The sequence below is a fragment of the Bidens hawaiensis genome, unplaced genomic scaffold (genome assembly GCF_021521415.1).
Source record: "Bidens hawaiensis isolate Kalapana, Puna unplaced genomic scaffold, B.hawaiensis_p1.1 tig00023907_1, whole genome shotgun sequence".
Classification (NCBI taxonomy): domain Eukaryota; kingdom Viridiplantae; phylum Streptophyta; class Magnoliopsida; order Asterales; family Asteraceae; genus Bidens; species Bidens hawaiensis.
The window spans coordinates 111972-184060 of record NW_027493762.1 but is presented as its reverse complement, the minus strand read 5'-3'; the positions used below and the strand labels follow the sequence as shown (position 1 = coordinate 184060).

Sequence of the window (72089 nt, the reverse complement as noted above, 5' to 3'; positions counted from 1 at the left end):
AATCTCCCTGGGAATCCAGGCACGTTCCATTCCCGTTTCGTTAATTGATCGCTTTGTAGCAAAAATCAAGAATACTATATATTAATTACATTTTGATTTTGATTTTGATTTTGATTTTGAATTTAGATCCTGATGCTGAAGTTGTGACCTTGTCTCCAAGGACTCTAATGGCCATAAATCGGTATATATGTGAAGTTTGCCATAAAGGATTTCAAAGGGATCAAAACCTTCAACTCCACAGGAGAGGCCACAACTTACCTTGGAAGCTAAAGCAAAGGCCAGCCAACATTCAAGTGAAAAAGAGGGTGTATGTTTGTCCAGAGCCAAACTGCGTGCACCACGATCCTACTCGAGCTTTGGGTGATTTGACTGGCATAAAGAAGCATTTCTGTCGGAAGCATGGCGAGAAGAAATGGAAATGTGACAAGTGCTCCAAACGTTATGCGGTCCAGTCTGACTGGAAGGCTCATGCCAAGATTTGTGGCACACGTGAATATCACTGTGATTGCGGAACCATCTTTTCAAGGTCATCAACCTCAATCTACTTGCTTACCACCAAAAAACATTCTCCAACTCTTGAAGTCAAGTATTTTCTTTGTTCATGCAGGAAGGATAGCTTCGTCACGCATAGAGCCTTTTGCGATGCGCTAACGGAGGAAAACTACAAAATGAACCTAAAAGTTGGAGAGCCACATATCATATCTCATGATAAATCTTTGTTGTCTAATGATTTTGATCCAGTATTTAATCGGCCATCCTCGATAGTAGGCACTGTTGCTTATACCTCAGCAACTGCGTTGCTACAGAAAGCGGCAGAGATGGGGGCAAAGGTAAGTGACAACACCTTCCCCCCTGTTCTCTTGAGGGGATCCACTACTATGGATTATTGTAACACTACCACTTCCGTCGGTGCAATGCTTATGGAGACAGGTCCAGCTGGTTATGGTTTTGCTCCAACTACTACGGATAAAAGTGGGTTATACGATTCGTCTTCTCTTCTTATGCATTGCCATTCATCAAAAGAAAGACAAGAATTCATGACTGTTGATTTCTTGGGAGGGATACCTTATTCAAATGACCAACACACACCAACAACAATAAGATACACTTAATTACATACACTGTACTCTATTAATCATCAACAACTTTTATTTGCATACTTGTGGCAAGAACAATTGCAGGTTTTCCTAAACATAATAAAATTTCAAGCATTGCTCCTCTTCCTTAATAGACATGACTAAACACAATTGCTTGAGAAACAAATTGTAATACCCGGAAAATCGAAAATCCTAAAATAATAAACATCGGATTATTTAATTTGTTGGATTAGTGTGTTGGATTAAGCGAATTTAATACATCGTAAAAATTGATCTAAATAGTATCATCAAATAAGCGGACGCTTTATATAATATAAATAATCCCAACTATTAACTATTGTTGATATCGTCTAAATTATACATAAATTTAATAAATATTTCCTATAGTTTAAATTATTTTTGGATAAGTTTTTATAAATATTATTCTTAATCACTTTATGTTTGAATTTTAAAGATTTAAAATGAATATGAGTGTAAATAATGAATTTAAATTTAATAATAAGAATATTAATAGTAACACAAATAGGTAATGTAAACTCATGTACAGCTAAATTACATTTTTTTGAATGGCCAAATTTTATTAAGAAACCGACGCAAGTAACTAGATACAAGAGAACAATAATGTTACACCCAAATATATAGGTGATCAAATCGGGTTGGTCAAAGGAACCGGAACCGGTTCAGAACCGGTTCCATTAGTCAACATCACTGTTTAAACCGATTCCATGTTCGAACCGGTTAGGGAACCGAACCGGTTCCCCAACCCTCGGACCCGGAACCGGTGGAACCGGTTCTGACCGGTTCCTAAACCGGTTCTTACACTGTAACCGGTTCCAACCGGTTACAGTGTAAAAAATAATTTTTTTTTTCGTTTTTCGTTTCCGCTGCTCGTATTTGTATAACATGTTAAATAAAAAAAACAATTAACATAAAATTCATTTTATTTACTTTAAGAAGTTCAAAAAAAAAAGGTTACATGTTTTAAAATATTCAAAAACAAACTAACAAAACATTAAACTTATAAATATAAAGTTGTGACATATTATTTCTATAAAAGCCTTCTTGTTCGTCGTAATTATTGAGTGGCGACTTATTCATCAGAATTACTTGTAGAAACGCCTTCTTGTTCGTCGTGCACTCGAACATCAAGTGGTGTTTCGTCTTACAGAGTGGTTACGTGTTGAACACGATCGATTGAGTCCAAGTGATCCTTCAAGCAAATGCACATCTCCACCGACTCCGAATTCAGTCTTGTTCTTCTCACCGATATTACCCTGCCACTAAGAGAAAAAGCAGATTCCGAAGCTACCGTAGAAGCTTGGGCGGTTAGTAAATCACGGGCCATGGTGGCAAGAATCGGAAACTCGGTTTCCTTTACCTTCCACCAAGCCAAAACATCAAAAGTGCCATATTCCTCTTCGGATAAACCGGTAGAGAAATCATATGCACTATACCTTCCTAGTTCGCTTGAAGGGGTGTTACCCCTTTGTTTTTTAGCCGTTACGTTGCGAACGGTGTTCATAAGGCTAATCATGGGGTCTCGTACTCTAGGAGCACTTGAACTTGATGAAGACCCCCCCGGCGTAGGCATGTGTATGTTTGACCCATATTTATTTATATAAAAGTCATACATAAATTTAAAATTCAAGTTAAAATCATTTTGTGCCTCTGTTGAAAAGTTTGGGTCAACTTCATGCATATCTAAGGCTGAAAAAATTTCGTCTATCACACATTCAACCCCCGTAACATTTAACATTGGGTTTAAAGCGGCGGCGCAAGTAAAAATCGGTGGCAATTCAAGAAAGTATTTTTTTAATTTAAACTTCATTGGTAATATGATGTTTGAAAACATTGGACTTTTATTTTCAAATTCTTTAAGATTGTTAACGATTAAAAATAACTCCGAAAGAACCAAGGGACTTGTCGGATAATACGTTCCCGATAGTTTCGTAGTTGATGTTTTAAAAACTTCAAGAAAAGTCGATAAGTCATTGATAATTTCCCATTCCTCATTTGAAAAGGGGATTGCCAAATCATTCTCGGCAAGACTAGAATGAAACATTTGTAAAGTGTCTCTTTGTTTCAAAGCACTTTGAAACATTATGCAAGTGGAATTCCATCGATGAGGTACATCCCAATTAGCTCCCAAAGCTTTTCTTCCCGTATCTTTACAAAATTTTCTATAATCCATTTGTCTTTTTTTACTTTTCTTAAAAACTTCATGTAGCATTACTCTAAAATCGTTTATAACCGATGTAACCTCATCCGAAGCAAGTCCGTCTTGCACGATTAAATTAATGATATGTGCAACACACCTTGAGTGAAAAAATACACCATTGCAAATCGGCGTATATTTTAATTTTAATTTATCAACCGCCGATGTATTATTCGACGCGTTATCAAATGCAATTGAAAATATTTTATTTTCTAGTTTATAAGTTTTTATAACATAATCTAAAATTTCAAACAAATTATCTCCCGTATGTGGATACTCAAAGAGTTCGAAAGCAATGGTGCGTTTCATCATTTCCCACGATGACGGGTCTACCCAATGAGCGGTGACACAAAGATAAGATTCGGGTAGACCATGTGGAGCCGACCAAACATCAGTAGTTAAGTTTATTCCCGTATTTATATTTTCAAAATATGCAATTAGTACCTCTTTGGCCTTCTTCCACAATTTTAAACAATAACGTTTAAGAGTATGACGACTTACGTGAGTGTATTGTGGTTGAAGCGTATCTCGAATCATGGCGGTTAAGCGAGGGTTGTCGAAGTGGCTAAACGGCAAAGCTTCTTGAATCACAAACTTCGCCATACGATCTTGAACTCGATCAATTTGGTATGTAAATATTCCGCCTTCACTATCCATTTGCGTTTGTTGCGACTCGACGTTCTGTTTCAACGCCCTGCAATACGGTCTTTCGATGTGTTTCTTCAAATTTGAATTCGAAAGTGGGTTTAAATAAATCCCACAAAACTTGCACCGAGCCTTCAATGAATGGTCACTCAATTCAACCAAATCCCAATTGCACCAAATCTCTTGATTACGATTATGAGGTACAATACGAACGAAACTTGGTCCGGCGGTGGAACCTTGACCAACCGATGATTGTGAGGCAGCCATAACAACAAATATGAATATAGAAGAAGAGAAAACAAGAGATTAGAGAACTCAGAACGTTGTAATAGCGTTTTTTTGTATTTTTTTGCGTTCGGGTTTGCGTTTTGAGTGTTGTGATGAACCCATTACACCAAATACCTATTTATACTAGTAGTGGGGTGTTTGGGGAGCCAAAAAACGGCCATTTTTGACCCCAACGGTCAAAAAACGGCCATAAAACCGTTTCCCAACGGCTAGAACCACTCCAACGGCTATAACCGGTTCCGAACCGGTTCCGGTCGAACCGGTTCCAGAACCGGTTCCGGTTCGGTTCCGGTTCCTACCCGGTCCACCTCCAAACATGTCAAACCGGTTCCGGATCGTCGGGTTGAAACGGAACCGAACCGGTTCCTACGAAAAACGGGTAGGAACCGGTTCGGTTCCGGTTCGGTTCCGTCGAACCGGTTCCAGGAACCGGTTTTGTTGTCCACCTCTACCCAAATACAACTTTCACGCCAAACTAATTACATGATAATCTAAAATGAAAAGTGCACCATGTCTCCCATTCTAACTCCATCAATTTCCCCTAGTCTTTATACAAAGAAACAATAATCGTTTTATGTCTTCTTTAATATTTTTGTTACAAGAGTAAAAAATCTATAGGCTAATCTTGTTATTGATAAAATCAAACTCTTTGATTCTCGCATTAAAAAAAAATGAAAGATGATCCTGGCTCCGAGATGCATGTTTAAAATAGATGGCTTAACCTTGCATACTATATTAGAAATTGAGGATCGACAAGAACCTCCTCCCAATTCCATATAGGCATCTCTCTAAGATATTCAGGGTTGTCCCCGAGAATCCGTTAAAAATCTAGGGCATGGGGAGAGTAAGAAAGCAGACCCTAAAAATATAAACTCAACAACTTGTATATAAAAAGCCAATAGTATGATGAAAATTGTGATAACAATAAACAAGATAAAAGTATTTTAGTAAAATGATCTAGTTTGAATATAAATATTAGTTTGAATATAAATATGAATCATGAGTATTCCTTAATAGTTTTGGTTCTAAATCAAAGGGTCTTTTTGTTCTTTAAAGATAAAAATAAAATAACATAACAATAAAAAATTTAACAAAAGGGAGGACTCATGAGATGGGCCTATCAAGGAACCGGCAGTAATGCTGTCCAACCTTTACAAGATAAATCCAAAAAAATATATTAGTAAAAAGAATGTGAAATGCAGGTTTCAAACTCAAGATGAAATCCCCGAAAAAAAAAGTGTAAAAGTTTGTGAAGTGTAGGTTTTGAAAGCTTTTTTTGAACTCATAAAATCTCACTAACTAGTAACAAGATGGAATAGCAATCAACCAATTGAACTACCAACTATGTTTTCAATTTATATGTAATTATATATTATACTAGGTTTTATCCCCTATATTACCGGAGTTGTTTTACAGTTTTCGTTTCTAATATTTATATATTTGGTTGATTTAATTTTATTTATTGTAATGAAGTTAATAATATACTTAAGATTTGATGAAGAAAGGATTTCACAAATAAATGAGATGCTACAACTCATTTGAAAGCTATCTGGGTTTGTTGAGACCCATGAACAGCTTACTTCTTTTTTCTATAAATTGTTTCTTAATAATAAAAAATAATATCTTTTTTTAAATCGGATATTAATTTTTAGTATATCCTTACTTTATAGGATTTTCATATCAAATATTTGGTAAGATTAATTTTTAATTTTATGAGATATTATAACTCGTTTAAGGGTTATCTGAGTTTGGTGAGACCCATACTCGTGAATTCGGGTCAAATGCATGAGAAACCTTCATTTACAAATAAAACAATATGGTGGTTTGAGAGGATGTAGGGAGTAACCAGAGAGCTTGTAAAGGTTTCGTTTATATATGTTTAAGATTTGATGATGAAAGGGTTTCAAAAGTAAATGAGATGTTATAACCCGGTTTAAAAGCTATCTGGGTTTGATGAAACCCATGACCCGCTTATTTTTTTTACTATAAAATTATTTCTTAATTATAAATAATATTTTTCTTCTTTTTAAATCAGACATTACTTTTTAGTATATCCCTATTTTATAGGATTTTCATATTAAATATTTGGTGAGATTAACTTTTAATTTAATAAGATGTTATAACCCGTTTAAGGGCTATCTGGGTTTGGTGAGACCCAACCTATGAATTCAGGTCAAATGCATGAGAAATCTTCATTTACAAATAAAGTAATCTGGTGGCTTGAGAGAATATAAGGATCAACCAGAGAGCTTTTAAAGATTTCGTTTATATATACATATGTATACAGAGGGTTAGAATTATTTAAGAACTCTTATTTTTTATGAGAACTTTATAAACTTTATTCAGCCCTTGGATCATTCATCAATGGTTAAAAACAACTGTGGCATTAAAGTAAATAAATAAAAGGTTAAGGGTGATTATTTTTGGAAGAGAAGGGTATTACGGTATTTTATTAATTAACCCTTAAATTTCTCCTCCCCTCTCTCTTTAATCACGGTTACACACTTAAAAAAAAAAAAGAAACGTCTACTTATCCAGAAAGTTTCACGCAAAATCTCATTTAATCCATCAAGAAATCACAAACTAAACTGGTTGTATTCATTCATGGTAAACTATTATTGCTCGTCACCAGCACTGATCTGTGAGGGTTCTATCTTAATACAATCATGAATCATAAATTATGAATATTGCATATTATTTCTTCATTGCACAGTGTAATGTGGCTATTGGTGAGTAAATATATTGAATAGTATTATATTATATTAATCTAATACAATAAACAATGTCGTGAAGAGATGATCATTAACTGATGAATAATATATTATTATTTTTTACTTCAAAACTATTCGGTATTCAAAGAACTAACTAAATATAAGCTTTAAATTTGATTACGCTAAACAATTTCTGATTTTGAATTTCTTTCTTCCTTTAAATATGTTGTTTTTGTGTTTATTTACATATACGTAAATAGTTATTTACGTACGTGCATGACAATTACAAATATGTAAATAGTTAACTTGCACGTATGTAAACAAAGTTTCATCTATGTTAATTGTTAACTTTACATGTATGTAAAAGAATGTTCCATGCAGAAACAATAATTGCTTTTAGTTTAATTATATTTAAATTCTAATTTTTTTATTATACAATCAGAGAATTGTTTTAATTTTGAAGTTATTTAAATTAATCAGTATTTACCTTTTTTATTAAGTTTTTTAGTCGTTAGTGCTTATTTTCTCATTCGTTATGGTTTTACAATTTTCGTTTCAAGTTTTTGATTCAACTGAGATGTTTGGAATGTTTTAAAAATATGGCGAAAATCAACCAAAAAAAATTAGATGAATGGAAATGCATATGTTTAGGTTAATAAAAGATATTTAAATAGAAGTAGCCTGAAAGTCATTTCCAACTTATGCATACTTAAATAGTATTTACATATATGTTAACAATATCTGTATTCTTGTTTTACGTTTCTAAGTTAACACTTTATATATAAATTAAGTTATTTTCATAAACATAAATATTCTCCTATGTTGTCTTCCATCTTTTTTGTTAGATAAGATGAAGAAAGTCAAGAAATATTAATTAACTGATTAATTAGTTTAAATAGATAATATACAATTATCTAATTAGATAAATGGAGAGAGAAACAAATTCATAGTTACCATTATACCCTTCTTATTTATTTTAAAACATTCAAAATTAAAACAAAATGAATGGTTTACATTGGTTCTTAAAGTTCTTAATGAAAATAGAGTTTCTAAAAGAAACCAACCCTCTATATATATATATATATATATATATATATATAAAAGATTATAGATGTTATCCCTCATTTGGTCATGAGATGTACTATCAATAGGGTTTTTGTGCCCGTGTTACGGGGTTTTATTTAGGTTTTTGTTTTTAATCGTTTTGCTATTTTTATATTTTGTAATGATTTGTTTTACTTTTTTAACGTATCTTTGTTTAATTTAATACGTGTATAGTAATTTGTTACGTTAATTATATTTATTTAATGTTAGGGCTATTTCAATTGAGATGTGTAGGTTTCTTAGATTTTTAACAAACCAACATAAACGAACACGAATATGTTGATTTTTTTAAAACGAACAAACATGAACACAAATATTTTTCTTATGAAAAATGGACGGTTAATGTAGGTTACGATGGTAGTTGAGCATAAGAGGGGAGGTTGACGATGGTGGTGGTAAGCATAAGTAAACCGGTGATTGAAATGATAGGCCGACGACAAAAAATTATATTAAGGTTTGATGTTAAAAGAATTTCACAAATAAATGAGGTCTTATAACTTGTTTAAGGGTCATCCGGGTTTGGTGAGACCCATGACCCATGACCCGTGAAAATTATCGTTTGATAATTAAGGGGTTTCACAAATAATTGAGATGTTATAACCCGTTTAAGAATTATTCAGGTTTGGTGAGACTCATGACCCGTGAAAATTATTGTTTGATGATGAAAAGTTTTATAAATAAATGAGATGTTATAATCCGTTTAAGGATTATCCGGGTTTGGTAAGACCCATACCCGCGAATTTGGGTCAAACGCATAAGAAACCACCATTCATGAATGAAGCAATCTGATGGCACGAGAGGAGATGGGGAGCAACCACATTATGACACATAGGATTTTTATGTAGGCAATTATAGATAGATAGTAAATAAATATAGAATTATTTTTGGGCCCAAAAATATGTTGGGCCTTGGGCCCTCAACCACCATATGGGTCGGTCTAAAGATTGTTTTGATTTCTATTTGCCACAAATATTAGTCACAACTGGGTTAGTTACCCGTGTAGCATACGGGTTGAAATAAATAAATTTATTTAAATAATAATTAACACAATGTCAAATAAAAAAATTATGTTCAACAGATATATTATATGGTAGAATAAATTACACATTACATAATATGAAAATAAAAAGTCGTTAGAAAATTCATAAATCCCTAAATATTTCCTTGCACACAATATTTGTAGTTTTATTTGTAATTTACTTTTTGTATCAAAACTTAGTAGTTTCATATTGTTTATGCTTTATCTTTAGATAATGCATCGTATAACTTGTAGCATCTTTGTAACACCCAAGACAAATCCCACATCAGCCGTGGACAAGAGAGATTCTTGGTTCATAAGTAAATGCCCCGCCTCTTAAATCACCAACGCGTTTTGGGCTTAATGATAGTGGACGAGAGAAGGGCTCCACAGTTAAGCGTGCTCATGTGGGAGTAATAGTAGGATGGGTGACCTCCTGGGAAGTCTCCACTTGGGTAACCAAAAACAAAACCGTGAGCTCCTCGTGGGCAAAGCGGACAATATTGGTGGTGCGAGGGGCCGGATGTTACATAACTAGTTATGAGTTAAAATAAATTGTCCCAAAACAAAGCAACCATCTATAGTGGTTATAGTGGTTGACCGATTTTATTAATCTTCATTGCAAAACAAAACCAAAGTGAAAATTTCACTCTTTGAAATTAGTAATTTTATCTAAAGGTATAGGATTTTTTTTAAGAATAAAAGTGTGAGTTCAGTATTATTTCCGGATATGATTTCTGCTTCTATAACACGGTTATCATATTGTATTTTCACATGCATTTTAGTTTCATTGCATAGACCACATAAGCAACATCACTTCAACATCGTCTTTCAAGACTAACATGTGACTTGACAACAGTAGATTTTGAGGTGATTTAAAACATCATGAAACTAATACTTTCTTGTAATGTATCATTTTGTGTCTGATAGATACCATCTGAATAATGGTAATATTTTAAATCTCCCAGAAACATGGATAACAAACATTTACTAATTTTGAGCGACCCAATTTTTTGGTATAAGTATAACTCGTTCACTAAAGAAATCTATAATTTTGAAATATTTAATGATAGAAGGATATATAAAGTCAATTTATCATCTGATTACAGTGTGCTAATATCTAACATTTGTATTCTCATGGTAGGAAGTTGTCTCATCTACCCGAAAAACCAAAACATGTAGTCTAGTGTTTATTTTTTTGTGGATTTTTAAGTTAATTAAAAAAGAAGTTGTAATGTCTATTTTTTTTAAAACCAACCCGTGGACCGAAACTCATTCTAATCATAAACTATTTGACCTGAACCACGCTTGATACTTTAACTGAGTAAAGAAACTCGCTCGTTTAAATTAACATAAACAATAAGAATACATCAATAGCGAATTTGTATTTTAAGGGTTAGAAAGAAAAAAAAACTTGTAATTTAGTAAATATCATATATATTTAATAAGTTAAAGTTAATTGAAAGTTTAATTGTAAATTAACCTTGACTCTTCATTCAATAATATCATTTCTTATAAAACCTTAATATTAATTAACTAATATAAAATATTTAAAATCTTAATTTTTGGAATCATTGTTCAAAATGAACGTGAAAATTGGCTACTTATAAAAACCTAAATAACTAATACAATATATTTATATAAAACAAAATAATATATTTATACTGGTATTAGTTTTTTTAAATCATAAAAGAATTATTAAAAAGAGAAAATGAAAGATTAAAAAAAAATGAAATACAAAATTATTAATAACAAAGAGAATGTATATAATATGAGAGAGAGGGGGAAAATTTTGAAAGAATCATTATGGTAATAACATGTGACACTTAGAAAAGTTTGTTTATTATATGGTATAGATAGATACGTGGTTTTGGCAACCAATATCTTGATGGATTTTAACATGATCATATGATAAGGTTTCCTAATATCAATAAGAGTATGAGTTCACCTATCTATCCATGTATCTCAACTTGTAGTCTTATTTTTAGGAGGACGAACGAAGTCGTTGCCTTGTTTGTTCTTAGTGACGAAACTTGGGCTCAGTTACAACGGTGACCGAAGTTACGAACCTAGTACCTCTGAGGTGACCGTGCTCAATACCTATAAGAATTTCGGACAAAATTGCGTAAATTTACCGAAGTCACGAACGTAGTACCTCTGGGGTGACCGTGCTCAATACCTATAAGAATTTCGGACAAAATCGCGTAAATTTACCCTACTAAGCGAAAAAACAGCAACGACCGGGGCTACCCCGGGTCCCCAGTATACTTCGCCCTTGTTTGTTCTACATGGGTTGCATCTCAGCATGCACGGCCTTAAACCATTATCTGAGGTTGCAATCTTGTATTCAGTGGCCTCACTATGATCCATTAAGCATATTTCATTATTTGCCATGAGAAATATGCATCTCTCCGTCTCATGATAAATTCTTACTAGATCGTCACATGCTTTGTGATACTTCTCGTTTTTGAAGACTCAGTTTCAAGCTCAACTCTTTGTTGAAACAATTTGTTAACTTGTGGTTCTTAGATGTCATCAATGCCCACCTAATTTCTATCGATTTGTGAAGAAAATTCCTTTTTAATAAATTTAAAGTCAACATTGCTCACACGATCTTCAAAAAGCATTTTTCAAGAAAATTCCTTTTCAAGAATGTGTGAGCAACGTTGATGACAAATTTATTGTATCATGTATTTGATTAATACATGTTAGCTACCTTTTCAATAAAATTCCTTTTGAAGATCCTACTTGTCTCTCACATAAATATTGTATCACTAGGTTATTAACATGTGGGCGTCACGGATGAAAATATAGAAATTCTTCAATAAACACATACAATTTCAAACGAAAGTATTGGCCGTTCTTGAAAGTAAATTCATTGAACTTTTCTAGAATCGAAAGATAGACAAATTCTATTAAATAAGATATTACATATAATGAACTGTTAATTAGAAGATCATCGGGAATTTATAGATTCATTCGCCGTCCAATAGCCTATCCGCAAATTGTTTTATCTCTTCAACATGTAAGGATTGACATCCAACTGTGAGCCTCATGTTTTTTATTAGTTTAAGTACTTTGCACTTTGTTTAGCTACAAGAACTAATTGAAACATAATTTAAAATAAAATGAACAAAAGTCTATACAATTTAACTATTTATTTTACAAAAAGTGTCATAAATTTAGCATTTGCAACTCCCTAAATACTTCCTTGTGTACAAGGTTATACTTTAATTCGTAGCATTTGGTTGTTGTCAAAGATTATTTTTCTAATAGCTAATAACTAAACACTTAGAAACATCAATTGGATTACATAACCTATTTAACGATTTGAATGACAGTAAGTTCTAATTTCAACTCTTCAAACAATTTCTAACATGGCTATTGGATCAAACATAATGATAGATGCCAAATGTTCTCATCCTAACATAATTCAATAATAACACAAAGCATCAATATTAATTGACGTGAATCTTTTATCAATTGTTGATGTGTATGGTTATGTGAATATGAACAAATGCAATATTAAAATAGAAATCTATCAAGAAATAGTAATCTTAAAATGTCTCGCAACCTTATTAAGTATTTGGAAGAGCACTTGTGCGAAAACTCATCTGTCATCCGGTTCAAGCTAATTCCACTAACTCAAGCCCATTTATATGACGCAAAATGAAAAAAAAACAGGCATCCGCATAACAGTATCTGAGTTCCTAAGCATACAACATCTAATTTTGACATTCAGTTAAGTTCAATTTCACTTAGAATGAGAAATCTACTCCTCAAATATAAATATGATCAATGATGATTTGTAGTAATTTTATAAAAGCACACATACAACAAAATACACCATTCATCGAAAAACGGGTCAAGATGGGATTAGACTTATGATATAGAGGACACAAAAGAACACAAATACAAACATTGGAGTTGCAATATAGATATGAAAATCTCACACCATTAATCAAAAAGTGGGCTCTTTTAAGTCCACAAAGAAAACTTCTATACAGTTTAACCTGTTTCACCTTAAATTAGGCAACTGGGTTATGTTGGACCAAACACCTCATTTTAAACCGAATCAATTTCACATTTAGTAAAATGGTCCGATTTGACCATAACTCACTTATATCATAACCCATTTTAATAATAACCCTATTAATCGTAACTTAATTGATACTATTGTTTAAATGGCTGAGAACTCATTTTATTCATATAAATTCATTTATTTATTTATGATTATGATTGGTTAATGATTACATATAATTTATTCTTATCAAACATTAATATGGTCAATTTTAGAATATCTTTTAGAATTATTTTATTAGTTAGAAATTCTAAAAGGCTTTGCTATTTATAGAAAATAGGAAAGTCATCCAATAGGAAGCGGACATATTGTTTTGTTTTAATATAAGATATAGATATAGATATAGATATATAGATGCAATAAAAATAGAAGAGTTAGAAACCTATAATTTATGTAATTATTATTGTTATTAATTGCCAAACATTTTTTTAAAATTTAAAGGGTCTAGAGAATTCAATTATGTTATGTTGAATGTAAGTTATTTTTGAATGATTTTATTCAACAAATTTCATAAAGATGCAATAAAAATAGGAGAGTTGAAACCTATTATTATTATTATTATTAATTGTCAAACAATGTTTTTAAATTTAAAGGGTCTAGAGAATTCAATTATGTTATGTTGAATGTAATTTATTTTTGAATTATTTTATTATAAACAAATTCTAAGAATGCATTGTATATATGAAAGTTAATCAAATGGACCAATAGAAAACAAGCAAAACATATTGTTTTAATAGTATATATTGATGTAATTAATACATGTTAATTACCTTACTCCGTGTTATCTATGGTTATAAGGGATGTGATGTGATGGTAAGGTTTCTCTTTTTTATTTCATAGGTCGAGTTCAAATCCTGCAGTGTAGATGGTTTATGTATTTATTTAAAAGTAGTTTAAGTTGTTTGAAAAACATATAGGTCTATTATTTCGAACATTGAGTAAACATTAGTTAATTATATTGTTTGATAGGTTTCCTAGAGTAGTTAATTATGCACTTAGTAGAAGTAAGTAATCATTAATTTTTCTTTTCATTTGGTGGTTAGAAAGGTGGTTTTATTTTAAACATATCTATAAATAGTAAAGATTCATTTATTTGTTTATTAACAAACTAGGATAATAACTCGTATTACACAAATATTAGCAACATATTCAATCAACAAACAATATAAAATATTAGCAACATATTTAATCAACACAAATATTTGGCATAAGTATTTTAGCTTTAAATATTACAAAAGATGTTAAACCATGTCTATAACATAAAAAGAAAATACTTTATAAATAAACAATGCAGTGAATAAGAAATAATATGACATAAATGAACCATTAGACCTGAAAAAAATAAAAAACACATATTAGTAACAAATTTTGTAATATTAATTGAAAATTAAGCTTACAAATACATACCAGGTTTAAACTTTATCACATTAAATTTTTGAAAATCTCCTTGTAAACAACGTTTGTAGTTTTAGTTGTAAGCTGTGATTCTTTGTCGAGTATGACTAACTTAATACTGGCTTTACTCTTCACTCTTGACAAAGCTACATAAAATCTTGTAGCAGCCAATTATACTGTTAATATGCTTAATTATATAATAAAGTCCAAATTAAAAATCATGTAGCAACTAATTATATTTTTAATATGCTTTTGGTGAATTTAAAATTTTTAAATATCCAAATACATAAAACATCCCAATTATAGTTAATTATATAATATTTATAGTCAATATATAACTAATTAAATAACTTAAGTTGCAGTCAAACAATATGTGCTTTAATAAGTTATAAATAGACTAAACGACACGGAACGTCTAAGATCATTTGGGATTAGGGTTTATATGCCAAATTTGGGGACTTGATTAGAAGTTTGATATAAAACGGCTTTAAATTATATTTATAGACTAACAATTATAAGCAGACAACTGATTACGAATTATATTAATTTAGAACTTCGTAACTATTTTAAAATATGACGAAGCAATAAATAACTAACGATGCTGTTAATTTGTGATTAACATTTTCAAATAATTTTGACACTTAAAAGTTACACAACAACAATATTAAGTTATATGAATAGAAATCAGCTTATAAACGTTTCACTTAATTTAAACGATGATTATAATAATGAGTTTTTTTAAGACCTAAATGAATGGTTTAGAATAAAGAAAAAAAAATAAACAAATTTTTGGATTTTCAAACAAAACTGGATTTGTAAGTTTATTTAACACTTATTTAGTGATGATAATTAGTTTTATAATAACAATAAAGTGTTAAAATAATAATAATAATAATAATGTGTTAAAAGTAAAAAAAAACTAACAAACTGCTTTTTAAGACACTCGAATCTGAGTCTGGATCGGTTTGGAACTTTGTATGTAGCCCGCAAACCAACTAGACTACAATAAGATTTTTTTTCAAGAATTGGTTCTGATTAATTATAAACACAACTTAAGTTTTATCTCCAAATCCATATAAACCCTAGAACTATAAATCACAAATTGATCAAGTAAATACCTCTGCCAATCTAAATTGACAGCGGCTTTGTACTTGCAGATATAACCGAACATGAATAACAATTAAATTACCCATGTGTTTATTGGATTGAAGGAGATTAGCTTGGTCGGAGTACCGGAGTTAGAAGAGCTTGAGTCCGTTCGCAGAACGAAAGCTTAGAAGAAATTGAGAGGATATGCAAGTGCGAAAGGATCACGAGATGGTTCTACGATTTTATACAGAGCTAAAAGCCACGTTATAATCAGTTTGGTCAACCCACAATTTCCTGTAAGGCCCCGAACCCGGTAGCCTTACTTTAGCGTCGGATTTACTCATAAACACAGTTCTTACAAATCAGAGTTAATTAAAACATTCGCGGAATATAAAAGCTTTCATAAAACATTTCGTAACAAAACACGTCTTGTCTTAAAACATCAATTTGTCTTTCAAAATTAACGAACATTAACTTAAACGTCTTGAGTCTTCCTATGCCAGCCTCTTATTCAGTGCCACGTGTCTCCTCAAGCGAGCTGCCTCATCCTACTCACCTGCGTGCATACTAAAAGTCAGCTACGCTGAGTGAGTTCTAGTTAATCGTACGCCATACAATACAACACATACATACATATCCGAAGATACATATCCATACTTCACTAGTTACCCTTCTGTTCTACATACATACTTGCTACCATACATACATACATATCTACAATCACTAACCTCAGTCTACCGAGAGTACGTTCATAGTCCGCCGTCTATACCTGTACTCACGATCGTGAACACGTAAAAGGTCCGAAGTCCTTACCTATGTTCACCATTCATGGTACGTACAAGGTCCGCGGTCCTTCCCTATACCATCATACATCCACAACACGTACAAGGTCCACGGTCCTTCCCTATGTTGCAACCTAATTCATAGCACGTACGAGGTCCGCAGTCCTCCCCTATGCTAAAGCACGTATAAGGTCCACAGTCCTTTCCTGTGCTGACGCCTATCTATATTACGTATAAGGTCCGCAGTCCTTATCTACGTTACGTATAAGGTCCGCAGTCCTTATCTACGTTGACGTCTATCTCCTATAACACGTATAAGGCCCACCGTCCCTATCTACGTTTACATCTATCATCTACATCACGTATAAGGCTCGCAGTCCTTAACTACGCCATCACCTGCCAAATCTATGTCCAACAGAAGTTAAAGGGATTTGCCATCCTAACTTACTATGTCGAACGTAGAACTCACACACCATTCGTGTACCTGTATACACATACTTCACATATACAATAATTACATTATAGCATAAGAACACTCTAGGCGTTCTTTACATCCTTCATTTAACAACCATACCCCTTGTCGTTACGTGCAATATCCGAAGATCGTTCACGCCCCGACAAGTATTCATTTGTAATATTCATACATCTTCGATATATAATATTCGTACCTTTATTTTTAACCTGACAGTACGCGCAATATCCGAAGATCGTTCGCGTACCGACAAGCAATCATTCATATCCATCACATATATCACATATGGCATACACTTATCACTTAGGATAAATGTATTAACAACACATCGAGTATGCACACAGCCCCTAAAACATAACAAGGAATGGGGCTAGAAACTCACCTGAACTCTGCTTCTTCCTCCGATAGTTGTAAATCCCTTCTTTAACTGAGCTCGGCTGACTGTATAAGTTACACGTATCAATACTCTCTTGATCTAATCTGGTGGCCTAGTATTAGCTTACTTTTACTTATCGTTTTAATCTATTCTCTAATCGAACTTGACTTTAGGCGAAGTTGTCATCAGGCGAACTTGGCTTGCAGGCGAAGTTCATCAGGCGAACTTAGCTTGCAGGCGAAGTTGTCGTCTGCAGCTACTGTTCGTTCTTAAATCCCTTAATCACCTTCGTTTCTTAACCAAATAACTCGATTTAGGTACCCACGGGATCGTCTGACCAGCGCCTACAAACCCCAACCATCAAATCGACCTAACATCGATGTTTAAAGGGTGCGATTTAGGCATATAGGTTACGGGTTCTTTTTATCAATCGATTAACCCATCAGGTCATAACCATTTTCAGTAAGATTAGCTTTGTTGGATTCGTTTTTACCATACAAACTCAGATCTATCATTTCTCAAATCAACCCGAACCTACACGAACGATTTCTAACTATAAACATACCTTGAACGAGTCGAACTACGAACACGGTTAAGCCTTGATGTTGTTTTGGTCCGTCACAACGTTCCAGCACCAACAAGCTCGGGTTTTCGCCTTCGGATCTTGGTTCGGGTCGTGTGTGTTTTGGGTGTGTGTGTGGAATATGTAAGAATGAGGATTAAATGGTGATTAATGGTATTTATATTTAGGGATCATGGGCTTAAGCCCATGGACTCTCCTTCCTTCTTTCATAACCCAAGTCCATAACCCATATCCATTACCTAACACTAGCCCGACCCATACCAACTCCTACTCTATTTATTTATTTCCCGATAACCCGAGTAAACTTTCCATCTATTATTAAGTAATACAATTAATATTATTTTGGAAATTTCGGGATGTTACATTTCCGCTCCGTTAATTGGAGGCTTAAAACACTGAATTGAATTTCAATCATGGTGGCGAAACGCTCGGTTTGAAGTTACGAGTCAAATGGTCTCATCAATTGGCCGTTTTAAGTCTTAATTCGGTGTTAAATACTTGCCTGAAAAGCGCCGATATGTGGCCGGACTTCTTGGTTGAGATGACAACGTAACAGGAGGTTTAGTCCAAGTTGATTAAATTTTGCACAAAAGTCCTTCAACTTTATTAGCATTTAAAACTATTATTTACAAAATTGGTACTTTACCTTTCATAAAACTAAAATATAATAATAAAATATCAAACCTTTATAACTATAATAAGTTATATGAACTTGGATAAAAATCCAAAATGGGCCGGGTTTCGGGTTAGGAATTTGACGAATGTCACATTAGGGTTGAGAGGATGATAACAAATGGCTTCAACTAGGTATCGGGTTATCCGGTTATAGAAATAAAAACGGGTCGTGTGGTTTTAGATTTTGTTTATTAAAATTTTATTGTGAATATGTGAAAATTAGATTTATAGAAGGTTGATGACATGGAAGTCTAAGTGGACAACCTAGGTGAAGGACATGTGGACAAAATTATGTTGCTTTAATATATTAGTTAGATTAGTATTTTAATTATAACAATAATTAGAATAATTAATATCATAATTACATTAATAAGTTGCAAAGATATATAAATTAATATCATTGATTAAAATTTTATTGTGAAAATGTGAAAATTAGATTTATGGAAGGTTGATGACATGGAAAACTATGTGGACAACCTAGATGAAGGACATGTGGACAAAATTGTGTTGTTTTAATATATTAGTTAGATAAGTATTTTAATTCTAACAATAATTAGAATATTAATATCATAATTACATTAATAAGTTACAAAGATATAAAAGTCAATATCATTGATTAAAATTTTATTGTGAATATGTGGAAATTAGATTTATGAAAGGTTGATGACATGGAAATCTATGTGAACAACCTAGATGAAGGACATGTGAACAAAATTGTGTTACTTTAATATATTAGTTAGATTAGATAAGTATTTTAATTCTAACAATAATTAGAATAATTAATATCATAATTACATTAATAAGTTACAAAAATATAAAACTCAATATCATTGATTAAAAGTTTATTGTGAATATGTGGAAATTAGATTTGTAGAAGATTGATGACATGGAAGTCTATGTGGACAACCTAGGTGAAGGACATGTGGACAAAATTGTGTTGCTTTAATATATTAGTTAGATATATTATTATTATTATTATTTAGACATTTTTATTCAATCAATCAAACAACCATACTTTTCGTTTAATTTAGAGAAATTCTTAAAATGTCTTTCAGTGATCCCTTAAATGCTTACATAAGCTAAGAACTTCCCTTTTTTTTTCTCCTTAATTCCGCATGACAATGTGTTATTTTATGTGGAACGACGGTCTTCATAGACGAATAATAAACGCAGTATGACACACATATCTATACATAGCTTACAGGAAAATAAATGAAAGAAATTAAAACCCTTAGACCTTGAAAGGCACACCTTCATAAAACTAGAAGAAGGCCAAATGATTCAAATAATTACTAACTAATGCATTAAACATGCATAATTATAACACACATGTTGGATAAAAGCCAAATTATTTGACACTAAAACAAGAAAACAAGCTCACTTCAAATCCTTCCCTTAAACTGAAATGGGATTTATCTTTTAGTTTAACCATCCAAATCTTTAACTCCAAGCAACTTCCTCATTTTCTCAAACACCTCCAACTTGACTGGTTTAGTTATAATATCTGCCACGTGGTCTGTTGAGGAACAAAATGAGAGCACCACCTTTCGTTAATTCACTAAGTTCCTCAAGTAATGAAATCGAACATCGATGTGCTTAGTCCTTCTATGTAGAACAGGATTCTTCAACAGCTTGATAGTAGAGCTATTGTCACATACTCACATTTAATCTCAATTGTACCAACCTCTTCATGGCTTATTTCTTCCAACAAACCTTTGAGCTAAACACAATGACATGCACATGTTGTTGCAGCCACATATTCGGCCTCTGTAGATGAATGAGTAACAATATTTTGCTTCCTTGAACTCCAACATATTGCTGTGTTACTTAAAATACATAGATACCCTGGATGTGCATTTTCTATCCTCAACATCATGTGCATACTCGCTATCTGTATGCACCTTTAACTTTGTTGCAGAATTTCGATTAAACAACCCAAACCTATAATTCTCTTAGCCAAAGCCACGTGTTCCTTTCGAGGATCAGCCATGAATCTAGAAATGAAGCAAATTGCATACATGAGATCATGTCTCGTGACCGTGAGGTACATGAGACTCCTTACTAAGCTCTTATATTCTGTGTCATTCACCTTACTTCCTTATCTGGTTCTTGTAACTATGGTTCCAGGTATAATGGGATTTTTAACATTGTTACATTCCCACATGTGAAATTGTTTCAATTGTTCTTTGGCATACTTCTTTTGACACATGTTCCTCTCGAGGATCAGCCATGAATCTAGAAATGAAGCAAATTGCATACATGAGATCATGTCTCGTGACCGTGAGGTACATGAGACTCCTTACTAAGCTCTTATATTCTGTGACATTCACCTTACTTCCTTCTCTGGTTCTTCTAACTATGGTTCCAGGTATAATGGGATTTTTAACACTGTTACATTCCCACATGTGAAATTGTTTCAATTGTTCTTTGGCATACTTCTTCTGACACATGCTTATTCCTGTTACATCTTGAGTCATTTCCACACCTAAAAATTACTTCATCAAATCCAAGTATGCCATTTCAAACTCTTGTATCATGGACTCTTTAAACTTCCCATACATCTCTTTATCATTACCTGTATAAATCAGGTCATCCACGTACAAACCTCACAATCACTAATCCTTTTGTTGTTTTCTTAACAAAAAGAGTATGATCATAGTGACTTTTCTCAAATCATTCCTTGATGAAGTACCCTTCAATGTGATTGAACCAGACACGGGGAGCCTGTTTTCAACCCATAAAGAGCCCTTTTTATTAATATGCAAACCTTGAGTTTTTCTCCCTTTTTAACAAAGCCTTGTGGTTTCTCTACAAGCACGGTCTATTTCAATTCCCCATTTAAGAAAGCACAAGTTACATCAAGTTGGTTTATTTTCCATCCCTTTGAGCTACCACTGCTACAATACTTTGTACAGTATCCCATCTTGCCACTAGAGCATACTTCATCATAGTCTATGCCTCTTTTCTGTGAGTATTCCTAAACAACTAATCGAGCCTTGTATTTATCCACTTCTCCCTTTTCATTCAACTTTGTTTTAAATAACCATTTAACCCTAATTGGTGTTACTCCTTCAGGCCTATCTACCAATTCCCAAGCATTATTTTTCGTCATAGATTCCATTTTATGCACCATTGCTTGTATCCACTTGTGCTCTTTATTTGCTTCTTCATAACTTGTGGGGTCCTCAAGTGAACTATACGTGGAAAAGTTCATTTCATCTTCTGATAATCTTTCCCCACTCCCATAATCTCTCATCCATATTAGAGCAGTTCTTGTCCTTTTTGATATATTCCTACTGGGCGCCACTATTCCACTTTCTTCATTTTGATTCATAGACTCCATAGTGTTAGGAGTAATGGACAGAGGGGTATTGCCTCCCCTTTCATTCATACCATCAACAATCCTAGATGAACTTTGATTAGTATCCAATGTAGGACCCGCCAATTTTGATTGTGACTTGCCAATATTTCTTTCTTGATTTTCTTCCCCATCCTCAGCATGAGTTAGCAATTCTCTACTACCAAACATTTCAGTATCCTAGACCCATGCTTCATTTTTGGAGAGTGTTACGTCGTTGCTTATAATAAGTTTTTGTTGAACAGGATCATAGAACCTAAACGCCTTTGACTCAGTACCAATACCCAAGAAGATACACTTAATGCTTCTATTGTCTAACTTGGTTCTTAGCTGAGAGGGCACATGGACATAACCTATTAGCAAAAATTTTGAGAAAACTAACATTTGGTGCATGCCTTGACCAAGCGTCTTCGGGGACCTTATCCTTAACAGAAGTGGTTACACACCTGTTTAAGATGAAACATAACGTCGATAATAGGTACCTTTCCACACTTGGCGATTCAGGTTTAATAGGTCTACACATATCATCGTCGATAAGTTCGAGCCGATTTAAGGCCCTCCAATTAATTTTCTTGGGAATCTCTACTCTTTGTTGCTTTCCCAGATTGCATACCTCACAAACCATGCCATGCTTTACTAATTTAGGAAGCCTTTTTACCATTTGTCTAAATTGCATGGTTCTCAATGATTTGTTGTTTACGTGCCCAAGTCGTTTATGCCAAAATTTCTCGTTTCCATCTCCTTCTTGCTTAAAGCATTGACCTTCAATGTGTTTCATTCTTGCATTCACTAAAAACATCCTGTCTTTTGTCATTTTAGAGGTGGTTATCACACCTCGTTGAGGATGATAAACCTTTCACATGCCTCTTTGAATAACCACTTCTGTGACATTCATCATTTTTTTATTTGTATTTGTATTTATTAAACTGACCCGTTTGTCGTTTCAATGTATTCTTGTTTATCATTCATCATTAATATAATATTCACGATGATTTAAGGTTATCGTTCGTTCGTTTTATATTATTTTTGATCAATTCACGAAACTCCGAGGTTTAAAGTTTTTATTAAATTTAAACAATTTGAAAACTATTCAAGTATTATAACTTTTATACCATTATTACCACATTTCAAAGTAAATGGACTGAATTGGTAATGTTATTTTAAATTCTGTTTTAATATATCTTGAAACTGCAGGGACCAAAAGTATTAATTTTAAAATATTAATAATCTATTTAAACCCTTCCCCCTCCCCTTTCCCTTCCATGTTTTCGGGCGTTGGATCTAGCTACCAGACACAACTATGACACCATTTAAACCCATTAAATCTTGTGAATTTAATCGATGAAAGACTCGTAACAACCTGTAGACCATAGCAGAAACCTTAATCATCGATAATAACACATAATAACGACTTCTAACGTGCGTATTAATCCCATAAACCGCGAGATTCTTATAAAAATCCAATAATGATCATTTAATCCTATACGCTCCAATTGAGCCTATATAAAGCATCTAATACAACAATTAAAGTTGCGAAGAACATCAATTTCAACTAACACATTCTCTATAAACACGAAATCGTTCGTCCAAGTTCAACTCCGGCCAACCTCTGTTAACCATCAATCCATAATTAACATTTCCAGGTAATATTTATATGTAATAAGATCGTTTTCTTCAGTAGATCAAAAACCCTAACATAATTTCAACGTACATGGAACGAAATTAACACATTGAAAATCTAGAATTTTAAAGATAATGAAGAACATGTGAGATAGTTTAAGTATATTTTTTTCTATTCTAATATCATCTAGCATGTTGGAACAATTGGGTTAGTCACTTGTTTGTGGTCTAAGAGACCCGGGTCTCGCTGTTTTTGGCTTTTCATTTTTTAACCATTTTTCTTTAATATTATAAACCAAATAAATTTATTAAAAATTATTATAAATTAAATAAAATTATTTTAAATTAACTAAAATCAATTATAAATTAATTTTATCATTTTTCATCTAAGAACTAGCTTTTCTTATTCGTTTCACGACAACCGTTATATTATATTATTTTATTTTCCTTCTCTTTAAAAATATAATATGATAAAATAATAAGATTCGGGATAAATATTATACCGATAAAATCCTTGTTTCGTAAATAATATAATTATCATATTAGTGATAAACTATTAACTACGTACATTATAGTAAAAGAATAATAAAATGTTAAATTTACGTTAAGGCTTAAAATAATATTATAAAATAGAATGCCATAGAATAATAAAATACATATTAAAATAATTCATAGTTTCTAAACTAAATTATTTAAACTTTATAATCCCGTTAGTTAGTTTGTAATTTTATATTTTTATATATAGTTCTTGAGGTTAGATCACTTCCACTTCTTTAACGCGCTCTCGGCATTTGTTTCTATTTCATCTCAAATTTCAAAGGTGAATTTCTCACACCCACTTTTTAACGCTTTTACATACTTTGGTGGTAGCATATATATCATACCAAAACAATTGCTTAATTATTCATTTACAAACTACAATTCATATCATGGACTTGTGTGTTACTTGATTACTTGCTCAGATTTACTTGCACGTGGTAGCCTCAATAAATATGATCATACGCCCCCCTTTGCACGCAGACCCATTTTGTTATGAGTGGAAAATTGGCCTCATTATCCAAGTACGTTGGTTGTTACCAACTGGAAAGGACATTGCTTGCACGATTATTACACATGTCACATGGAATTGTATGATTTTATTATATATAAAAAAACTTGTGTGAACTCACCAACTATTTGTTTAGTTGACTTGTATTTTATATGTATGATACAAGGAGAGTCATTAGAGGATGATGCATTGGAGAAGACACTAGTACTTAGGTTATATTAATAAATGGACAAGTTGTTTAATTGTTCTTACAATGAATGTATTTCTTTGTTTACGAACTTGTGTACTTGATGTTTTAATTAATTAATGATATTATTGTTACTTAATAGTGTCACATGTGTTTTGAGCAATCTGTACGTCACACTTAGGCGTTTCAGTTTTAAGCCGGGGTGTTATAACTGCCAAGTCTTTTACTTGTAGTTGCCCAACGCTTAGTAAATTTGAGGTAAGTTCTGGAACATAATTCACACGACTGATGACTTATGTTATTCATTCAACTTCAAATCTCACCTCACCAATTCCTTTAATTATAAGCTGATGATCATTCTCTAGTTTTACTAAATGCTTAAATCCTTCATCTAAATTGACAAACCATTCTTGGGTTCCTATCATATGGTTTGAACAAGTTGAATCAAGAAATCATATTCCTTATTTGCCTTCCTTTTTCACTTTTGTACGGGTCATAAAAAGTAAGTCTTTTACTTAATCAAATTGAGCATAATTAACAGACTTGAAAAGTCTCCTTTAGTGCATTCATAGGCAAAATGCACAAGCTGATGGCATTTGTAGCACTCTACTATTAACTTGTCAAATTCAGGTCTTGATCTTCCTTGACCTCAACCACGTCCTCTATTAATCTGACTTCGACCACACCCCCGACCACGACCTCCAGCCGGATTAGATTGCTCTTAACACTTGATATTCATTGGGTTTCTTCACAAGCTTTTGCTTACGCACAAGCAAAGAACTCTGCAATTCATCCACTGACATCGTGTCAGTGTGCTTCGATTCTTCAATGGAGCACACCACATAGTTGTAGTTTTCAATTAATGATCTGAGGATCTTCTCGACAATTATTACATCTGTTATATCCTCTCCAAAATTTCACATTTCATTTGGCTAAGGTATTCAATAACACTTTCACCATCTTTCATTTCCAAGATTTTGAAATCCCTTCTTAATCTCTGTATTTGTGCCTTATTAACTCTTACATTTCTTTGATATTTGTTCTTCATAGCCTCCCAGATTTTCCTAGCAGTCTCCTTGTGAGTCATCTATCACACCCTGCCATGTGGGCCTGGGAGTTTTATGGATAAATTGGTACCAAATGTAAGCAGCGGAATATTATTGATAAAAAAAGTTACAATTTTGCACTATGTAATTAATACAAGGTTTAACTACACAACTATCTCTTCTCTTACACTGTTGCAATCCCGTATTAGGTTATACTAATCTTCTTCGCATATAATCTTCATTTTTATTATTCGACTTACGCCTCTATCCTTAGTCATGATCATTACATTGCTAATCCAAATCACTATCCATAGGGTACCTGAATACATGCTAAAAAGTGTCAACTAAAAAGTTGATGAGTTCGTGAGTTTAGCTCAAATACACATAAAAGAGTCAATTCATAAAAGCGTGCAAGTTTGCATGTATGTGCGTATAAAGCATGGTGCACATCAATTAAGTCTACAATCAATCCTGCACTCGATCATAAGCCTCCCCTCGACTTATAACCGAACGGCACCTGTCCCCGATTATTACTCTGCCAAGCAATAATCCAAATGTTTAGGTCATATGCCGCAACGGTCCGCAGACCTCAGTGTGGTTTACCCGACATAGGGTCACTGTGCGTGGGGGTCTCCCAAATAGTACTAACCATATGAGCCATAGGCTCACTCCCTGAGTTAATGATTGCGTAATTTAAAGTGGAACAAAAACATGGCAGAAACAATTCTTGATAAACATCAAACCATAAGTAAATCACAGCATGTACTCAGCCCAAAAAGTTTAAGTAAAAGGGGCAGCACGAAACTCACCTCAGTCCATATGCATTATTTGTAAATGAATGATAATCTATGAGTTTGCAACAATGCAGACACCACAAAGTATGCCTAGTATGTATATATGACAATAAGTAATTTTGACAACAATGCAATATTTGTTGTTGGCGTTTGATTGAGCTCTTCTGGTATGCTTAAGTGCTACGACTTATTGTTGTTCGTTTAGTAATTAAGTTTGATTTTCACATATTAATTCATTGTAGATAAACACTTCATTAAACTATTATAGGTTCTTATAACCTCTCCTACTATTATGTAATTGTAAGCCCGAAGTGTTGACCAACGTATTATTTATGTTCTAAAGTTTCCTTTTTATGAAAGTTCACCCATAGATATGATTATAGAATTAGTATCACATATTAGACCATATAATTCACGTGCAACAAGCAACATCATAATATATAACTTTGTCGAGTTTGATAAAGTAGTTGTTTTTAACAACCTTGGGTTTTCCATTAAGTTTCGAATATCATACAACTTCCATATACAATTAACATATATCATTAAAAAAAATATCATTTTTAGTTCTGAAAATATCAACAAGTTTCAAAAGCACGGGTTCGGTCCACGTTCTTTATTTAAGTGACACATATAAGAGTTTTAAGTATAAAAACTTAATCAATGTTACCAAAATACTTTGTAACTAAAATATAAGTTACCCAACAAATAACTTACTAAAATATTTAAAGTGTTTCTGTTTTTTTTTTATAGTTTATAAATTTCTTTGTTTGGTTCGTGTCGGTTTTACCGTAAATCTCGTTTAATTACTGTTTCTTGTAAAAGTAAGACTATGTAAGTTAATGAAGTATTTTATAAACTAAAATAAAATATTTTATGTTAGTTTCTATAAGAAAACATTATTCTATATATTTGAATTTCCAAACATCCATTTTATGATCTTAAACACAATTATCGCGTAAAAGCCTATCGTTCGGTTTTCTAAATAAAATGTTCACACTCTATAATGAAAATTCTTTGAATAATATATTTGAGCATATGATAAGTTATCATTGGGTTTATTTAAAAATCCATAGTTTAAACAATGCTCGGTTCTAAGACCGGTTAACCGTTTGGTTAAAGTTAACGGTTGAGTAATTATGTTTTATTTAAATTAATTTAAATAAAACACTTCCAAAGTAATTCTCCATAAAAAGTGAATTTCTATATACTGTTATTAGTTGAGGTAATTTCATGACAATATAGATCGATAAAATATTAGTTGTTCGGTTTGATCGACAATAATGTTTTAAGTTTAATAAAAACTATTTTTTTTAAACATGTTTAGTCAATAACCTTATATTTCACTCTAACGAAATAGTCAAGTTATATAAAACAATATAACAATTATGTTACTAACTTTATCAACAAAAACAAGTAGTAATATGACAAGCTAGTCATGCAGGTATTATTGTGTATAAGTAATATCATCTTGTATTGTCACATTTAGCATACATGCACCTTGGTAATAATACGTATAGTTATGTCATCATTTAGGTACGTTTTTGAGACGGTTAATTCGTTTATTAGATTGTTGTTCAGAATATATGCAATTAACGTTCGGTCTAATTAGTGTAGGATAGCATGAACAATAACTTTTTTTTTACTTATGATGTCTCGATTCGTGTACGCATTTAACGGTTATCGGTTCGTTATATTAACGAGGGGCCACACTCGATTTCTTAACTCACGGGCTTGTAATTATTTATGACCAGCTGATATTCTTGTGTTCGGGTGGGCAGGGGGGAAACACGCCTGTGTGGATCTTACAGGAGTGTCTCCTCTTGTTGGGCTCAGGGACCGTGGGTTTGTTGTGGGTCAGGCTGCGTTGAAGGCTGAATCGGGCAAAGTTGTTAAACATGAGAAAGCTTGTTTAGATAATCAACATGTCTTTCTACCATTTACCTTTGATACATTTGGTTTTTTGGCTCCAGAGGCTGTGAAATTTTTTAGTAGAGTTCAGCGCGTCGTACACGGAACCTCTTCAGCTTCTAGGTCCCAAAGCTTCGTTTTTAGCAGGATTGGCTTTGCTGTTCAAAAGGAGGTTGCGGCGCAGCTTATTGTCCGTTTGTCTGCCACTTTATTGTAATCGTTTTATAGTAAATTATATAAAACTTCAATTATTTATTAAACATTTGTTTTAACCATTGAAGATTTTAGATTCGTACGTATGAATGCTCGCTCAAGCTTGCACAAGTTATTAATGTTTAACTAAGCAAGTATTTCATGTATAACAATAAGTATGAGGTGAAACTAGAATAAGCATGTTCGGTTCATATCTATGATTAATATTTATTCCTAACTTACTATTCAAGCAAGTAAACGCATGACTGGTTTTATTAAACTAATTAAATATAAACCTGGTTTTCCCACTAATCAAATATTCAGTTTTACCAAACTAAACCCATGCCCAAACTAACCACACCGATCAAATATCCAAGTAGCAACTTCAATAAGATAACAAATAATCTTTGTCTGCTTTTTATCATATTTGTCTGTTTATATTACTTTGATTAAGTTAGTCTATTTATGGACACTAGCAGACGTGGCCTCATAGTCATCTTTCATTATAAATAGTCAAATACATATAAAATCAACTGTTTAATCCAGATGGCATTTGATGATGTGAACATGAAAATAAAAGCTAATTTTGAATGCATACATCCTAAATCATTTGTCAAAAGATTTATTTTGGTAACAACATTGTTTTTTTTTTTAACGAGAGCTCAATCGACACGTAATGAGTAAATAAGTTAGTCGGTTATTAATAATCAGAATACTTGACGCATGCTTTATACCTTACTCGTGCTTAGTTATTTTAAGTTACGGCAAGGCTCGTTGACCCTCGTTGAGCTGAACCCGAACCATCTGAGTTGTACAGCTACAGCAGATAGTTACCGCCATGCTCCACGGCCAACGGGAAACGTATTCGAGTATTTGGAGAGCTTCAATAGAAAGCCGGGTCTCACCGGAACATCACCGGAATCATCTCCGGTTCACCGCTACACAATCAATAGGAGTGTGAGCATTCTGAACTAGAATGTTGGAATGATCTCAAGAGTTACCAGACCTGTCGCGTCGCCGCCACCTCAGCTGTTGTTGAGGCGGAACCTTAGCTTCTGGTCGCTGCCGCCTGCCATAAGAGGTCCAACACCCTTTGTCGTCGGTATTCCAGGCCTTTCCGCCGCCTGTCATTGTATGATGCCACCGGGAGTCGTCGTCACACGACCGATGTTGCTGCTGGAGATAAGCCAGTAGCCATCGACCTTTCTGTTCTGCTTAAATGAGTATGGGGAAGATGACACAGCTTGTTGTTGTGATGGATTTGTGTTTTGAAAGGAACAAGGTTGAAGAAGGGAAGAATGGAGAATCAGGTGTTGTGATATATAAATTTTGAAATGTTTAGCAGATCATATTCGTGATTTAATTCTTGTAAAAAGGTTTTGGAAAGAGAAATATAACATGGTTCTGATTTGGGGACGGTTATTGAGATGATGAAGGGAAGCTAAAACACCTGATTGGTTGCATGCCCTAAATCCTCTAACACCAATCATAATTTCAATAAATAATAGTAAGGGTAGGACACTGCATAATCGTTAAACACTTCGCTCTCATGTTGGTATTTTATATAATTTCGATCTAAAAAAAAACTATTAATGATGTTCATGTGTATGTTTCAAACCGTAATTAGATGTCACATATTATTCTAGTCGTTACTATAATACCATCGGTGGTGTTAGACCGCACACGCAACCCAGAAAGTTAAATCTAATCGTCTCGTTCAAGGGTTCCATAATTTATCATTATTATTCAATGAAGTAGTTATTCATTAATAACTATTACTTAGTCGGTGTCAGATGCCGATATAGGCGTGCCACGTATATAACTAACTCAAGGATTTAAGCAATTATACATGCAACTCTAGTTATCATATTCATATAATTATAAAGTAGCAAATATATATTATATTCATACATGCGTGTTCACATGTTCGACTTTAAAGGTCGGTGCGGCTTATACCGTGCTCTTAACCTGGCATAACACCGGCTGTTTTAAATATTACCACTATCAAGTGATACTTCTATAAGACAAATAACCATGACACTTATTGTAATATTAATTCTCGTAACTGGTCATAACTAGCACATGCACACGTGTTGGTCGCATTTAATAACTGACCTGTTAATCTCTAATGTCGTACACAGATGACCACAACCATATACTCTATCTTAATTATTGACATTAATCAAAATTATATTTCATTCAATATCTAGAAACTATATAAAGTTTACATTATTAATCTGCGTATTAAACTAGGAAGGTTTATCAACATCTCATGTGCCGTATGTGTTCGCTTTACTTTAAGTCGTTATTATAAATGTTTTAACATTTTATAATTGTTCTCGTGATTATCTTCTATTAGTGGGCTTTTATTGCCTCGAAAGCCCGTAAGTTTGATGCGTGTGTATATATATATATATATATATATTAGGTTCTAAAATAAGGGTTGTTACATCATGGTCTTCAAATCTGTTTATCAATCAACCGAAACAAATAGTTTTGTGCCTTCAAATCTTTAAGGCGCGTGGTCTCCAAACTGGTCTGTTGGGCAGCAGAAAGTTCAGTTCATTCTCGAGGTTCAGTGTACCTCGGCTCTATTATAACCCAATACTCCTTTGATTTCAGCAATGTCTTCATTAGAAAGCTCCAATACTCATAATCCCCATCGAACTTTGGGACGCTGGGTAATTGAAAGTTTGATTTTTCTGCTACCATTGTTCTCTCTTAGTGGTTCTTCCAGATTGCTTTGATACCACTTGTAAAGTAGTAATATCATAGAAAAGAATCATTCAAATTTTTTGGTCCATTGATCAACAAAAGAGCTGCTATAAATAGCTTACAAGAAAATAATTGAAAAGAAAGTACAACTCTTAGACCTGGAAAGACACACCTTCATAAAACTAGAAGAAGGCCAAATAACTCATATAACTATTGTAACTGATGCATTAAACATGCAGAATAAAAACACACATGTTGGGCAAAAGCCCAATTATTTGAAACTAAAATAAGAAAACAAGGGCACTTCGAAGAAAAAAACCGTTGCCCATCGGCATGCCAAAAAAAAAAACGTCGCCCCGCCAAAAAAAAGAACATGTCATCTTGCCGGAAATCTTGAAGAGCACCTCGGAGCCACCGGGTTTTGCAACAAATGTCAGCTAGTTATTAGGCAATAAAAACAACACCCCCCCCCCCCCCCCAAATGTCAGCTAGTTATTAGGCTATAAAAACACCCCCCCCCCCCCCCCTCTTCTTGTAAAAGAACACGTATGGTGAAATTACGGGGACAAAATGAGAAATTCTTGATTGATGGGGATATTTTGTGGATCTCTCTCTTCATAAAATTAGAGTACATTTTGAGAATTTCCATTTTCATTTATCTTCAATCAAGTCAATTTACATTTTTTTTCTTTTAACCAACCTATACTTACTTTTAATTTTCTTTTCATTTTTTTTTCGGTGAACTCATGTCAATCATTTTTATTGAATGATCAAGATAATTCAAGTTTACAACTACATTTTCATGCTTTACTTTCTCCGTGCATATTAGACTAGATTAAGAGTAGATTAGCGTAGATAGTTAAGAATAGATTTAATTCCTTTATCCCCTCCAAAGTTGATTCTCGTTTCCTGCTTTCCTTAATAAGTGAACTCCTTCCCTCCATTGCACATTTGCACCTCATTTGTATTATTTTTCATCACTTAATGGCTGGGGTTAGCATCAAATTCCATAATAAAGTAACTGAATTGTTACAAAATTTAGATTTCAAATACATCAAACTTACCCATGACTATTCACTTCTATTCCCCTAAGCTCTCATTCATCTCACTCTCTCTATCCTTCACTTCGGACTCCAACATTTATGGATCATCACTTTCTTCCTTTTAGCTTCACAAGTTTACTTAGCTAAACGTTCGAGGCCAACTTATGTTTTCGACTTCACTTTCTTCAAACCCGATGACCACTTTAAAACGTCCATAGAAGCCATTGTGAAAGAATATAAAAGCATGGGAGTTTTCAATCAAGATACTATAAATTTTCAAGAATGTGTCATGGCCAGTTCAGGATTAGGGGACGAGACATACATCCCCACAGGCCCCGCAGATGTGTTGAATTGGAAGATAATTCTAACCGAGACGGAGATTGTCATGTATGGTTTGCTCAACTCTTTATTTCAAAAGACGTGTATTGCACCACAAGATATCAGTATTCTGATTGTGAATTGTAGTGTGTTCAACCACCCGTCTCTGACTTCTATGATTGTTAACCGTTGCAAGCTTAAACCTGAAATCTTGAGCTACAGCCTAATTAAGCGGAATGGGCTGAGTGTATTAGTCCCATTTTGTTTTAGTCTTTTGTATTGTAATTATATGTAATGGGCCGTTTTGATTATGTTGTATGTTATAGGCCCAAGGGAAATAATGTTGTAAAGTCCATTGGATATTTGATGTGACTTACTTCTCATGCATGCTTCCATATAAATAGGAAGCATGACATGAGAAATAAGTTGTTCATTGAAAATCAAAGAAACCTTTTGCCAAATTCTTTAAGTACACATATCTTTCTTTCTCTCTCTCTCTCTCTAAAACCTGAAAATAACATCTCAATATCCGAGACTGCTTAGGTGGCTTAGTGTGATTTCCGCTAGCACTAAGTTCGGTTGATCCAAGATCATTGTTAGATCCACCCGCGTCAGGACCTACAATTGGTATCAGAGCTTTGGCTCACTAGTTGAGGGTTTTGGATCACAACCTTGGGTTTTGATCTTGAGAAGAAGAAAACAAATGTCCTTGACAAGAAAACTACAAAAAGATTCGGCTTCAAGTTCATAAAATGTCTTTGAAAGTGTTCTCGGTGAAGATAACAAGTGTTCAAGTTCTAGATCTAAAAGGCTTTAGGCTTAAAAGTGATAAATTTTGATGTTACAAGTTGTTGAAAAGTGTTAAAATTAACAAGTTAAGAATTTCGCTTCTTGATACGGGCTAAATTATATATAAATATTATAACTATTTCCTACACTTTTGAGTGTGTTTGGGTTGTTTTATTAAAATATAAATTGAGATTTTAAAGATTTTAAAAGACAACAACTTAAACTTAAGCATTCTTACTAAACTTGTTACTAGCGATTGTATTTTCAATTAACATCATACATTGTTGCCATTTCTTTTAACGAAGAGATGATTACTAATTTGTGTATGACACTTTAAAATTCAATAATTACTTAATTTATAAAAGAAAAAAAAAAGATGCCAACGAACATGTTGAAAAAAAAAATTAGAGTGCTCTTTGGTTTTTGGTTTAAATGTGCCAACACATTTAATATGGCTTTTGACTTCGAAATTACTTATCCACATTTCTTTTTGTAATGTCAAGGACAAAACGTCAGAGCAAAGTAAAAAAAAAAACTAATAAGAAAAGGATCTTGGTAATAAATACCTAGATGGAATTATGTCACAAGCCATAAACGATTTTTCCCTATTAATTGTGGCACTAGGCCATGTAAAGATGAGGAGGGCCCATCAGTAAAGTCAACAAAACAAGCCCACGTGAAAAGGGTTTTAACTTCTTTAACCGCCTTTGATGGAAGGGATATAAGAGGCGTATTTAACCTACTGCTGAAGGGGGAGGGAGCCGCAGACAAGAAAAGTTAACAGCTACCAATCATAAGCACAGACAAAATATATATTTTTGGGGAGTCACGGCCGCCAAGAGAGAGGAAAAAAAAATTAAGAAGCAAGCAGGCTGGTAGCTCAATTCTATTTGCTTTCTTTTACGATGAACCGTAACATATATATTAATTTTGTTTCTTATCTTTTTATGAGTAGCTAAATAATTTTTTACTACCTAGGTTTTGGTTGAGTACTATGTTAGATTGATGGTTTGAGGAATTTTTATTTGACGTTGGTTGATTTAGTGTTATGGTAAAGTTTTTAGTTACTTTGGTCATGATATATATGCGTAATTGAATCCGATTTTTGCTTTAATAATTACTCCACTTGTGTTTGATAGTTGGTGATTGTTAGATGCATGATTAGGTTGTCTACTTTGTGTTTTTAACTTGTTTGCGATTTATGGTCGAAAGAATCATAGGAATAATTATTGAGAGCGGATTAGATTTTATTATTCTATCTCTAGAGAGGCCGGGGGCAATTTAGTGTTGTGTCATCTTTGTCTTTTGCGGGTTTGGGTACTAATTGCGCGGGAGTGAGTTAGCCTAGGTCCCTTTAGATTATTGTGATGCAAGTCGTGTTCCAATTAACTAAAAATACCCCATTTATATTAATATATATTGTATTCAAAGAGACCGGGAGGTGATTTGGGTTTTGGGGTACCATAATATTATTAGGCAAGGTGAGACTGGGAGGTGATCCAAACCTTTAACAATTGAGCTTCACATGTCATTAGAGTTCTAGGGTGTCGTTGGTGAGGCCGGGAGGCGATCTAACGTACTTTAGTGGTCTTTAGTGTCATATTTTTTAGATATTGTTTTTCAACCAAGTCAAGTTAGTTAACTATTAATTTAACTTGTAGGATTCCATTACCTAGGTAGTCGTTTCTCGCATTTGGTTAAAACCCAATTTTTATAAAGTTTCATTTTTAGTTTAGTTTTTAATTAGTTAAGTAATATTAGTTTAATTAATATTAAAAAAAAAACTAAAAAATCAAAAGAGAGTCTAGATAAGTAATTAATTTGGTTTAATAATTAGAATTTACCCACAGTGTCCTAGGTTCGATATCCGTTCTTACTTGCTAGCTACATAACGACCGGTACACCTGCCGATTGTGTGGTTTTTAGGTGAATTCGATAAAACTTGGTTATTAATATTATATACACTCTTTTCACACATCAAGTTTTTGGCGCCGTTGCCGGGGACACTAGTAAATTCTTTGTTTAAACCGAGTTGACTATCTGATCTGTTTATTTGTTTATTTGCTTTTTAGTTGCCTTTTGGTGCCTTTACTTGCTATTTGTGCCTTTAGGTTTGGTTTCTTTTGAAAATAAAAAAATAAAATAAAATAAAAATAAAATTATAAATAAAAAAAAAAAAATTATCAAATTTTTTTTTTAATTTTTAGTTTATGCACCATACTCGTTCACAAGGACCACCCTCCGTATTCCGCATCAGAAGAACCCGAGAGATATCTTAGCGAGAGGCTTAAGGAGCTTAGAGGAAGCGTGAGTTCTATACCCGACATCCAGGTACGCGTCCCTGCTCCTAGAATAGATTTGGGTGACGCCGTTCCACAACTATCGAGACAGACCTTTCTTGCTAAAGCCAAGATGGCATCGTGGGAGCCCGCTCTATAATCGTCCGACCAGCTGCGACTAATAACCAAAAATGGCAAATTCCCTCTCATGTCATGAATTCCATCACCAATTCTGCTCAGTTCTACGGCTTGGATGACGAAGATGCTCTAGGACACCTGTCCCGATTCGTTCGGATCTGCGAAACGTTTAATATTAATAATATATCGTCTGACGTCATTCATCTTAAGTTGTTTCCAATCTCACTTTCCGGTTGTGCTGTGTCATGGTTCGAATCTTTGCCAAACGCCTCAATAGCCATATGGGCCGACCTTCAATCGAAGTTCCTAAGAAAATATTTCCCTCCATCGAAGGCCGGACGTCTCCGCAAGCAAATCCATTCATTTCACATGGGCACCGATGAGTCCTATTTTTCTGCGTGGGAAACCGTTGTCCTCAGCATGGCCTATCCGATTGGGCTGTGGTTGAAAAATTCTATAATGGCCTTACCCCCGAAACTCAACAGCGGTTCAATACCGCCACTGGAGGAAGCATGGTCGATAAGCTTACCATAGAGGAGGCTGAAGAAATGTTCGAGAGCATAGCGTTAGCAGACCAGCATGCACCGAGTAGAAGGTCCGTTTCGGCTGCTAAGACCGCTGCCATCACACCATCCTGTGGAGTGCATCATGTTGATCAGAATGCGAGACTGTCGGCACAGTTGGAGGAGTTGACAAAGGAGGTTAGAGATTTAAAGCTGCAACGAAAGTGCGAGATTTGTCACAAAAATCACGAGATAGCCGATTGTCCCGTTGATTCTCAGGAGGAGGTGGATTTTCTTACTAATCAAAATCGTTCTGTCAATTCCGGGTGGCGAAACAATAACTCTAATTGGCGAGCAGGTAACTCCAGTTATCAGCAACGCCAAAATCTGTTCCAAGAACCCGCCCCAGAACCTGCTCCTGTGCCACATAATACTTCCAAGATCGATGAGCTATTGGCTAACCAATCTCAATTGTTAAATCAGCTCTTACAGAATCAGGCCAACACAAAATCCACTCTTTTGCAGCATGAGACGTTTTACGAAGGGGCAACAGGTCGCATTTCAGAATCTTGAGGCCAAGTTTGGTGAGTTATCCGCAAAGATTGATCAACGACCCTCGGGGAGTCTTCCTAGTGACACTGTCCCTAATCCCGGTCCTACCTATTCTAAACCATTTCCAAATGCTCATGCCAAGGCAGTGACCACCCGAAGTGGAAAAGGAGTTGTTAGCAACGCACCAAGAGAGGAGGAGGAAATCGAGAGGAGTTGGAGTTAGAGACGCCACCTGACAAGGTGAACCGAAGGCGAGACCCAACAAGTACCTCACAGTCAGGTGGTGCGTCAGTTGAGAAGGAGAAGCAGGTTGAGCAGGAACCGATGCGCGTCTATAAGCCAAAACTGCCATACCCCGGTCGTCTGGTGAGGAAGAATGATTCGGAGCAGTACTCTAGATTTCTCGACATGCTTAAGAAGCTCCATGTGAACATTCCGTTTATCGAAGGTCTTGCGAACATGCCAAAACACGCCAAGTTTCTTAAAGATTTGCTCACTAATAAGAAGAAACTCAATGAGCTTTTGACTGTTACTCTTAGTGAGGAGTGTTCTGCCGCCGTACAGAACAAGCTTCCTAGGAAGATGACAGATCCGGGCAGCTTTACCATTCCTTTCTTGATTGGTAATCTTAATGTTAGCAATGCTTTGGCCGACCTCGGTGCAAGCATTAACCTCATGCCTCTACTCTGTATTTGCCAAACTTAACGTGGAAGAGCTGCTTCCCACTCGAATGAGCATCTAGCTGGCAGACCGATCTGTGAAGTTCCCAAGGGGAATTGTGGAGAACATGTTGGTGCAGGTGGACAAATTCATCTTCCTGGTCGATTTTGTCATTCTCGATATGGATGAGGACTCGAACGTTACGCTCATCCTCGGCCATCCATTCTTAGCCACCGCACGTGCTCTCATTGATGTTGCCGATGGCAAATTGACTCTTCGAGTTCATGATGACGCGGTCACATTTGACGTACAGAAATCCTTGAGACATACTCAGCAGCAGGATGACACTCTCTACTTCATCGACACTTTCATGATGCATGTAGGCGATTATCTTACAAAGTTCTGCGAGAGAGACACATCTGACACTCGGATCATCAATGTGGAGAATCAGTTAGTCGAGATGACAGTATTTGATTTTGATCAGGAGCAGCAGTTGCCTGAGTCAGAAGGACACAAGCCGATCATGAGTTCCCAGGTTTTTTCTGATGTCCTAGCGGTTGAAGAGAGAGAGTTTCCGATCGAAAAACCATCTGTTGAGAACCCCCATCCTTAGAGCTGAAATATTTACCATATCATCTCGAGTATGCCTTTTTAGGGGAGGGGTCTCAACTTCCCGTCATCATCTCTTCGAGTTTAGAGACGGAGGAGAAGGAGAAGTTGATGGTTGTTCTAAAATCTCATAAGCATGCCATCGCATGGAAGCTTATGGATATCAAAGGTACAAACCCGTCGTTCTGCACGCATAAAATCTTTGTGGAGGACGAGTTTAAACCTGTGGTGCAGCCGCAGAGGAGGCTTAACCCGAACATGCAGGAGGTTGTTAAAAAGGAGGTTATTAAGTTACTCGACGCTGGTTTGATTTTTCCGATCTCTGACTCCGCATGGGTTAGCCCAGTCCAGGTGGTCCATAAAAAGGGCGGTATGACAGTTATCACGAACGAAAAGAATGAGCTCATACTGACACGGATTGTGACAGGGTGGCGAGTTTGCATCGACTACCGCAGACTTAACGAGGCCACACGAAAGGACCATTTCCCGCTTCTATTCATTGATCAGATGCTTGAGCGTTTGTCAGGGAAGCAGTTCTATTGTTTCCTTGACGGCTTTTCCGGTTATTTTCAGATCCCCATCGCCTCGGGTGATCAGGAGAAGACTATATTTACATGTCCCTTTGGCACATTCGCGTACGACGCATGCCATTTGGATTGTGTAACGCTCCTGCTACATTTCAGCGGTGCATGGTGGCCATTTTCCATGAGTTGATCGAGGATTCCATGGAAGTATATATGGATGATTTTTCCGTCTTTGGGAATTCCTTCGATGACTGTCTGCGTAACTTTGATCGAGTTCTCGCTAGATGTGAAGAGACGAACCTTATGCTTAATTGGGAGAAATGTCATTTTATGGTTCGTGAGCGTATTGTTTTAGGTCATAAGATTTTGTGCGGGGATTGAGGTTGATAGAGCTAAGGTAGACACCATTTCCAAACTTCCACCGCCCACTTCTGTGAAGTCTATTCGTAGTTTCTTAGGTCATGCGGGATTCTAGCGCTGATTTATTAAAGATTTCTCAAAGATTTCCCGTCCGATGACCCATCGTCTAGAGAAAGATAGATCGTTTGATTTTAGTGAGGAGTGTTTGAGGGCGTTTGAGTTGATTAAGGAGAGGTTAGTGAGTGCCTCTATTCTTGTTGCTCCTGATTGGACTCTTCCGTTTGAGATCATGTGCGATGCGAGTGACTTTGCTGTTGGAGCCGTGATGTGCCTAAAGTGGTATATAAAAATAATGCTATAAATCAACCTAGCACAGCGAGTAATAAAAACCTAGAATACCCTAAACCAAACCACTAGCAACAGGCAATTGAACCTATCGGGTGTAGGATAGCTATGGGAAGTCCGGGAATATCGAACCCTAGAGACACTAATTAAATTAACGAACTTAGATTCTAAAAGCTAAATAAACTAATAATTAAGAAAAAGATTCTTTTTGGATTTTTATTTATTTATATTATAAAACTAATTATTAGTTAGACTAATTTAACCTAATAAATTAAACTTAAAATTCTAAGACTTAGACGAAAACACTAATGAGAAAGGCGTTACCTAGGCAAGGAATCCGAATTGTGATGACTCGGGCTTTTATCGGTTACGGGAAAATGCTATTGGAACCGGGAATCTAAAAATATGAACCTTAGGAAACCTAATGGATCCCTAATTACTCTCAAGGTGTTACCTAAGAGGAAATCCTAAAGATCATGTAAAAGCACCGGCTTATTAGCTCACCTGTCAGTTCACCAATTATGATTAATTAACCTAAAAAATAGCTAACCCGTCGGTTTCATTATCTCAATGCACCTAAGTACATGGGGTGGTCTAGAAGAGATTTAAAAGACACGGGTAAACCGTGAAACTAGGGAAAACTAGGATAACTTCCTGTCAGACAGTTCAACCTAAAACCCTAATAACAAAGACAAACCCGACAACTTATCACCCGTCGGATGTCTAAGCAAGTAAGAATATAAACTTCTAATAATAGGCTAAAAAATCAGTTTCTATGGTGAATGAGCTCAATAAACCATAAACAAGTTGCAAACACACAGTAAACAACCCTAACATGCACCTATAATCGAAAGACATTCAATTAAGCGACACGTGAAACATTCATTTAAGCACAAATCAAAAGTAAATACGCATAAATAACATCCAATAAATCTGATCGAAACTTTTAATTAACCAAAATCCAATAAACAATTCCCGAAAACCGTTTAAACCCTTAATCAATCACAAAACATCAATCCAAACCTAGATAACTAAAAAGGTTTAGCCAATAATCATGTTCAAAACAATAATAAAATAAATTGGTTTAACTAGTTTCATAATAAAAATAATAGAATTAAAAACAAGACAACCGTGTTTGAGTGAGTAGGTGAGAACCCTAACACCTCAAATAATTGACTTGCGGCCGATGTCCATCTTGTTGTCTCACCTCTCACCAATAAAAAACAATATCCCACGGCTTCTGTGTGCTTTTGTGACTCCCAAAAAGAGAAAACTAATAACAATCTCTCTTTATAATGGGTCTTAGAATTTGACCGACTTCTATCTGCTCTTCTGTTTGACTTCGGCTGCTGTGTGTCACCAACCAATAATTTATGTGGTGGTAAATTAATAAGGATCTATGAAAACCTATCTTGCATTCCACGTAGCCGCCAAAGAAATCAAACTCCGAAGGCCTTTTTTTTTCCTTTCGTGGGCTATTGCAAACCTTTTGGGCCCCACCCAATTGAACCCTACAAGAAATAACTCAATTAGTTACAATAACCAACTTTAAATATCGAGTTCGATGAATGGTCCATTCCATTTATTCAAGTATATTAACTTTGTTATTTATTTTTTTCTCCACCGAGCATTTAAACCGTCACCTCACATTATTATTATTATTATTATTATTATATTATATTATATTATATTATATTATATTATATGTTATTTATTTTTTTTTTGAAAGTGTTTTATATAGTTATAATAAAGATTATATATCAAATGATAGACTCGTCATTCGTCGGTCTCAAATTTATTGAAAGTGTTCCATTTTATCTCATAGTCTCTAGAAACCATTAAACTCATACATGAATCAAATAATAATAATATTCATTATAAACTTGGCTCTAAAGTATCCAAAACGTATGGAATATATATATATATATATATATATATATATATATATATATATATATATATATATATTAGACCACATCAAGCCGTGTTAGGTCAGCGTCGAGAGAAACATTTCCATCCTATCTATTATGCTAGCAAGACCCTCAACGATGCTCAGGAGAATTACACCACGACAGAGAAGGAACTTCTTGCGGTTGTTTTTGCGTGCGATAAATTCCAGTCCTATCTCGTGCTTTCTAAGACTATCATATTCTTTGATCATGCGGCTCTGGTTACCTGTTCGCTAAGAAAGATGCAAAGCCCCGACTCCTTCGTTGGATCCTTCTGCTTCAGGAGTTCGATATAGAAATTAAAGATAAAAGAGGGGCTGAAAATGTCGCCGCTGACCACTTATCGCGGCTAGAAAATCCTGACATGGATGAGACCCGGGAACAGGGGATTGGTGATGATTTCCCGGGTGAGACTCTGCTGTACTTAAAAGCGAGTGAAGAGGGGTTTCCATGGTTTGCTGATCTTGCTAATTATCTATCCTCTAGTGAGTTAGTGCCCGGACTGACATATCAGCAAAAGAAGAAGTTCTTTGCAGATATCAAGTTCTACATTTCGGAGGATCTGTACTTATTCAGTATTGGTGCAGATCAGGTGATTCGTCGATGTGTTTTTGGTGATGAGGCTCGTAGTATTCTTCGACATTGTCATGAGGGCCCGACCGGTGGTCATTTTGGTGCGACTTATACCGCCAAACACGTGTTTGATGCGGGATTCTATTGGCTGACTATTTTTCGAGATGCGCATGAGTTTGTTCGTTCGTGCGATGCATGCCAGAGAGTCGGTAACATCTCATCCCGAAATGAGATGCCCCAAAACCCCATCCAGGTGGTTGAGATCTTCGATATATGGGGCATTGATTTTATGGATCCGTTCCCTATGTCTAGAGGGAACAGATACATCCTCGTTGCTGTTGACTACGTGTCGAAATGGGTGGAGGCTCAGGCCGTACCCAGAAATGATGCACGGGTTGTAGTGGGATTCCTTCGGAAACTCTTTGCTCGATTCGGTACTCCTAAGGCCCTGATCAGTGATCGGGGTACCCACTTTTGTAATGCTCAGATGGATAAGGTTCTGAAACATTATGGGGTCACCCATCGACTTTCTACAGCCTACCATCCTCAGACTAGCGGTCAAGTGGAAAACACCAATCGTGGCATTAATAGGATTTTAGAGAAAAGTGGGGAACAGTCGAGCCGACTGGGCTAAAGATGTTAGATGATGCACTCTGAGCCTTTCGTACTGCATTTAAAACACCTATCGGGACCACTCCCTTTCGGCTAGTTTATGGAAAGGCGTGTCATCTTCCTGTTGAGTTAGAGCATCGTGCGTATTGGGCTTTAAGAGCCGTAAATCTTGATTTACTACGGCGGGAAAGAGTCGTTATCTTCAAATTCATGAGGTAGAGGAGCTACGGAATGAAGCATACGAGAGAAGTTGGGGGTATAAGGAGCGGACAAAGGAACTTCATGATAAACATATTAGGGGGCCCAAAGAGTTTAAGTGTGGGGATAAGGTTCTTCTATATAATTCCCGGTTGAAGTTGTTTCCAGGTAAATTGAAATCCCGATGGGCTGGTCCGTTCGTTGTGAAGGAGGCATTTCCGTATGGAGCGGTCGAGATAGAGGCTGATGATGGACATTCTTAGAAAGTGAATGGGCATAGATTGAAGCATTATGTTGGAGGTCCACTAGGTGATCGCGAGGAGAAGGCGATCTACCTTGATCCATCTGGAGAGTAGAGGAGGAGAGCACACTCAGGACTTTGCCCGAGTTGTAGAGTTTGTATAAAACTTAGTTGCATCATTTTCTTTTATTTTTATTCTTCTTTATTTTATTTTTATTTTATTTTCCTTTGAGTCTGTTTTAGTCCTTAGAGTCTGTTTGATGTCTGCTTTGGGGTTGTTTTGAGTTTTATTTTGCAGGATTGGATTTTCTCGTTCGTACTCAATCTCTATTCGGATGAGGATTTTTCCGAGCCTATCATATTGTAGAGGACACCCACAAGCTGCGGCCGTGAATGAAACGCTATACGGCCGCCTAGGAACAAGACTTGTGAAGAGAATTGCATCATTACCAAGGGAGTCTGTTCCACTTTACATGTTTTAGATTTTAATTCTATTTTATTTTTTGTCATTTTCTATTCCTACATTGGGGACAATGTAGATTTTAAGTGTGGGGATGGGAAACTGGCGTTTTTCTTAAAAAAATTAAAAAAAAATGTAAAAAAATAAAAAATATATAAAATAAAAAAATAAAAAAAAAATTGTCCTTGAAATTGTTTTTTTGCATTTAATAGGAGATGATATTAATTTACCGATGAATTTTGACAACACTCTTGAAAATTTTTATGAAAAAAAAAGTTTTTAGATCAGCACATATACTGGGATGTAACTGAACAGGTAGACTCTGTATTTGATGTGTCAGTAGGCTCAGCCCCTTAAGAATGAAAGGACAGTATGCTTGTAGACTTAATTGAACTTAAATTGAACTTAAATTGCTTGATTTTTAGTGGGATACATGTTAGACTATACAAAATGGGATGAAAGGTCGGACCATACTCAAGCCTTATGTTTAGTTTGATTGTAAAATTAAAATTTTATAGAAATCTGAATAGACTAATCATACGATGCTTGGATAGGTTTAACGTTAGGGTATGCCTAAGTAGCCTGTGATATAAACATAAATTTCATACTTCTAGTTTTAGTGGTTAACACTTCATAGACGTATGGTTTTATAACCTTAAATCCTGTATTGATGGGATGCTCCGGAATTCGGAGACCATGGGTCTTTATGCGGTATATCATCTGGGTATTCATATCTCCTAAGTGGATTTATGAATATTAAAAGAGCTCAAAGAGCAAACCCACAGTTTTTCTGCCATATATAAGTCATTAAACATGATCATCCAGTACTTCAAAGTACAAATACACTACTGACTTGATCATCCACGCTGTTAGTCATATGGGGTCCCCTTGTTCGCGTCCTAATACCATTAAGAAACGGACCACAAGGGACACGTCATATGTAAGCCCTACAGATGAATTCGTGCATACTCACCCATGGAGATAGACTTTGGGGTATTGCTTGATAACGGGGGTATGTCATGTAGTGGGGAACACTTACTAGTTAGTTACTTAATACATACCTTAATCGTATCTAATGGTTGCCAGGTAGACCTTAATGCTTAAGCTTAGGTGGATAAACAATATCCTTGATCGTCTTTAGCTGTTCTTATATTGGCACAACATGTTTTGATCAACTAGATATAAGGTTTAAGTCAACTTGGGGTGGCTCGGGTCCGGTAAAACCGTGTGAAATTGTTCTTAATTGTGGGTCCCACTAGATCATATAAACTAATAAACTTGTCACATCTTACTTGCCTCGATAAGTATTAAAGGGAATGGGTTTAGGTGGACAACAATACTGGCAATCGACCAGATTTATCTTATTAGGCGAACTCAGATAAATGGACAGCTGTGTAGTTGTCACGGTTTAAAGCGGATAAGTATGTCGGAAATCGTGATTAATGTGTTTGATAGTTTTAAATATTGAAAATAAAAGAAAATTCAAGAGTTGTGGGCTTACAGTGTATATCTCGGTTATGATCCTGTGCAGACTACTTTTTCAGGGACGAAAAAGGTTCAAGTGTGGGGATATTTGATACGGGTTAAATTATATATAAATATTATAACTATTTCCTACACTTTTGAGTATGTTTGGGTTGTTTTATTAAATTATAAATTGAGATTTTAAAGATTTTAAGAGACAACAACATAAACTTAAGCATTCTTACTTAACTTGTTACTAGCGATTGTATTTTCAATTAACATCATACATTGTTGCCATCTCTTTTAACGAAGAGATGATTACTAATTTGTGTATGACACTTTAAAATTCAATAATTACTTAATTTATAAAAGAAAAAAAAAGATGCCAACGAACATGTTGAAAAAAAAAATAAATTAGATTGCTCTTTGGTTTTTGGTTTAGATGTGCCAACACATTTAATATGGCTTTTGACTTCGAAATTACTTATCCACAATTCTTTTTGTGATGTCAGGGACAAAACGTCAGAGCAAAGTAAAAAATAAAAAAACTAATAACACATGGATCTTGGTAATAAATGCCTAGATGGAATTATGTCACAAGCTATAAACGATTTTTCCCTATTAATTGTGGCACTAGGCCATGTAAACATGAGGCGGGCCTATTAGTAAAGTCAACAAAACAAGCCCATGTGAAAAGGGTTTTAACTTCTTTAACCGCCTTTGATGGAAGGGATATAAGAGACGTATTTAACCTACTGCTGAAGGGGGAGGGAGCCGCAGACAAGAAAAGTTAACAGCCGCCAATCATAAGCACAGACAAAAGATATATTTTCGGGGAGTTACGGCCGCCAAGAGAGAGGAAAAAAAAATTACGAAGCAAGCAAGCTGGTAGCTCAATTCTATTTGCTTTCTTTTACGATGAACCGTAACATATATATTAATTTTGTTTCTTATCTTTTTATGAGTAGCTAAATAATTTTTTACTACCTAGGTTTTGGTTGAGTACTATGTTAGATTGATGGTTTGAGGAATTTTTATTTGACGTTGGTTGATTTTGTGTTATGGTAAAGTTTTTAGTTACTTTGGTCATGATATATATGCGTAATTGAATCCGATTTTTGCTTTAATAATTACTCCACTTGTGTTTGATAGTCATTGGTGATTGTTAGATGCATGATTAGGTTGTCTACTTTGTGTTTTCAACTTGTTTGCAATTTATGGTAGAAAGAATCGTAGGAATAATTATTGAGAGCGGATTAGATTTTATTATTCTATCTCTAGAGAGGCCGGGAGGCAATTTAGTGTTATGTCATCTTTGTCTTTTGCGGGTTTGGGTACTAATTGCGCAGGAGTGAGTTAGCCTAGGTCCCTTTAGATTATTGTGATGCAAGTCATGTTCCAATTAATTAAAAATACCCCCTTTATATTAATATATATTGTATTCAAAGAGACCGGGAGGTGATTTGGGTTTTGGTGTACCATAGTATTATTAGGTAAGGTGAGACCGGGAGGTAATCCATACCTTTAACAATTGAGCTTCACATGTCATTAGAGTTCTAGGGTGTCGTTGGTGAGGCTGGGAGGCGATCTAACGTACTTTAGTGTTTTTAGTGTCATATTTTTTAGATATTGTTTTTCAACCAAGTCAAGTTAGTTAACTATTAATTTAACTAGTAGGATTTCATTACCTAGGTAGTCATTTCTCGCATTTGGTTAAAACCCAATTTTTATAAAGTTTCATTTTTAGTTTAGTTTTTTATTAGTTAAGTAATATTAGTTTAATTAATATTTAAAAAAATCTAAAAAATCAAAAGAGAGTCTAGATAAGTAATTAATTAGGTTTAATAATTAGAGTTTACCCATAGTGTCTTAGGTTCAATATCCGTTCTTACTTGCTAGCTACATAACGACCGGTACATTTGCCGATTGTGTGGTTTTTAGGTGAATTCGGTAAATTTTGGTTATTAATATTATACACACTCTTTTCATACATCACTTCTCATGGCAACAAAATCAATGTATCAACCTTTGACCTTGTATTGACAAGTTAGGTGGAACAGATCCCGAGAAAGATTGTTTCTGGAAGCTTAAATTTTTTTCTTTCCCTTCGTTTGAACCTTTTTCGCTTCGCATAGAATATTTTTCGCTTCGCATCACTATTCACTTTTTCGCTTCGCTTGAACCTTTTTCGCTTCGCATTACTGTTCACTTTTTTCGCTTCGCATGCTTAACCTTTTCGCTTCGCTTGAACCATTTTTTCGCTTAGCTTGAAAAAGTGTTTCGCGCGAAAAAGTTAACTGTTTTCAAAATTTAAACTATTTAAGGGTTGTTAAGTGTTTTAGACTACCAAGACCATGACGAGCACTAATTCTGAGTTGTTAAAGGGATATTTGTTGTTGGAAAACCAAGTGGGAACCCCTCAGAAGCCTCTTAAGTTTATGACCTTAGATGACAACTTTGTCGACTTCAAATGGAGGTTCATGAACTACATCTCATTGACTGAAACTAACCTAATGAGATGTTTTGAACAAGGTCCTTATATTCCTGTGACTCGCACTGATGCAGGGGAACAACTTAAGACTGTTGAAAACTATGATCAAGCAGACAGAGACTTATTAGCACAAGACAAGAAAGCCTATCTCATTTTAACTGTCTGTCTTTCAATGAGATCACTGAGACTCTTCGTGAACACCCAAGTGCCAAGGGTTTGTGGGAAGCACTTGTTGAGAAGATTGAAGGCAATGCTGAAATTAGGGAAAACAAGAAGGCCCTATTAAAGGAAGAGTTAAATATGTTCAACCATCGACAAGGTGAAGCTGTGTTGGATTTGGTATAGAGATTTGAGAAGCTGATGGTTAGAGTCAGAGCTGCTAGTTTCAACATAACCAACTCTGAGGTAAATCACAATTTGATGAATTCGTTGCCCTATAGTTGGAGTACAAACACTATCACAATCAAGAGAACTACAAATCTAAATGCCATGACAAACAATGATTTGATTTCTACTATCAAGTCATTTGAAATGGATGAGCAGATGAGAATGAACAATCATCTAAGTTCCCTGAATCAAGCTGGAGTGAGTACTGCTTCCTCAATGCCAACTGCTTTCATTAGCAAGACTCAACAGAATGTGTATCCTGTGACTACTCCTAAGTACTCCCCAAGTGTGCCTTCACAACCAACTGCTTTCATCTCAACCAACAATCAATCAGATTCTTCAAGTACAAGTTCATTTCAAAAGGCAGTCGACAGTGCGGTTGCCCAAGCATTAAAAGCTCAAGGGATTTCCACATCTTCAAAACCTCAACCAAGTAAACCTTCAAGTTACTGTGAAGCTCTTCCGTTGTTGAATGACTCAAATGTCTCTATAGTTCATGCCTTTCTGTCATGTCATGAAGAATTATTACAGGGCAATCTATTGCCACCACACTTTGAGACTGGGGATTTGAAAGATATCAATCAGAAGGATCTTGAAAAGATGGATATCAAGTACCAAATGGCAATGGCTGTGCAAAGAGTCACAAACTTCATGAAGACGTATGGGAAGGATAGCTTCAATGACTCTGACAGGAAAAGGATTAGATTTGACAAGTCGAAGCTACGATGCTACAACTGTGGTGAGATGGGTCACTTTTCACGAGAATGCACGAATCCCTCAAAGCCAGCAAATGATATTCGTGTGACCGAGGTAACAGAGGAAGAAAACAGCAAAGTTGCTGGAAAGAGGCATGAAGTGCAGAAGCCAAGCAGCTCAGCTCAAAGAGTTGGGAATCATCCACACAAGGGCAATTCAAGTACAAACTCAAAGGCCCTTGTCTCCCAATCGGAGGTCCAAACTGGTATGGATTGGGATGATCAATTCCAAGAGCTGCAAAATACTCTCAACATGGCTGGCATGACTTTCACAACAATAATGAAGCTTCTTCATCTACTGCTGCAAGTTCTGATGCGTCACCCTCTGATGAAGTAAATAAAAATATTCGCTCTCAAGCTTGCGTGAATAAAGTTACACATTATAGATATCTTTAGGAGGTAGTTTTGAAAGAAAATGCAAAACTTCGTCAACTAAATGCTGAATATGTAAAGGATGACAAGATCTATGTTGAAAAGATTAAAACTCATCATGATGATGTTGCAAATCTTAAACTTAAAATCTTTCAAGAAGAGCACAATGTCATCTATTATGAGAACATAATTAATAATTTAAAAGATGAGATTGAAAAGTTGAAACTGGATTTTCTGATAAACGAGAAAAAGAAAAACAAGTTGAAAGATTTGAAGCATCATCTGAACAATTAGATGATTTTATTGGAGCTCAGAGAAGTACTAAAGTTAAATCGGGACTAGGTTATGACTATTCAGCGGTGCCTCCACCAATAAATGATAATTACATTTGCCTACCCCATTTTAGCTATAATACTTCTCCTGATGAAGAGATGGCTTATGGGATTAGTAAGGTACCAAAACCAGTGAAATTGTTCCTGCTGCCTCTCCATCAAAAGCTCAAATTTCATCATCTGATAAGTCTAACGTCAACGTGTCTTGTGTAGAGGTGATGTAAGTGGTGATTGTGGGAAGGTTAACCAGGGTTGTAAACCAAAAGGAGAATTAGAACCCCGATTTGAATCTTGTTTGGGTCTAACAAAACGATTAACAATCCTGTATGTACTAAAGTATGTGAATCAATGTTAGGAAGCATGATGTCAGGATCAAAAGCTATGTTTTGTGAAACATCTAGTGATGACTGTTGTACAAATATTTGTAATGAAAGTGAATGTTCTTCTTCTGATTCAGAATGTGAAACTGTTTTTGGTGAAACCATTAAAGTCAAAGTTAATGAACAGACTAGTCTAAGTTGCTCATCAACTGATCATAATGTTGAGAACTTAGTAAAAGAAAAATCCAAATTTGAAAATGAAAAACCAAGCACTTCCTGTAAATACGTGCCAACAAAGAAAACCTCTTTTTCCCAATATACAAATTTGAATAATAGTGCTCAATATTATGATCAGAATGATGGTGACTATTATTATTCTCAACAGAAACCTGGATATTCAAACTATTTTGCTTCAAAATTTTCAAATGTTCATCATTATAAGACAGATACAAGTTACAGATATGTTAACCCAACTACATCACCCTATCACACATATCTCAGTGACCAAGATATCTGTAAATGCAACCAAAGAAAATGTTGCTTTGTTTGTGGGAATCCGTCTCATCTTGCAAGACATTGAAAAAACTGGCATAAGCAACAAAGAGATCTAAACAGTAAGTTTGGTCAGACATTTTCTAAATTTCCTGCTCAAAATAAGAAAATGCCTAACCAAACTTTCACTTCAGCCAATGAGACAGATTTAAGACCCAAAAGAACTGAAAAACCCAAGAAACCTTTCTGGCTAGCCCAAAGAGAAAGGAAGAGGTTAGCTAAGGGATCTGAAGTTGAAAAGCCCAAGAACCCTTCAAAGGCTTTCTCAAAGGCTAACCAAGAAGATTTTGTAGTTAAGCTTGAACCAAAACCAAGGCAATCAAGAAAACCATTTCAAAACCGAGGAAATAATTCAAGTTCCTTGAGGGATTTCTCTTCAGACTCTGACTCACCTAAAGATTACATTTTCAGAAATCATAAATTAAACTTGGTGATTTTGTGTTTAATTTCCCCGAGACAAGTACGTCTCGGGAAACCCTCCACTAACTGGTTGTTCATGTGTGTAGGGTCAGCCAGGACGGCCTGTCAACAGCATCTGGTACTTGGACAGTGACTGCACCCGACACATGACAGGAGACGAGTCCCTGTTGTTCGACATCAAACCATTCAACGGTGGACATGTTTCCTTTGCCGGTGACATTAGAGGAGAAATTACCAAACAAGGAAGGTCTCGAATGGTACCTTGACATTCGATGAGGTCAATCTGGTGGAACAGCTCAACCACAATCTACTCGGTGTGTCTCAAATCTGTGATAAGAAATTCTCAACCCTATTTACAGAAAATGAATGTCTGATTTTGAAACCAGGTTTTAAAGTCCCTGAAGAGTGGATCATGTTGCGTACTCTGAGGCACAATGATGCTTACATTCTGGACATGAGAAGCAATTATTCCATGTGTTCCGCTTCTTGTTTGATGTCCAAGGCCTCGGAGAACGATTCATCCTTATGGCATCGACGTTTGGGTCACGTCAACTTTAAGAACTTGAATAAGTTAGTTAAAGGTGACCATGTGAGGGGCTTACCTGTAAAGTCTTTCCATTGTGCTGAAAAATGTTTATCTTGCTCTAAATGCAAACAGCATAAACTCCCTCACAGACCCAAGACCATAAATTCCATAAATTCCACTCTTCAACTGTTACATATGGATCTCTTCGGTCCCATTCAACCACTGGCAATAGGTCGAAATGCCTATTGCTGGTTATTACTGATGACTTTTCACTTTTCAGTTGGACATTTCTGTTAGGGCACAAGGACGAGACATCACAGTTTCTGCTCAGGTTTATCGTGTTGGTTGAGAATCAAACTGAAAAGAAGGTGAAGTGTATCAGAAGTGACAACAGCTCAGAGTTTTGCAACAAGGTGGTGAATGAATTCTGTCACACCAAGGGAATTGTTCATCAACTCAGCGCACCTTACACTCCCGAACAAAATGGGATGGCTGAAAGAAGGAACCATACGTTGGTTGAAGCCGCTAGAACAATGCTCTCATATTCCAAACTACCATTGATTTTCTGGGGTGAAGCCATCAACGCTGCTTGTTTTACCCAGAATAGTGTGCTTTTGAACAAAAGACTAAACAAGACTCCGTATGAAGTCTTCTATGGAACGAAGCCAAGGGTAAATTTTTTCAGAACGTTTGAATGTCCTTGTACCATACTCCAAACAAATGCTGGAACAACCTCCAAGTTTGCTGAAAAGGCGGATGAGTGCTATTTTGTTGGTTATGCTGCTAACAAATGTGCTTATCAGGTCTACAACAAGAAAACTAGGGTAATCTTGGAGTCGTTCAACATTGATTGGCAAGAATTGAACCCTACTGATGCACACAATGGTCCGGACTGGATGTTTTATTATGAAAGTTTGTTCAAGCAATTTCGCGGAATGTACATGACCCCTGCTGTACCAATGGTTTCCCATGTTGTTTCTCCACCGATTCAACCTGCTGATGATCAGTCTATCCTGATGCATGCTGTTTTGAGAGATCTTGGACATGTTGACATAGCTGCTGCTGCACCCATACTTAATATACAACCCGTGGCGAATCAACCAGCCCCGGTCAATGATGAGCAGCCCTCTGCCGACACCACTGAAATGCCAGTTGTTGAAGACATAACTGATTCAGATTCTAATTCATATGTGTCAGCCAACAACAATCAAAATGTTCAAGTCGATCAAGTAGAGCCACCTCCAGCAGAACCAAGTGTGGTAGAATTTGTCCCCACACCTCCCTCAGAAGAAGACAATCAAGGACATGCAATGGAGGTCATTGCATCAAATGTGTAGGTTGAACCAGGTCCGAATGATGCTTCTGATAACACCAACACTACCTCTGTTCTAGCCATTGTTGTCCCATTTTATGACAACCTATGGGAAAGTCCCACTGCACCAGAACACTTGGTCGATCAGGAGGAAGATGAAGTGAATCCTCAACCAAGTGCTTCTGTCCCTGCGACCACTGTTTCTCATCCCATAGAGAGCCTGACTATCCAGCTTGAGGCCACACCAGTCGAGCATGTCGACCAGATTCCACAGCTACCAATTCATCGTCGACATCCGACTAAGAACATCATTGGAGATCCGTCCGCTGGCATCCAAACACGAAGTACTTCCGGTAACATTAACAGATGTCTTTTTTCTTTTTTTATTTCACAGGTAGAACCCAAGGACTACAAGGTTGCACTGAAAGAGAACTCCCGGGTTGAAGCCATGCAAGAAGGGCTGTTGCAGTTCAAGAAGCTGAATGTTTGGAGACTAGTGAAGAAACCAGAAAATAAGAAGCCGATTGGAACGAAATGGGTGTTCCAAAATAAGAAAGATGACAAGGGGGTGATAATTAGAACAAAGCCCGGCTTGTTGTGCAAGGTTTTTGGCAACGTGAAGGTCTTGATTACGATGAAGTCTATGCACCGGTAGCCAGACTAGAAGCAATTCGCATCTTTCTGGCATACGCCTCGTACATGAACTTCAAAGTGTATCAAATGGATGTGAAGACTGCTTTCTTGTATGGGAAAGTAAAGGAAGAGATCTACGTTAGTCAACCGCCAGGTTTCGAAGATCCAAGTCATCCTGATCACGTTTACCGCCTTGACAAAGCACTTTATGGTGTTCACCAAGCACCTCGTGCATGGTATGCCACACTGGCCGATCATTTAGTGAAGAATGGATACAAGAGAGGAATTGTCGATCAAACTCTCTTTGTCAAGAAAGTCAACGGTGATCTTATTCTGGTCCAAGTTTATGTTGATGACATCATCTTTGGGTCCACGAATGAGAATCTGTGTAAGGAGTTTTCGGAGGTCATGCAACAGTGATTTGAAATGAGTTCCTTAGGGGAGATGACTTTCTTCCTGGGCTTACAAGTTGAGCAAAAGAAGGACGGGACTTTAATACACTAGGAGAAGTACGTTCGCGACATTGTTCAGAAATTTGGTTTCAAGGACTCAACATCTTTCATGACTCCAATCGCTACGCGACCTGTTCTCGCTCCTGATCCATCGGGAAAACCAGTCGATCAACACCTTTACAGGTCAATGATTGGTTCCCTGATGTATCTCACTGCAAGCAGACCGGACATCATGTTCCCTGTTTGTCAGTGTGCCAGATATCAGTCTGACCAGAGAGAATCCCACATGACGGCTGTCAAGCGTATTTTCTGATACTTGAAGGGTAGACCACGTTTGGGTCTTTAGAATCCAAAGGAGTCACCCTTGGAACTTCATGCTTACACTGACAGTGATTATGGAGGATGTAACTTGGACAGAAAATCTACATCGGGAGGATGTCAATTCCTGGGAGACCGGTTAATCTCGTGGCAGTGAAAGAAACAAGTCACTGTGTCCACCTCCGCAGCAGAAGCCGAGTACATCGCCGCATCCAGCTGCTGCTCTCAAGTGATTTGGATCCAGCATCAGCTGCTGGATTACGGTTTGAATTTCTATGGATCCACGATCAAATGTGATAATGAGGCGGCCGTTGCTATTGTTAAAAACCCGGTCCAGCACTCAAAGACCAAGCACATTGACATCCGAATACACGTTATTCGTGATTGTTATGATCGTAAGCTTGTTGACATAAAAAGGGTCCATACTGACTATAACTTTGCAGATCTCTTTACTAAAGCTTTTAGTCATGCCCGATTTTTGTTTCTCGTTGAGTCATTGGGCATGATCTCCTTTGAGTAAAATTTTATCTTTTAGGTTTTAAAATAGTAAATATTTTTCAAATATGTCACAATTTTAGGGGGAGAAATTGAGTTATAACTCACCAAAAAGATTTTAAATTTACTTTTAGTAAAACAAAAATCAAGTCATTTGACTTAACAAAAAGATTTTAAATTTTTTTATATAATATTAATTTCATCTTTACTCCTATTTAAGAAAATCTTAAGAAAACTCTAAAAGCATTGTCCCGCTTAGAGGGAGCTCCTTCGTAGAGGGAGTCAGCAAAATTTAAAATTTTCAATTAACAACTTGATCCGACCATATGGAAAGTGATAGTACATTGGTATGTATTGATCCTAGCAAGTCAAAAGAATAGAACAAAAGGCTACAAAGTTATTCATTGATGTGTAGATAGGCTTGACAAACAAGTAAGTGTTGTGTGATATAAACTTAAACTACCGCCGTTGCTAGTAGCTACACGTTTAAGAAGCGGTTGCATGATTCCATTAAAGTCATATCAATGAAGGATGAAATGTAATTACACATTTCATACCCAAGCCTCTCTTTACCTGATTACAGTGGTCTTATGAAAGTCAGTGTCAATTTTAATTTTCATTGAGTCAAGAAAAGCAAGAAAAAGAAAAACAAAAGAGTCAGAAAAACAAAAGAAAAAGAGTCAGTCTTAAGAATTTTAACTTCTGCTTTATTTCTTCATTTATTTTCTACTCAAGCCTTGGACTTTATACGTTTGTAGTCATACAAGATCTGATTGTTAACGCTCTGAGTCTTCTGCTTTGTTATATTTTCTTTCTTTTGTTCAAGCCTTGGACTTTCTCTGCGCGATAATATGGTATTATCCTACCTGATTGTTATGGCCTGAACTTCTGCTTTATTTTAATCTTTCTAGATCGAGTGAAGTGTGCAAAGCACATAGTGTCATGTGTACAGAGTACAACAAGTCAAGTATGTTAATAAGAGTACTATGATCAACTAAGAAAGGTTTAAGTCAAGTTGAGGTGATATGTCAACACAAATTAAACCCGAGATATGATGGAATCAATAACATGTCTGATTAAGTGAGGACCACATAAGCACCGTGCCTAATTGTACTTCAAATGTATCATGTTAACATCAAAACACTTGTCAAGTTAAAAAGATGGACAATATCTACAGTCAATGATGAATTTGTATCAAAATAACTTCAAAATGAAGACGTGATCTAGGGCTTTGCAAATCAATATGATTCCATGCCAAGATCGTTCTTTGTGAATTAAATTAAGAAAAGAACTATGTAAATTAATTAAACAATATTTTCATCTAAAGTTTTTGTTTATTTTGTTTTCTAAAATAATAAGTACTTGTACAGTTTAATTTTTTAAATTTTATTTTATTTTTAATTTTATTATTATTTTTATATTTTATTTTTATTTCATTTTTATGCTTATGTTTAAGAGATCGTTAGTGCAAAGTTTAACAGTAACGGACCAACAAAAGAAAACTATAAAAATGAAACCAGTACTTGGATTCAGTGGGTAAATGTTTTTCGGGTTCGAAAATGCAAACATTTGTAGGTCCCCCCGGGGGGCGTCGCCGATCGATACGAGATCCGCACGAGGTCTAGGAGTGCGGAATCCTCCTAGACTCGTTTATTGGTGTACAGACGAATAACACAAACACGTACACGATCAAATACACAAACAAATACTAGAACGGGATAAACAAATCTGCAGATTCATATATAAAATAATCACGTTACATACCGTAACAAAAACAGAAAACACGACTGACCCGAGGTGAGCTCTACCTCGGGTCGTCTCACACGACTCTAGTCTCTTACTCTCTCTCAATAAACAAGCTGCTCAAACACACACTGATTTCTGGATACCTAAAACTAAACAAGACACAACTATATATAGACAAAACATTCACGGGCCTGGGCTTTAGTAGGCGAAGTTGTGCTAACTTCGCCTAAGGCGAAGTTGTGATAACTTCGCCTAAGGCAGAAGTTGTTACAACTTCGCCTATGGCGAAGTTGTTCTAACTTCGCCTAAGGCGAAGTTGTGCTAACTTCGCCTGTATTGTTCCGCTGGTCAGAATTGCATAGCGACGGTCACAAAATGCATCAACAGTCTCCCCTTTGACCGTTGCTCTCAATTCTAACAAACACGAAAGATCATCTGTTACAAAACATGCACCAACAGACTCCCTCTTAACTGATGATCTTCTGTTTGCAGTCAACCAGCCGTGTCAGAAACTGTCCTGTAGCTTCACAAATCTACCAATCACCCAGCGTCTTCCATATCAGATCTCCCCTTCAGTGTAAGCTTCTCCGACTATAACGATTGAGGTCTTTGTAATGCATGCATCCCCGTGCCAATAGATCATCTCAACCAATCACGTGAGTCCATCTGACTTCACCAACACGTGAAGTTGGGCTTCCTCCACAACTTCACCAACTCGTCGGCATATGATAAGGTTTTAATCTTCAACTACTCAACATCAAGTGATCAATTTCATCACAAAACCACCCTGACAGAATCTAACACACGACCATTAAAAAATCTGAAGCATCTTCAATCACCAGGGATAACGATCAGGAACATAAACACTTTAATTCCCGGTTAAATCCAACTTGTTCCAGAATCTTCACTCTAATAAATAAGCATCACGTTTCAGGATCCAATTCTCGAACGCCTTGAAGATAACATAAATAATATGCTCTGACCGCAATCCAGTAATGACGAAAAACCTTCAGTTCAATTTGACTTTCTTCGGTTGGTCACCACGAACAACAACAATTTCATTGCCCACAAACACCCGAATATGTGTCAATATCCAGTTACAAACAATAACCCATTCACAACCTCAACTCCAAATCAGAGTTGACACGTATTTGTTCACACGTAAAACCAAAAGATAACAAGATCACTCGTTGACGGAACAACATTTTCGGTCTCACAATAATCGTGTACACCTGGCCATACAGACGGAAAATTCCAAAATACTCTTTTTTTTTTTTTTTTAATCTCGTTAACTTCGCCGAAAGTTAACATCGCCTGGCTATTACTTCGCCGGGCTATAACTTCGCCTGGCTATAACTTCGCCGAGAAGTCAACTTCGCCTAAAGTCAACTTCGCCTGTTCATAACTTCGCCGGACCTTATATCTTCGCTGAAACCCTACGAACAGTGACGGCAACTTCGCCTGATGAACAATAACTTCGCCTGAAGAACTGTTCGGCCAGAAACGCACAGAAACGTGCCAGAAACACCAAAACGCAGATCTCGAACCATAGCGTAAGAGCCTAAGGCTCTGATACCACTTGTAGGTTCCTGGACGGATCGTACACGGGATGTCGCTATCTGCGCAGGTGCGGAATCCATGCGTAGGTAGATACGAGTGCAGAATATGTATAAATCAAACACACGAGCAATAACCGAAACACGTTATATTGATAACCGAACACGTGACTCGAGGTCACTATTACAGACTCTAATACATGTGAAAATGATCTCACACTGAAACTCTCTCTCAAAATGCTCAACTGATTCACCCTAAACTGTTACGGCTGAACAGTTTAAATAAGCACGACAACTTCGCCTCAGGCGAAGTTGTCCATAACTTCGCTTGTTCAACAAGTTCGCCTGAGCGAACTTGTTGACAACTTCGCGTGTTTGACAAGTTCGCCTAAGCGAACTTGTTGACAACTTCGCACATACAAAAACATAAACATAATCATAAACATAATTACATTACAGACTCGATTACAAATGGTAGACTATGAACTACTGACACACATGTACCAACAACATTTTTAAAGACCGTGGACTGAGAGTGTATTTTCGGTGAATACTCGCGATGTTTTGACGTTATCGCGAGATAGGCTGACCCTATATAAATGGGAAACCCAAAATATCTTTCACTATTCACCAAACACTTTCACTTTTCACTCTCTCTCTTCTCTCTTGTCTTCAAATCTCAAACCCTAAATCTTCTTCAAATCTTCAACGATCCGGCCTACTTTTTATCAAGTATGCCGTTGAATCCTGAATATTCTCCCTCGGTATAACTTCATAAACACCTCGTTTCCTCCGATTCATCCTTGTTTCTGGGTTCTCATGGATCGAGACGCCGATTATTATGAACCGTCGGCTAGATCTAAGGATAGATCTTCATAATTTGTGTTGCTATCATGCTTAGATTCTGATATTAGGACTTTAGATCGAGTTTATCATCATTAAATTGTTAGTTTTAGGTTTGTTTGTTGAACAGTTTGTAGATCTAGGCTTGTTCATATGTTCAAGGGTTCAATTGACCATGTAAATTTAAGGGGTTTGCCTTCAAACTTTCCAGAAACCTAATTCAAGTCTGGGCGACACCCAATGAAAGGAAAAGGAATCAAAATTTAAGCCAAGGAATTTTTTTGCTTGAAAGGAGGTTTCGCTTCTCATGGTCATGCGAAGTGAAATGCTCCCTGTTTCGCTTCTCATGATCATACGAAGCGAAATACCCTGTTTCGCTTCTCATGATCATGCGAAGTGAAATACTCTTTGTTTCGCTTCTCATCATGCGAAGCGAAATACTCTTTGTTTCGCTTCTCATGATCATGCGAAGCGAAATGGTCTTTGTTTCGCTTCTCATGGTCATGCGAAGCGAATCAAGACCTTGTTTCGCTTCGCTTGGTCATGCGAAGCGAGACAACTTTTTGTTTCGCTTCGCATCCCATGCGAAGCGAAATAAGTGTCATGTGAAAAAGTCATACTTAGCAAAATTTTTGAAAATTTCAAACTGAAGCTACAGGACTGTTTGGGCTCTTATGAACTGTTTGAGTTTATGAACTGTTTTGGGACTTAATCATAGTACATATTTATCTTAGTAACTTGTAAATAGATTAAAATCTTATTTTACCCTCATTAAACTAAATGTACATAATATTTATTTAACTAAAATTAATTAATTAAATTAAGTATTATGTGAATACCTAAGGCATATGTATATAATTTATTTTGTTCCGTTGTAATGATGATTCTTATGATCTTATGGTTTAATTTCAGGGTCACAATAACTTTTGTGCTCTTGGGTTGCCAAAGGCAAAGGACGACAAAGTTTTCATGTCTATGGTCAAGGGGCTCAGGCAATCACCCCTGGCACATGCTATCACAGCCAATCCAGCCATTTATTATAAATGGGTCTTGGATTTCTGGGCTTTTGCAAAGGTTGCTGATGATTCCCTATCATTCACAACAAAGGTTGCAAGACAGGAGTTAACGATTACTAAAGCAGATATTAGACGGGTGTTGAAGATTGCTGACCAGCCAGATTATACATATGAGAAGGGAGACAGGAAGAAGCTGGTTGATTTTGTTACACAGATGGGATACGACACTGAGTGGAAGAGCCTCGATAAGAAACACCTACCACCATACTGGAGGTTTCTATTCCACATAGTCACTCATTGCTTTGCTGATATTTGTGGAGGAGTTGATAGCATGCGGGCTGACTGGGTCCGCATTATGTTTGCATTGACGACTCGAGAGAAGTTCAATTACTCTCGAAGGATATTCCTATGCATGTTGGGGAATATTAGGAGTAGGGCGACATGGCTTATGTACCCAAGATTTGTACAGATGCTTCTTGATGATCTAATTCCAGATGTCACTAGGCCAGGATCAAAGAAAGCTAAGGACAAGAAGTCATTTCCGGAGCCCTATCATGTGAATGAGATCAAGACGTCAATATTTGGTGTGTTGTTGAGCACCAAGACCAAGGGACATCAATATGAGGGACCACGTCCAGGTCCTAAATTTGGTTTGTTTGAGGAGACTGAGACTGCGGGTGATGAAGATGTTGAAAGTGAAGAGATTGAGGAGTTGGATGCTAAGATTGAGGCTGATTCGAGTGATGAGCCGGCCGAGGACCGCACTAAAGCCAAACATGATTTGAAGAGGAATGAGGCTGAGAAGGGCAAGATTATTGAATTAGAGGAGGAAGAGGAAGACCAGCCTCCCTTGAAACGTCTGAGGAAACTTGGAAACTCCCAGAAGTCGTCCAAGATTCTTGTCAAGATTCCCTCACAAGACAAACCATCTGACCAACCCAAAATCACCAAAGAAGCCCTAGCCCAAGCCCTCAAAGCATTAGATGTAACAAAAATCCAAATCCCAACCTACAAGAAGCCAAAGACAAGAAAGAAATCCAAATCCAAGAAAACCAAAACCTTGCTCCACGACTCACTTGAATCCTCACCCGAAACCACTCCAATAGACCAACCAATTTCTACCTTCCTACCCCAAATACTACCCTCACCACCTCAAGACAAACCTACAATTCCAATCAAACAACCAACCCAAACCGAACCCGAACCTTCCCGAATCACAACACCACCTACCCAACCAACCACCTCAATTTTCACAACATCCATCTTCAGCTCCCCAATCCAAACAACAAGCTTATGGAGCCAAATTGTTATAACTTCCCCAACCCAAACCAGAACACCACCTATCTCACAATCAACACCACACCACTACAAGCTCACAAGTCCTTACTCAACCAATCACCTTGCCTTTGCGAACAACCTCACCACCACCCCACCATCCACCATTATCTCACCCAAACCCATTGCATGAGGAAAGTCTTCGACACCTCCAGTGTATGCCGATCCTATCCTCGATAGGATCGTCGCACTTGAGGAATCAAACGCTAAAAGGGCGGAGCGAGAAATTGTGCTCCTGAAGTTTATTAAAGAAATGAAGCAGAAGGCAGTGGAGGATGAGGAAGAGAAGGCGTCTCTGAGGGAGCGGATAAGGGTATTGGAAGAACAGGAGGAAGCAAGTGATGCTCTTGCTGAAAACCAAAGATTATTGACCAACACCTTCCATACTCGAATTCAGAATGTTCAAGCGCTGATGAACCGAGAAGCCTTCGAAAATGCTAATCTGAGAGTAGATAATTCCAGGCTTGCTGACAGACTGGCCACTCTTGAGAAAAGCTACCAAGTGCAAGTGCTCTTAGAACAAATGTCAACAAGAAGATTGAGGATGCCACTCGGAAGTGGGATGTTGAGAGTGAGGCCACAAATTCAAGAGTTACAATCTTAGAGAATCAGCTCGCTTCATCCGCTTCCCTCGATTCACTCATAGCTGAGATGGAGGCAATTCAAGAAAAGGTGATGGAACATAATCGTCTTAATGAGCTTCAACTGAAGACAAACAAAGAGTTGGTGAGCAAATATCAAGCGGCCTCAGACCTTATGGGTATTCATGAAGATGACTTTCACGGTCTGGAGGATCGACTTGATAAAGTTTTTCAGAAGTTGGAGAAGGTCTGGTGAGACTTCTCAGGCTGGTGGTTCGCAGCTTACCGCGGGTCCGAGTGTGGCCTTGCGAGGAGTTAGAATGGGAGTGTCTGAAGGTGAGGCGACTGTTGGTCGTTTGGTACAACAGGGCGGCCAGTCTAGCGGTGTTTGTGGTAGTAATGATGGTGATGACGAAGATGAGAATGAGGAAGATGATGAAGATGAAGATGATGACGATGATGATGTTCATGATAGCTATGATGAGGACGATGATGGTGATGATAATGGCGGAGACGGTGGAAATGGAGGAGACGGGGCAGCAGGAGATAGAGGTGGAGATAACACTCAATCACCTCCACAAACTCAATATGAAGTTCAGGACCCTGCTGGTCACAACTCGACTGGCAAAGTCAGGGAGCATGATACACAGATTACTGACATGTATAAAGATTTGTTTCCTGATGATTTTGCAGGTGTTATGGATGACTTTATTGAAGCAGGAAAGAACTTGGGCCAACTTATTGAACCAAATACAGAGGAGGGGGTTCAAGATGACTACATAAACTACTTACCTAATCCAGACACTCCTCCTGCTCAAGTTCAAGCTTCAGAGACTCATGCTGCTGATCCTGTCTCCAATCAAACTGCCGACTTGATGCAGGAACCACCAAAGAAGAAGAGAAAGAATCATATTGTGTCAAGTCGTGCATGCACCCGTGATCTCCTCTACCCTTACCACGATGATTCGCTGATTGTATACGCGAAATATAATAAGGAGAACGCATGTTGGGCAATAAGAAGATACAGTGGTGATCTAATCTATCTCAACCACCACGAGCTGAAGTCGTTACCAGAGCTGGACATTAATTATCTTCGAAAAGCTCTAGGCCATGGTGCGGTTGGGAGTTCGTTGGAAAGTTGGATTTCGGATTATCTTCATCGTCAGTCGAAGGTCGACTACAAAGATTTTGTGCCGAATAAGGGACGGAAGTACAAGAACCCAAGGGAGATTGACCCAGCCACCGGAGAGCCACGAACAATGTGGAGATACAGGGCACCAAAGAATTGTCATATCATCTACAATGGTGAGCCCTTTATTCCTAACATCCTCCGAGACTTCATTGACTGGGAATTCGACAACACGACAGGGGAGGCTGTCATACGCTGCAAAGATCTGCCCGAGATTTGCATATTTGACGAAAACGAGCTAATGGGGCTGCACATAGAAGACATCAAGAAGCTCTACAACTCTCCCCTGGGAACCGTTGAGGATATCGGTCGTCGAACACAGACCGGATAGTTGAAGCCTTCAACAAATTTGTTAAAAGAGTTGTTGAACTTCCACTACCCGAGGACGGCTGGTTAGATTACGACACCGACGGGTTCCAATACTAAAGACTAGAGGGAGATTATTAGTCCCATTTTGTTTTAGTCTTTTGTATTGTAATTATATGTAATGGCCCGTTTTGATTATGTTGTATGTTATAGGCCCAAGGGAAATAATGTTGTAAAGCCCATTGGGCATTTGATGTGACTTACTTCTCATGCATGCTTCCCTATAAATAGGAAGCATGCCATGAGAAATAAGAAGTTGTTCATTGAAAATCAAAGAAACCTTTTGCCAAATTCTCTAAGTATACATATCTTTCTTTCTCTCTCTCTCTCTAAAACCCAAAAATAACATCTCAAGATCCGAGACCGCTTAGGTGGCTTAGTGTGATTTCCGCTAGCACTAAGCTCGGTTGATCCAAGATCATTGTTAGATCCACCCGCGTCGGGACCTACACAGTGCGAGTCTTATTTCTATCAACTTAGCTCGAACTCTCCTCAAGACTCACCCTGACATGTATGTTGTTGTTTTGAGCATTGAAATCCTCTCACTTTATTGGTACTTGGGGAACGATCGCACCATGGTTTTAGCCAACTGCCTTTTCGGGATGGGCGGTGCTGCAATGATGCTCTCAAATAAGAAGAGTGATCGATCCTGATCCAAATACTAGTTAGCCATTATAATCCAAACCCATGAAGCAACGGATAACAATAGCTACAACAGCGTGCAGCACAGAGAAGACGACAAAGGTGTTATTGGAGTTTCAATTTCCCGGGACCTAGTGACGATTGCGCGAGGCGTGCTAAAGCTAAATATAACAACTTTAAGTCCTTTGGTGCTACCATTTTCAGAGCAATTGTTATTCTTTGTTACCCTTGTAAAAAAGAAGATACTAAAGATGAAAATGAAGCCATATATACCCAACTTCAAGCTAGCTTTCAAGCATTTCTGTGTACATCTGGGTGGTAAGGCGGTGTTGAATGAGGTTCAGAAGAATTTGAATCTAACAGAGCGGGATATGGAGCCATCTAGGATGACATTGCACCGGTTTGGAAACACGTCAAGCAGTTCTTGTTGGTATGAGTTGGGTTATCTAGAGGCTAAAGGTCTAGTATTGAAGGGGGATCATGTTTGGCAGATTGCATTCGGGTCGGGGTTCAAGTGTAACAGCGTGGTTTGGAGGGCGTTGAAGACGGTTCCACCAAGTGGCTACAAAGGGGAAGCATGGTCTGAACGCATTAGTCGGTACCTAGTTAAGGTCCCTGTTGATGCGATTGGTTTCAAACAAAAACAATCGCATATGATTGGTTTATAATGCGATGCGATTTGTTCAAATACGATTGGAATTTTTGAATATGCGATGTGATTGGTTTCAAATGCGATGCGATTCAAAATCCAATGCGATGCGATTTGAATCAAAGTGTGATGCGAGTATTTGCAAATGCGATGTGATTACTTTGTGCGATGCGAATAAAATTTCTATGCGATGCGAATCAATATTTTTGGAGAGCCATTTGTCCTTGAAAATTGTTTCGTACGACGCTTTTACCCATTTTTCAGTTTGTAGCAGCAAGTACACTTTATAGCCCCCCCCCCCCCCCCTCTAATGCGATTCTAACACTTTGAACACATATTAACCGACCCATAGTACACAAATCACACAAACACCCGTAAGCACTCTTTTATTTCTCAAGAACACATCTTAAAACTCACAAACAAGACCAAAATTCAAGGTTGTGACCCAACAACCTCAACTAATAGAGCCGAAAGCTCTGATACCAATTGTAGGTCCCTTAACTGGATCAAACAACAAATATTCTTTGATCAATCTCAACTAGTGCTAGCGGAAATCACACTAGAGATGTTGGATCTTGTTTAGAGTTTGTTATTTTCGGATATGGAAGTTTAGAGAGAAGGTAAAGAGTGGTTGAAAGGATAAGATTACAATGTATGGCAAAAGGTTTTGCTGGCATGAGATACTTGCACTATATATAGTGCAAGTCTCATGCACGTCTCTTTATTTACATTGGGCCCAAATGGGCTTACAACACAAGTGGTCTTAGACCCAAATACATAGGTTAATATAAAAGACGACATCATACAAATGTACATAACATTACAAAGACTTTAAATACACAAAATAGGGCCTAACAAATACCATCACAATTTCTATATGAATTTTTTTAACCAATAAAAATTAAAAAAAGGTAAGTCACAAGGGGAAATGGGGTTTGACGTGTCCTCATGAAAGTCACAACGAAACTTTCTAAAAACTTACAAAAAGATAGCCGCGCATAATAAGTTCGTGAATTTCAAAATGTTAACAAAGCCAATTCCACAAGTAATCGATTGCATATGAAACGTTGAATCCACACCCTTGTTGTGACTTACTATTGTTGTGAAAAATATTAACTAAACTAGTGCTTTTCTCAAAGATATTTTCATACGTTATATATGCAACTAGAGTAATTATGTAATTACTCTACGATGTAATAACATAATTACTCTACTTGTATATATAACAACTATACTTGATTATCTCCATTAGCATGTTAATTTCATTTGTTTGTTAATATTCCCTTACATGTTTAAACAATATAAACTTTAATACTTTTTTTCGTTAATTATTTATTCGATCAAATAATGATTTTTTTTTCTTTGCATGGTTAGGTAATTTGGCACTACCGTGGTTATTTCTATGTGATTTTTTTAATCTATAGTAGAAATAAAGGTAAGTCACAAGGGAAAATGGATTTTGACATGTCAGCTTCATGAAAGTCACAACGAGGGTGAAACTTTCTTACAAACATACCAAAAGATAAGCTGCGCATAATGAGTGTGTGAATTTCAAAGAATTAACAAAACCAAAGGCAAAGTATAATGGGGGCGGGGCTTCACTGCCAATTTTTCCGCTTATTATGGTATATTTACGCGATTTTGTTAGAAAATTTTTATATGTATTAAAGGCGGTTACCTCCGAGGTATTGGGCCTATGACTTCGATTACCGCTTAACAAAACCCAAGCTTCGTTACTCAACAAAACCAATTCTACAAGAGAATGATTACATATGAAGTGTTGAAATTCGCACCTTTGTTGTGACTTACTTTTGTGCATGTTTTAACAAAGTATGTAGAAATCATCATGGTTTTAACATATCCAACTAACCATAAAATATTTTCAAACCATCATACCTTTATTTTATTTTTCTCTTTAATCAATTCATTATACTTCTTTTTTTTTATATATAATTTTTTAACGAACCTAAATTAACTTCCTCAACATATGTTTTTCAATTAACCCAGATCAATCATTTGTATTGAATGATTGAGTGAAATACAATCGCTTTCCAACACTACTTTTCTCTTTATAGATTGGGCTACATTAGAGCAATAGTATTAGCATTGATTGCTCCAAAGTTGAATCTCGTTCCCTTAAATAAGTGAACTCCTTCCCTCATGCATCTCATTTATTTAACCTTTGATCTCTTAATGGCCAATGTTAGCATCAAATTCCATAAAAAAGTAATTAGTTTCTTACAGGATTTAGAGCTCAAATACATGAAATTTACCCATGGCTATTCACTTTTGTTCCCATTAGGTCTCATTCATATCACTCTAATCCTTCACTTCAAGCTCCACCATTTATCAATCATCACCGCCCTCTTTATTATTTCGCGAGTTTACTTTGCAAAACGTTCAAGACCGCCCTACCTCGTAGACTTCACTTGCTTTAAACCCGATGACCACCTTAAAAGATCCACTGAAAGCATCTTGATAGGGTCCAAAAACATGGGAGTTTTCAATCAAGACACGATTTATTTTCAAAAACGCGTCATGACCAATTCCGGATTAGGGGACGAGACATACATCCCCCCAGGGCCTGCGAGTCAGCCCCCAATATTAAATTGGGAGGCAACTCTAGTCGAGGATGAGATGGTCATGTATGGTGCACTCGGCTCTTTATTTCGAAAGACAAGAATTGCACCACAAGATATTGGTATTTTGATTGTGAACTGCAGCGGATTCAACCCTAACCCATCTCTAACATCCATGGTCGTTAACCATTATAAGCTCAAACCTGATGTCTTGGCCTACAACCTTAGTGGAATGGGCTGTAGTGCGGGTCTTATTTCTATCGACCTAGCCCGAAATCTCCTCAAGACTCACCCTGACATGTACGCTGTTGTTTTGAGCATTGAATGCCTCTCACTCTATTGGTACTTTGGCAATGATCGCTCCATGATTTTAGGAAACTGCCTGTTCCGGATGGGTGGTGCTGCAATGATGCTCTCCAACAAGAACACTGATCGAGCCCGATCCAAATACGAGTTATCCCATATGATCCGAACCCATAAAGCAGCTGTTGATCATAGCTACAATAGCGTGCAACAAAGAGAAGATGGCAAAGATATTCTTGGTGTTTCACTCTCTCGGGACCTAATGATGGTTGCTGGAGACGCTCTAAAGACAAATATAGCAACTTTAGGACCTTTGGTGTTACCATTTTCCGAGCAATTATTATTCCTTATTACGCTTGTGAAAAGGAAAATATTAAAGATGAAAGGGAAACCATACATACCCAACTTCAAACTTGCTTTCGAGCATTTCTGTGTGCATGCGGGTGGTAAGGCAGTGTTGAATGAGATTCAGAAGAATTTGAATCTAACGGAGGGGGATATGGAGCCATCTAGGATGACGTTGCATCGGTTTGGCAACACGTCAAGTAGTTCATGTTGATATGAGTTGGGTTACATGGAGGCTAAAGGTCGAGTTTCGAAAGGGGATCGTGTTTGGCAGATTGCATTAGGGTCGGGTTTCAAGGCTAACAGTGTGGTATGGAGAGTTGAAGTCTATTCCACCAGGTGGTTGTATGGGTGAAGCATGGTCTGACTGCTTTGGTCGGTACCCTGTCAAGCTAATTAAGGTCCCTGTTCACTAGGGTTAATAATTTACGTTTATCTAAACTTGTAGAAGTGTGGCATGCAAGTGTGTTTAAACATCTAGGAAGATTTCTCAAACAGGTGATGCTGAAAGGATTTTAGGTGTTTAATTGGAATAAAGTTTATCATCTAGTTAGATTAGATTATAATATGGATAATACTAAAATAAATAATAATTTGGATTCGTTTTCTTTATGAATTTCGTATTAATCTTATAGTTCATCAACTTTTGTCTATTTTTATGAATTTCGTTTATAAAAGTATAAAACTTAACGGAGAATAAAGAAAAGATATATTGGTTTTTAATGATCTCAATTATTGTTTTTTGTCACTTCTGGTCCCAACTAATGAATTGGCTACTAATGGTCCCAACTTTTAAATTATTTGTCCTAACGCTCCGTGACTAACAGAATCCTAAAGTCGTTAGTTTCAGGTCGCCGGAAAACGGTTTTGGACGGGAAACTCAATTTTTTTCCCGAAAACTCAACATTTTCGTCCCAAACATCTCGGTAACTTCGTATCGAACCTTTAGGAACCTTTTTTTTTCTAGTAAAAGCCCCAATTATTGAGGTCACCGGAAACCTTAGAACCATCATCTGAATCGGTTAATGGTGCTCAAGTGCTGGCAGTTGGTTTGCGGTGAGTCAATTGGCGGTGGTTGCGGTGTTCAGGTGGTGTTTTCCGTCAACAAATTTGAATTTTCCGTCAAAATACGTTTTCCCGACGACCTGAAACTAACGGCGTTAGGATTCTGTTAGTTGCGGACCATTATTAACAAATACTTTAAAAGTTGGGACCATCAGCAGCCAATTCATTAGTTGGAACCAGCGGTGACCAAAATGAAATAATTCGGATCATTAAAAAACAATATACCTAAAGAAAAAGATGATGCGATTATTTTTAAACAGAATTACAAAGATTATTCTTTATGTTTGTAGTAAATTTCAACAACTGCTTTTTATCTTTAAAATTGATATGATTTATACTTTATGTTTATAAACGTTACACTGCCTGTCCTTTGACCCTAACATGGTTAGTTTTTTTCGTTAAATCTAGTCATATGCCTTACACATAAGGGTAAATTGGTAATTTTACCCATTAAAAACCAAAAACATATTAATAACAAAAAATAAAAAAAAAATCAAAAACACTCCTCTCACTTTCTTTCTTACCAACCAACGACCACCCCTACAGGCAGCACCTGCCACCGCCACTATCTTCAACATCACCTACCACCATTAACTTCACCACTACCGTTGCCATTGCTCGATCTAATTTAACAGTCATCTATCCATTAACATCCATGGGCGGTTTTCACAGTCGTTAAGGCCTCGATCTCTCTGATTCCGATGATTACGAAAACAAGGACAAACAGTTGCGGTGGATGATCTCGACATGAAACTCAAGGCACCGAAGCTAAAGTACTCTTCGACATAAAACCCTAATTTGAAGCACGCCGTGTGCCCGTACCTTCACGTCTGAAGTACAACCCCGAAAGCAAAAAGAGTCTTTTTTGAAAAACTACTAGTTATAAATTTGATAAAAGTTGATAAAACTAGTGATGATGATAATGAACTTGATGAGGATGATGATTGTAGAGATGGAATTTGGATTTTGAAAGTAGCAAGTAAAATTATGGTTAGGGTATCAACTGATATGCAATTGAAAATGTTTGGTGATCAGAGTAGAGTTGATTTTATTGATAGTGAAGTTGATTTTGTTAATCGCGTGAGCGCATATGTTATGTTATAGGCCGCATATGTTATACGACGTCTGAGTTCTGTGGAGGACCCCATTTCACTGTACATTTTCCAAATTCATCGGGGTACTCCATGGACTATAATGCTAACCCGTATTCGCAGTTTCAGCGATATGAAACACGAGAAGAATTACTTGAACGGATGAGAGCAGCGAGGGAAGAAAGAGATCAGGAAATTCAAGCTATAATAGATCATATCAAGGCGATCCCAAAACCGCGAAATATTTCCTTTTATGATACAGAAGGAAACTTTATTGCAATTCAAATTGCTACAGGTGCGATAATACCTGTAGGTTCAGACTCGGAGTTTATGATGAACAATTAAGTTCTTCAGTTAGAGTCGGAACCGGAGACGATAATGGACGAACAAGTCCCACCTTCGGTTCAACAATAAGTTAATTCAACTCATTAGTATCCCACGCCTCGGTCCTATGGATCAGAACCTATTGATGATGATTTTTGGGTAATGAGGAGATAGAGGTAGTATAGTTAGAGTTTCCTAATAACACCGTGGTTGAAATTGAAGACGGTGATGAGGTGATGGAAAACGACATGGAGGAGGATCACATTCCTTCTTGGGAGCTAGAATTTGGTGACGAGTTATTAGATTTGCCCACTCCGTATTGTAAAAAAGAAGAGTTTGACCTACTTGGTGATATTAAGCGCATTAAAGATTTAATATATAGCGAGCCAAGTGTGGAGATCAAGAAAGAGCCTTGTGAGGAGAGCCGTGAGGATGTAAGTGATTCAGTTCCTTCGACATTACACTGTAACAGCCCAGCTACCGCCGCATCATAATATTGTCCTCTTTGGCCCGGACGTACCACCATCGCCTCACGAATTTGCTTTTGGTTGATCACGTGGAGACTTCTCAAGAGGTCACCCATCCTGATACTACTTCTATCAGAGCACATTTAACTATGGAGTTCTCCTCTCATCCACTACCATTAAGCGCTTAAAACGCGTTATGATAGGGAAGGTATCCACCTCCTTATAAAGAAGGCTTAGTTCTCCTCCCCAACCGATGTGGGATGTCACAATCCACCCCCTTAGGGGTCCAGGGTCCCCGGGGGACCTGGCACCACCGGTCCGGCACTAGCTCTGATACCATCTGTAACAGCCCAGCTACCGCCGCATCATAATATTGTCCACTTTGGCCGAGACGTACCATCATCGCCTCACGGATTTGCTTTTGGTTGCTCATGTGGAAACTTCCCAGGAGGTCACCCATCCAAATACTACTTCCACCAGAGCACGCTTAACTGTGAAGTTCCCCTCTCATCCACTACCATTAAGCGCCCAAAACGCGTTATGATGGGGAAGGTATCCACCTCCTTATAAAGAAGGCTTAGTTCTCCTCCCCAACCGATGTGAGGAAAGCCGTGAGGATGTAAGTGATTTAGTTCCTTCGACATTACACATCGAATATGATAAACCAAAACACGAGCCATACTCAATCTCCATTCGGGACTTGTCGAGGTTTGGTAAATTGGCTAGAAGAGAAAGGATACCGAGGCTCAGGGATCGAATTATGCGTCATAATTTTTGATACCCACTTAACTTCACCGACTCATTATGTAGGGATGACCTCCTTTTGGATTACATGTATATCATAAATTTCGATCCCGAGAAATTTAATAGTTGGTAGGCCGAGTTGAATTCATATCATTGGGTCCACGAGAGATTTGAAATGGGTTTCTTCCTGACCATGTGTAAGATTAGAGCGTCGAGGAGCACATATGGGAAGAGGATAAAGGAGAAGCCTCCTGATTGAGGTTTTAGGAGCGAGTTTGGCTGAAGACTATTCTGTAAACTTATCGCCTCCCAGGAGGCAACCCGGTAATTCCTTTTCTTTTTATTTAATTTTCATTTTTATTTTTATTTCTTTGTTTTGTTGGGTGTTTCTTCTCTTGATTGCATGTTGTTCCAAAGTTTTCTATGAGATGATTGCTAAGCTATGGTTTTTAACAAGTGTGGGGATGCAAGTTGCTTCAGGATTGCCGCTTTCCTTCGTGAGAGATTACGTTATTGCAGCATTTGTTGAACGTGTTCGAATTGGAGGGTAAGGAACATGATTCACTGCACACTTTCACGGATATATTTACCAAGGGAGTCTGTTCCACTTTATTTTTCTTTTTGCTTTATTCGTGTATTTTTATTTTCTCATATTGAGGACAATGTGAAATTTAAGTGTGAGGATGGGGAACTAACGTTTTGATTTAAGAGAAAAATACAAATAAAATATTCATAAAAAAAATACATAAAAATTTGCAAAATTTTGAGAAAAGAAAACGTCCCAAAAATTTAAATTTTGATTGCGAAATAATGAAAAATGATAGAAAAATTTGAGATTGGTTTTTCAAAACTATTATTATATATGAG

General features: G+C 36.5%; 1 protein-coding gene and 2 pseudogenes across 1 annotated transcript; all 3 read left to right on the top strand.

The window, feature by feature from the left end:
- Positions 1–115: 115 nt before the first annotated feature.
- LOC143568310 (protein indeterminate-domain 12-like) lies at positions 116–1159 on the top strand. The gene is made up of 2 exons (XM_077054495.1): positions 116–526; positions 608–1159. Exons 1-2 carry the CDS (start codon positions 168–170, stop codon positions 1110–1112), a joined length of 864 nt encoding a protein of 287 aa, XP_076910610.1. The 5' UTR covers positions 116–167; the 3' UTR covers positions 1113–1159.
- Positions 1160–32383: 31224 nt separating this feature from the next.
- LOC143568315 (3-ketoacyl-CoA synthase 1 pseudogene) lies at positions 32384–64323 on the top strand (annotated as a pseudogene).
- Positions 64324–66453: 2130 nt separating this feature from the next.
- LOC143568309 (3-ketoacyl-CoA synthase 1 pseudogene) lies at positions 66454–68088 on the top strand (annotated as a pseudogene).
- The last annotated feature ends 4001 nt before the right edge of the window (positions 68089–72089 follow it).

Bases quoted from the DNA above. Each gene is read 5' to 3' on its own strand.
- LOC143568310 (XM_077054495.1), top strand. From the start codon at position 168: ATGGCCATAAATCGGTATATATGTGAAGTTTGCCATAAAGGATTTCAA. The intron at 527-607 runs GTCATCAACCTC...TTGTTCATGCAG, and splicing joins TGCGGAACCATCTTTTCAAG to GAAGGATAGCTTCGTCACGC.